Here is a 72,089-nt window from a genome sequence, read left to right as displayed (position 1 = left end):
GCGGAAGTGATGTCACTTCCGCATATCAGTGCGGGCGCTGGGTCCTAGCGCCCACACGATTGGTCGCCGAGGGAGCGGCGGCCACAGGGGGTGAGCAGCGGCCGGGCGAGGCGCCTGGGTGCAATGCACCCGCAGCACCCACCCAGGCTCGGCCCTGGGTGGAGCAATGGCTGACCCCGCACAAGCTTGAGATCGGCAACGTGGTGTGTGACAACAGCAGCAATCTCATTTCTGCTTTGAATTTGGGAAAGCTGACACACGTACTCTGCATGGCACATGTGCTGAATCTGGTCGTGCAAAGATTTGTGTCCAAGTACCCAGGCTTAGAGGACGTCCTGAAGCAGGCCAGGAAGTTGTGTGGGCATTTCAGGCGCTCTTACACGGCCATGGCACGCTTTGCAGACATTCAGCGTAGAAACAACTTGCCGGTGAGACGCCTGATTTGCGATAGCCCGACTCGCTGGAATTCCATCCTGCTGATGTTCTCTCGCCTGCTAGACCAGGAGAAAGCCGTCACTCAGTACCTGTATCATTACAGTACAAGGACACAATCTAGGAGGATGGGGATGTTGTGGCCCAACAACTGGACACTGATGCAAAATGCATGCAGGGTCATGGAGTCCTTTGAGGAGGTGACCAAATTGGTGAGTCGCGCTGAAGGCACCATCAGCGACTTGATCCCCTACGCCTACTTCCTGGAGCATGCCGTGCGTACAGTGGTGGATACAGCTGTGGAGGAGCGTGAACGAGAACAGTTTCAGCAGCAGGAGTCGTGGGAGCGATTTACATCCGAACCCGATGTTTCCACAACACCTGCGGCAGCACAGAGGGGGGAGGAGGAGGAGGAAGAAGAGGAGTCGTGTGGGGAAGGAGAGGAGTCAGACTCTGATGATGATGATGAGGAAGGTGTTTCTGTGGAGGAGGAAGAGGCGGCGTAAGAAGAACAACCATGGCAGCCGTCACAGGGGGCTTCTGCTGCTCCACGTTCCCGTGGTATTGTTCGTGGCTGGGGGGAGGAAGAGGAGTTGCATCCCGTCACTGAGGAAGAGCAAGAGGAGATGGAGAGTACGTCTGCATCCAGCTTTGTGCAGATGGCCTCTTTCATGTTGTCCAGCCTGTTGAGGGACCCCTGTATCAAAAAACTCAAGGCGAATGACCTGTACTGGGTGGCCACGCTACTAGACCCTAGGTACAGGCACAAAGTGTTGGACCTGTTACCAACTCAACAGAAGGCGGAAAGGATGCAGCACTTGCAGAACAAGCTGTCGATGATGCTTTACAATGCGTTTAAGGGTGATGTGGCTGCACAACGCAATCAAGGTACCACTGGCAGTAACCCTCCTCCTCCCAAGTCCACGCAGGCAAGGACAGGACGCTCCAGCGATCTCAGGGTGATGTCGGACATGCGGACATTCTTTAGTCCAACTCCTCGCCATAGTCCTTCCGGATCCACACTCCACCAACGCCTGGACCAGCAGGTAGCCGACTACCTGGCCTTGAGTGTGGATGTACACACTGCGAGCAGCGACGATGAACCCTTGGACTACTGGTTGCGCAGGCTTGACCTGTGGCCAGAGCTGTCCCAATTTGTCATACAACTTCTCTCTTGCCCTGCTGCAAGCGTCCTGTCAGAAAGGACCTTCAGTGCAGCTGGAGGCATAGTCACTGAGAAGAGAAGTCGCTTAAGTCACGACAGAGTTCAGTACCTGACCTTTATCAAAATGAATGAGGAATGGATCACGGAGGGCTACTGCACGACCGAAGACTAAGTCAGTCCCCACACACAGCATCTCTGCCTGCAGGCCGCTTGCCTTCTTCACCACCACCAACAGGGTCCAGGACTCTAGGCGGATTCCTGAATTTTTAAGGCCGCTGCTAGCAGCGGCCGCTACACTAATTTTTCTGGTGCGTGTACATGCCTGCCTAATTTTTCTGGCTGCACTGCGGGCGGCTGCAACAAAAAAACAAAAGGCATGTACATGTGCCCATCCCCCTTTGTGATCATTACCTTGCTGCAGTGAAGGGGCTTGCGTATCACAATGAAGCAATGACCGCCGCTATTTGAGTGTCTCGGGTGGGGGTGGGACACAAAAGATAATAAGATCGTTGCTTCATTGTGGTCAGACCAAATTTGATCAGCTGGACAGTCACTGTTGTTCTATCATTGAGCTACCACAGCCCGGCGACCACATGGGCTTTAAAACCGCCACGGCCTACACTCTCGCCACGGTGCGCACCAGTCCAGCACGGCCGTCACTACGCAAACAGCTGTTTGCGGTGCGTTACACACAGGGCCGGCCCTAGACTTTTTGCCGCCTGAGGCAAATTTTTAAAAAATTGTCACCGCCGCCCCTCCCCCCCCCCCTCGGGGGGGGGGGGGGGCTGCTCTGGGGGGCCGCCGAGCTGGAGGGGTAGCTGGCAGGACGGGGGTATTGGGCCAGCGGCGGGGAGGGGGGTCGGACCCCCCCCTCCCTCGCCTGGGTCCCCCGTCCTCCGCTCCCCTCCAGCCTAAATAGAAGCAGCCGTATGTGTAAGAGGCACGGGCGGAGAGACACTCACCTCCTCCTCGCTCCAGCGTGCGTTCCACTGACATCACTTCCTGCAGGAAGTGACGTCAGTGGAGCGCACGCTGGGAAGAGGTGAGTGTCCTCCCCGCCCGTGCCTCTTACACATACGGCTGCTTCTATTTAGGCTGGAGGGGAGCGGAGGACGGGGGACCCAGGTGAGGGAGGGGGGGGTCCGACCCCCCTCCCCGCCGCTGGCCCAATACCCCCGTCCTGCCAGCTACCCCTCCAGCTCGGCGGGCCGGCTCCCCGCACCCACGAACGGGCAGGTGCCGCCCCTGGAAAGTTGCCGCCTGAGGCAAAAGTTTCACCCCGCCTCATGAGCGGGCCGGCCCTGGTTACACAGTGAGTTTGGTGTGTCAGTGTGAAGCAGAACTCTAATTACACTCCCTGATTGATGTATACACATGCAAGATGTTTTAAAGCACTTTAGGCCTGCAATTTAGCAATCAATGTTATTTCTGCCCTTAAAACGCTGCTTTGTGTCACATCCAGATTTTTCCCCGGGACTTTGGGCATGTATCCCACTCCGCCATGCTCCCTCCAGGTGTTAGACCCCTTGCAACATCTTTTCCATCACTTTTGTGACCAGCATCATTTTTTCTATTTTTCAAAGTTCGCATCCCCATTGAAGTCTATTGCGGTTCGCGAAGTTTTCCGCGAACCGAACCCCCGTTCGCGAACCGAAAATCGGAGGTTCGCGACATCTCTAAGCACAAGACAAGAGCACAGGACCAGGCCAACAAACGGTATGGGGGAGCACACAGGACGGAGCGGTTGGTGACCGTGGGCCTTGGACAGTAAAATGTCCAGATCTGTCCCTGTCCCCGCCCCCAACTGGAACATAGACAGCAGTACAACAAACTTGGCCGAGTTTCTTTCCCTTCCCTAACACTGAAACAAGAAACGTCTGTCTGGACTTTAGTTTAACGTATCCCACCTATTTTACTAAACACGACATTAACATTTTGTCTCGACACGACAGTGCTGGCAATTTCCCGCTGAACAGCTTGTCCTCCTTTCTGGTGTGGACGTCACCGGTACAACGCTTGCTTTGTATGCGCCCCGTGCCCTTTTCCATTTAAACACAAACAGGAAGAGTGGAGGGGCCAAGACGTTACTTCCTGAATGTGCCCGTACCTTTCTCAGTGACCCTTCCTGTGTGGCTTCTAGATGGATTGATAGAAACCAGGGAAAAACGGCTGTAATACTCCAGTGTGTAGAAACCCGATGAGGAGCAGGAGAACAGCGGTGACATAGGCAAAGCAAACCACGGAAACAAAAATAAATTTGCCAGCTGATGGAGGCCCAGAGGATTCTGGGAGGATGTGGCTTCAGCAAGTTCACACACTACTCTGGCTCTGCTCGCCTTGGCTTAAAGCTCTTAAGTGCCACTAACAATGTCATGTCTGGCTCTCTGATCCTGAACAGCTTTCCAGGGCTCCGGGGGTTTTGGTGAAATACTCGGCCTGCTCTGCCGCAAGCTGTCTTTCTGCAGATCTACACTAAGCAAACGCTGCCGCGCAGAGAACGAGAAAGTGCGCTGCTGACTATTGCCAACATCCCCAGTGAGCGTGGAAGGTTGTCAAGGCTCACGTAACCATAGAAGCATGTAACGGGCGTAATTCTCATTGTACGTGGGAGGAATAATCGCATAAAGATGAGGGGCCTGATAAGAGTGATTTCTACATATTCCTGTTTTGATAATTTTACATATTTTGGTGCTTTTAAAGAGAAACCAAGGATTGATCTTGATTCCAATCAGTAGCTGATACGCCCTTTCCCTGAGAAATCTTTACCTTTCCTCGATTAGATCATCAGGGGGTCTGTATGGCTGATATTGTGGTGAAACCCCTCCCGCAGTGTGATGTCATGACCATGGTCCTGACAGTCTGCTGTCTGTAACCTTATTGCATTGTGGGGAAACGGCTTTTTCCAATTGACAAGCAACCAGTATCTCCCTTTGTGCATAGAACTCTCCGATATACATTCTGTACAGATCACCTGGCAGAACTAAAGATGTCACCACCAATGGTTGTTGGTGCCAGACGGGCCGGCCTGAGTATTTCACAATCTGCTCAGTTACTGCGGTTTTCACGCACAACCATTTCTAGGGTTTACAAAGAATGGTGTGAAAAGGGAAAAACATCCAGTATGTGGCCGAAAATGCCTTGTTGATGCTAGAGGTCAGAGGAGAATGGGCCGACTGATTCAAGCTGATAGAAGAGCAACGTTGACTGAAATAACCACTCGTTACAACCGAGGTATGCAGCAAAGCATTTGTGAAGCCACAACACACAACCTTGAGGCGGATGGGCTACAACAGCAGAAGACCCCACCGGGTACCACTCATCTCCACTACAAATAGGAAAAAGAGGCTACAATTTGCATGAGCTCACCAAAATTGGACAGTTGAAGACTGGAAAAATATTGCCTGGTCTGATGAGTCTCGATAGAGTCAGAATTTGGCATAAACAGAATGAGAACATGGATCCATCATGCCTTGTTACCATTGTGCAGGCTGGTGGTGTAATGGTGTGGGGGATGTTTTCTTGGCACACTAGCACCTTAGTGCCAATTGGGCATCGTTTAAATGCCACGGGCTACCTGAGCATTGTTTCTGACCATGTCCATCTCTTCATGACCACCATGTACCCATCCTCTGATGGCTACTTCCAGCAGGATAAGGCACCATGTCACAAAGCTCGAATCATTTCAAATTGGTTTCTTGAAAATGACAATGAGTTCACTGTACTAAAATGGCCCCCACAGTCACCAGATCTCAACCCAATAGAGCATCTTTGGGATGTGATGGAACGGGAGCTTCGTGCCCTGGATGTGCATCCCACAAATCTCCATCAACTGCAAGATGCTATCCTATCAATATGGGCCAACATTTCTAAAGAATGCTTTCAGCACCTTGTTGAATCAATGCCACGTAGAATTAAAGCAGTTGTGAAGGCGAAGGGGGGGTCAAACAACGTATTAGTATGGTGTTCCTAATAATCCTTTAGGTGAGTGTACACGAATAATGTAAACAATAAGCAATTTAATTCATTATGTTAATGTCACTGCAGTTAAGAAAAAATCAATCCTCTTTTCACATCAGGGTTTGGCCACAGAGGCATTCCCATCGATTAAATTGATTGAGTTTGGTGGGGGTGTGGTTAGAGGTGTGACAGGGGCGTGTCTTAAAGTGCCCCTCTTTCTTATGTCAAAAAGTTGGGAGGCATGTGCATATGTTTTACAGTCCATTTGTATGTGTGTAAAAAAATGTATATAATACATAGAAGTGTGATGCACACGCATTGTTCAAAGGAATGCAGCGGCATTGCGTCCAAATAAACAAAGAAGATAATGTGAATAAGGCCTGGAACCCACTAGAAAGCGTAAAGTGCTATTGCAATCGCTAGCGATTTGTGGTAGCGCTTTGCAAGTGATTTGGGGAGCGATTTCCCTGCTCCTATACAATCCATTAGCATGGAAACGCTCCCAAAATGCTGCATGTCCTGCGATTGCGATTTGCTTAATCACAGTCACTGTAGTGGAATCTGTCCCATTCATTTACATTGGCAGAGCATTTACGGGAATCGCAGCACTCCTTAAAATGCAAAAAAACCCTGCTCTAGTGGGTTCCCGGCCTGAGGCCTTGCAGCAGTCAGATCCCAGCCAGTACTAGTGGTGGTGATAAAATTGGGTATAGCGAATCTGGAAGGACTGACTGAGTACTTTCTATTCCCGATGTTCAACACCAAACAAGTGGACGGCAGGGTCAGAGGGAGTTCACTCACTTGCGATTGATTGTACATTTCACTAGGCATGGTCGGAATGCCAATTTCCGGTTCCACGGTAATTCCGCATACCACCGCTACTAAATTTCGCTACCTTTACATTCTGGCGGTATTCCGGCAGTATTCCGCGGTATTCCGTATGTATGTTTCCGTAATTTTTATCCGGACTTCCGTAATTTTCGGAAGTGTTACTCAGTCCATTAGTTGCTCATTTGCTACATCGTTTTTGGTTTCTTCTGCCATATAAGATGATCATCAAGATTGTGTGTAATAGTGTATTGTCAATAAAGTTGTTGTGTATACTGTAAATCTGGCAGAAGCATACTTTCGTAAATTTTCGCCTTTTTTTCCGGAATTCTGATTTTTTTTCAAATGTGCACTGGGGGCAGCGCCCAGGTGGAAGTTTGTAGTTGTCACTTCCAGCTGAGCTGATTGGTTCATTCGTTCCGAATCCACTGATTGGCTTAAAAATACCGCTTGGAGGAATTGCGGAAATTCCGCGGAAATCCGGTTCCGCGTACTATAAATTCCGGATTTCGCATACCAACACGGAAATGCAAATTCCGGCCGGTAATGCGGAAATATCAATTCCGCCAATTCGTACATTTCACATGACTCTGACACTTCCTCCAAACCGTAAGAAGAAAGTACTGGAGTCATGTGAAACACGCAGAGATTCGCAAGTGAGTGAACTCCCCCTGACCCCGTCCACTTGTTGAGTTCTGAAATGGTGTTAAACATCAGTAATCAGGGCCGGTTCTAGCAACAATGGGGCCCCAGGGCAAAATAAACCTGGGGGGCCCCCCCAACATATACCCCGGAACAAAAATCGGCATTAGGGGACCTTTTTTGCAGCTGGTATAACAGGGTGTGAAGTCACAATCGGTCGGAGCTCCACATTCTGGCTATCCCAGCCTGCATGGGGGTCGGACAAGGGGTTAAAAAGTTTGAGGAGGGGGGACCCCACATAATTTTTTTTAAAAAAAAAAATTCCCACACTCTAAACATAAAAAAAAAACATTGGGAAAATAGGAAAAAAATGCCAGGGATCTTCATACAGCCATATTGCGGCTGTATAGCGATCCCTGGCCAAAGCGCTGCGGCTGCGTATGGACCCAGAGGCGTATCTAGGCAAAATGGCGCCTATGGCAAACACTGAAATTGCGCCCCCCCCCCCACACCTCAACCACAAATTAGTGTACCGGACTGCCTCTCGAAAGCTCCCCACACACAAATGTGATCACTTACTGTCTATTCAACATGCCTGCCGTCCCCAAAAATAATAATAATGTACCTCCACCCCACACATTTTTAATTACGCAAAGTTTCCAAACAGACCTTCCCCCCCACCCCCACACACACAGAAATGTAATGATGTTCTATATCTCCAAACCCCCTCAGCTTTGTCCCTTCCCCCCACACTTTATGAATTTTCAAGCTGGGGCAGGAGATTAGATTTACTTACCTGGGACTTCTTCCAGACCCTTGCAGACTATCAGGTCCCTTACTGTTGTTTTGCTGGCCTACAGAGTGCCCCTGACCTCTCCAAAAGATCCCCAAACACAGCTGTGGTCCCGGGCTACTGTGTCTGTGCATGCATCCATGCGCCCCTCTCGATCACATTCCCATAGCCAGGATCACTCTGTGGCTGTGCCGTTCACAAACACTTAAACTGTGCAACTGCAGAATGCACTCGGCCACAGGAACGCAACCAAAAGAGTATTGTAGATGCACGTGTAGTAGCCAATCCTATGTAGTGGACAGCAGCACCATGGAGGGCAGCACTACAGTGAGAGACTTAAAAGTATTATAGGGCTGAATGAAGCCCCAGGTAGGTAGATCTAATCCACCCCACACCTTTAATGAACGCACACATACATACACTGCACATTTACAAACACACTTTTAATCAACACACACACTGCACATATACACATACTACACGCACGCACGCACGCACACACACACATTCTCTGGGATCTCCTGCCTGACCTACCTCACCCACCAAAACTCACAAGCATATATTATATATAAAATACCCTTACCCAATTTGAATTTAGCTGAGCTTTGCCTCTGTCTAGCGTCAGTGCTCTTCATTCCACCGCCTCCCCCCCGGCTCTCCATATGCAGGCCACCAGCTCCGGTGATCCGTCCATGCTGTCTCTCACCTCCCCATAGAGCGGCGGGTCGCCCGACTCCCTTAGATAAACTTTTGCTGCATCCGTTCCTTTTCCTGAGGACTCCTGATTGGCTAGCCAGCGCGGCATCAGCTCTGACTGACCATTCATTGATGCACGCTAGCGTCTGTGGATGTTTATGTTGTCCCCATCAGCCGCAGCAACATGCTGGAACCACGCGGCCAATCATAGGAGAGCTGATGCCGCGCTAGCCAATCAGGAGTCCTCAGGAAGCGGAACGGCAGCAGCAAAAGTTCATCTAGGGGAGTCGGGTGACCCGCCGCTCCATGGGGATTGGCGAGGTGAGAGACAGCAAGGACGGATCACCGGAGCTGGTGGCTTGCATATGGAGAGGTGGGGGCATTTGGATGGAGCGCTTTTGGCGAACCTATAGCGGCAGGAGTGACAGGGCAATTTGCGCCCATTGGGAGGTGAGAGGCAGGGGCGCCCATGGCAGGTGCCATATCTGCACCCCATTAGATACGCCTCTGTATGGACCCCTGGAAACCCCGTCAGGAAATTTATTGCGCTTTCTTTTGATGCATGTAAAATTACACTACCGTTAGGTTTGCTACTAAAAGTGACATTTACCGCATTTAAAAGTATACTTTTTTCCTTCGAAACTTTAAAATCGATTTTCTCAAAAACTATAAGGTCTTTTTGAAAAATTGTTTTTTCCTCTTATTCCTAATGATCTCCCTAACATATCCTGCAAATTTAGGGTTTCTAGCATTTAAGGTGGATTTGCTATTAACCATTAAAGTCGGCAGGTTTTTAAATGTCTATTTTTTTTTCCTTTGAAACTTTAAAATCGATTTTCTCAAAAACTATAAGGCCGATTTGAAAATTTTTTTTCCTCTTGTAGCCACTGGGGGCCCCTACAAGCTCTGGGGCCCTGGGGCAGCTGCCTCCTTTGCCTTAATGGTAGCGCCGGCCCTGTCAGTAATTGGGAGTATTGGCAGGGGTATAACCATAGCTGGCCAGGCCCCCCTGCAGAGATCTTCCGGCATTCCCCCTGGGGGTGGTGCGAACTAGGGGGGCCCAGTCTTGCACTCATTTCCACCACTTCCTCTGGCAATCACATTTCCTCCACTTCCTGGTTAGTTAGCAAGTGCAGTGCAGCCAGCCAATCACCATGCAGGAACTGAAGCTGCATGGGCATTGGCTGGCTGCACAGCCACGCTTGCTTTATGACACTTGTAAGATGTGCCCCGTAGTCAACGGAAGGCTTGTAAACATTGGGGGTCTCATAAAAGTTTTGCTTTGGGGGTCCCCCATTAATTGTAGTAAAGTTATGCCACCGCCAGGGGTGTAACTAGAGGGGAGCAGCAGGAGTCTAGACTGGAGGGGGGCAACTACTAACCTTCCCTTCCTCCGATATGAGGTGATCGTGACTCAGAGGATGGTGTCAGGCCCCTTTCACACTGGGCGGGTGCATTGCGATAATTTTACTGCCCCCCACCGCAGCCCAATGAAAGTCTATGGGGGGACATTCATACCGACGCGGAGATACAATGGAAGTGACCCTTTCGCCGCATCCCCGATGCAAGGCGACATGTGGCAGACCGGAAGTCATGTAAGTCTACTGTATACCAATACAGGGATTTTAAAAAATGAACGCGTTGGCTTTACGGCAGGCATGCGCGGAAGCGTATTTTTACAATACGCTTCCGCGCACTTCTGTGTTTCCGAAATAGGAAGTAAGCATAAGCGAGCATCACTTTTTAATTGGCTATCAGCCAGAAGGGGATTATTAAAGCTGTAATCCCCAGAAGCTTGTTTGTTTGTTTTTGGCGGTGCTGTGCGGCCCACGGGCCTCACCGCACCACAACCACCAGCCGGTAGTCTGAAACCGGCCTCAGCATTGCAGAGTCTCTTCCACTACCCCTCTTTCACCAACGAGCAGCGCTGAATGCTGACACCATCCTCTGCGTCCTGATGACATGCCATATCATGTGATCAGGAACCAGAAGGCGATGTCGCCATTGCAGCAGTTACTCGGTGAAGGAAGAAGAGAGCCGATCGAGCATCCAGAACAGGTAAATATGAAAGGTATCCCTGACATGTGGTTATCCATAACTGGCTGCTAAAGAGTTAAAGAGAATCTGAAGCCTCGTAAAATCACCCTTTTTTTCAGCTAGTCCTGTTGAGCACTAATGGCTTAGCTGAAACGCTGAGAGGGGTGGGGAGGAGGCGGAGATCCGCTGGAGATAGACACAAATAGAGGCAGAGCTACAGCTCTGGCTCCCCTGGGCAGCACAATCCACGACCAGGAAAGTTGTGGATTTTTGCCCCGGTATTTGGGGGGTGAATAAAGCCTCGTTTTGCTGTGGGATAGCGGCGTTTCAGCTAAACCATTAGTGCTCAACATGACTGGCTGAAAAAAGGGGTGATTTTTCGAGACTTCAAAGTCTCTTTAACAGTAATCTATCTTACTTTACAAAATGTTTTAGGATATCCTGAATGGATACCTCAGGTGACATGTGACTTTATGAGATAGACATGTGTATGTACAGTGCCAAGCACACAAATAACTAAGCTGTGTTCCACTTTTTTTTTCTCTGCCTGAAAGAGTTAAACATCAGGTATGCAAGTGGCAGTTCCTGTCTGAGTCAGGACTGAGTCAGACTACAGTGTGACCCTCACTGATAAGAAATTACAACTATAAAACACTTTCCCAGGAGAAAATGGCTTCCGAGAGCAGGAAAGAGAGAAAAAGGGTAAATAGTTCATAGATTTTAGCTCTGGCATACTGCAATGAATGTGTCATTGAGCAAAAACAAAAACAGTTAATCCTTCAAAAGTAGATTTAAACATAAAATAAAACTGTGGAATATCTTAAAAAGTCATTTTTAGGGGAAGATAGACACAATATTTTATTTCATGAGTCTACTTTCGCCTTGAGTGTCCTTTAAGAGTTGGGATTCCCTTGATGGGCCTGCTTCAACCCAACACCTAACAGAACTGTTAAGCCTGATACACAATTGATTACCCAATTCTACCACTTCCATGTAGTATGAAAGTTTACCTACATAATCTGTTCATAGTATTCAAAATCTGTTGGCCCTCAAACTAAAGCCTGGTGACTGGCCAATCACTGACCAAGTTTACCACCTCCATGTAATATGAGGCTTTACCTACACAATCTGTTAACAGTATTCAATATCTGTTGACCCTCGTACTACATGGAAGTGGTAAAAACGGTCTGTGATTGGCCAATCATCACTGAAAGTGTGTACCAGTGTAGGTAGTAAAATTTGTCAGTGATTGGTCAATCAAAATTGAATTTGTGTATGCACCTTTAAGCCTGGTATACACTTTCAATTTTGACTGGCCAATGACAGGACAATTTTATCTTTGAATACTATGAACATAATGGCCTCAATTCACTAAGCTTATCTCCTGTCTTTAATAACGTTTCTAGAGTTATCACCATGGTGATGAGGCATGTAGTATTCAGGAAACATTTTACCTCAGGCAAACCTAAAATTTACTCTTCAATCCTTAAAATAACTCCAGAATTCTAAAGTTAAAGACAGGCTGCTAATTAACTGCGTGTGAAAATAACTACAGAGGAGGTAACTTAAGGAATGAAGAGATAAGATAACTCTCTCACTGTGTGGAGGTACGTTTTCTCTTGCCTTATTATCTCCAGCATGATCTTAGTGAATTAAGGCCAGTGTGTGGGTAAGCACTTAAACTGCATGGTGGTGGTAAAATTGATCAGTCATTGGCCAATCAAAATTGAATGTGTGTACCAGGCTTAACAGCTTAGAACTTTCACGGATTTTCCCTGCAGTCTCGGAGACATTTGCTCACTTCCTGTTCTGACAGGAAGTAAAGTAAATTCCTGTCAGGCACAGAGAGAAACAACTATACAAAAACTTCAACACTCTTTCCTAGCAAAAACTTTTGACCAGACTTGGGATGTAACTAGAACTAATTAATCATGATGGGAAAAAAAAATCAGTCAAGAGTAGAAGTAGAAATAATTATTTTATTCTTTTGTTGGTGAACAATATAAATTGTTATAAAGCTTCACATTTTGGCCAGTATCAGTTAAAAAAAAAACAAACAAAAAAAACACATCTTAAAAAGAATAGAGAACCAAATTATTTTTCGGCTAAGTAAAATATAAAATATGATTTTTTTAAACATTGGCATTGGCATACAAATAAAAAACATAATTAATTCAATAATATAAAAAAATACAGCATTCCACCGCACTTATAAGCACGCGTGATATTTATAAATTGATGGCCATAAGACCATCCCTAAAAAAAAAAAAAATAGAAATAAAATTAAAAAAGTCATTTAAAAAGTTTATAAATAAGGTTGTTCTTTTATTGCTTGAGCCAACTGGCCCACATTCAAGGAACTTTTCCAGAGGAAAAAGAAAAACATATTTAGAAAAGATCCTGCAGGCCTAAAGAAACATTTTAAAACACCTGTTCACCATGACATAAGCATGAGCAGTGAGGTATACGGATCATAACACTGTCAGGCTATGCACAATCGAAAAAAAGTGCATAATAAAATGGCTTCACCCAAAGTAGGCAAGGCCCAAAGTCGTGTTCTTTTTCACAAAAGTGTTCTATTTTATTTTTGCTTTGGATGCTTAAAAACGAGTCACAATAGTGTTTGTTCAAGTCCCAGCAGCAGTGTTGCAATTCCCTTCGAGACATGACTTCATGTCTCTAATACTTATAGAAATTTTAAGTTTCTTAAGGCTTTTTGTACTTCAAAAAAAATGTCTGATAGGCTTGCACACTTCATAGGTGAGTTTTCATCATACATCAAGTACCATGTCATATTGCTGCTCTTTCTTCCGCCTTCCGCATCTCATGATTAAAGCCACGTACAATGTTAACAACATCACCCAGTAGCATGCGTAAAGTATTGCACCAATGATCAGAACTGTCTGTTCAGATTCTGGAAATGGCTTTCTCGTTTCCCTCCAGATGGTGTAGAAGACCCCACCCAACAGGATTGAAAACCACACAGTGATTGGAATCAATCCTATAAAGTTGACGACGATAGTCTTTCGTCCTGAAGTGCCCCACCCGGCCTTGTTGATGGTGGCGATGGCAAACATCTTTGCCGGTAGTAAACTGGACATGTACAAGACAGAGTAGAGTGACATGAAGACCATGACTATATTCCCTCGGAGTACACTGGCAAAAGAAGATTTGATAAGGCCAACTAATTGCACAGTCAACAGGAAGAGAAGGATGTTCCATATGCGTCCACGATAGAACAACTGGATGACCGTGGCAATTAAGAAGAAAGGAAAAAACCCAGTAATCACAGCTTCGTAGGTCATCCAAAGATGGTGCTTGTGGAACCACATAGAATTGTAAAGCCACTCCCGGAAATAGGACTTACTCCATCGCGTCTGTTGGTTAAGCCACCTTAGATACTCGGTAGGTGTTTCCGTGAGGCACTTAGAGCGCGCTGTATATTTGGTTGCATAGCCAAGGCTTAGGACCCGATTCGTTAGATGCCTGTCATCTCCAAAGCTGCATTGCGAGCCGAGAAATTCTTGATTGTACCAATCTTCCAAGAATTCATGTAGCAGTGAGTTCCTGTACATCCCCAGAGGTCCACTGATGCACTGAACACACCCAAAGTAGGACTGACAAGCTCTCTCGATGTTGAAGGCCATCCAGTATCTCACGCTACTTAAGAAGGAGATCCAGGAGTCATATTTGTTTAAAATCTGCCAAGAAAAAAAAATAATATGAATGAATTACAGAAAAAATGTGGGGCAACTTAAATTGTCATTCTACTTTAGTACAAATAACTATAGAACATCATTCATCACTAATAAACCCATTTACTGACCAAAGGACATTTCATGTTATCTTTCAGCATTAGACTAGACAAATCACTTTTATATTGCTCTTTTCTCCTGGCAGACTCAAAGCGCTTGAGCTGCAGCCACTAGGACACGCTCAGTAGGCAGTAGCAGTGTTATGGAGTCTAACCCTAGTACTCCTTACTGAATAGGTAGTGGCTTACTGAGCAGGAATAGCCGAGATTCAGAGCCCTTAAAGGAAAACTTAAGTCTCCTAAAAAAAATGACTTGTACTCACCCGGGGCTCCCCTCAGCCCCCTGCAGCTGAACGGTGCCCTCGCCGTGTCTCTCCGATGCAGCTGGACTCGCCGGCGGCCACTTCTGGTTTGGCCGTCACCGGCCGACAGGCTGGGAACGCGGCTGATTAGCCGCGTTCCCTGCCGCAATAGCGCCCTCTTTAATGCTATTGCGGCCGGGGACGAGGCTAATCAGCCGCGTTCCCAGCCTGTCGGCCGGTGACGGCCAAACCGGAAGCGGCCGCCGGCGAGTCCAGCTGCATCCGACACGGCGAGGGCACCGTTCAGCTGCAGGGGGCTGAGGGGAGCCCCGGGTGAGTACAAGTCATTTTTTTTAGGAGACTTAAGTTTTCCTTTAACTATTTCACTATCCCGCCAACTGCTTTAACTTTTTTTTAGGAGAATTGCTGAGAACTATGGCAACAACGTTCCGCTTGGTGTCAATTCATTACGCATGTCTGTCGAAACTGCATATAAAAAAGAAAATGGCGATCCTGCATTAACGTGGCCATCATATAAGCTGTTAATCACTCAGCTCGGGCAGTGATTGGCCCAATAATGGAGCCATGTTCCCACCCGCAAGACCATTGGCTCCAATACAGTACTGGTACATGCTCCTGTACAGTTCCTTGCAGAGCAGCAAGAGGTGACCAGCAAGGGGTCACAATGTGGAGCAGTGCCGATCCTGCGCTGGTCCTGTCAGGGATGTAACTTGAAATCACTGGGCCACACCTGCAAAAGTTTGGATAGGGCCCCCTAAACACTGAATAGGGGCTGTCTACAAATCTTTGTCTACAAAACTTTGTATGATCCATTACCTGTGGCTGAGCAGATGCAGTTATTAGAACAATTGTGCAGAGAGCAGAAAGCTTTTTCTCTCCTTGCCCTTAGTTATAACTCTCTCAGTACAGGGCCCACTATGGCTTCTGGGCCCCCCTGCGGCTGCATCCATTGCAGGGTCTATTGTTATGCCCCTGGATCCTGACATCCCAGCACACAGCAAGGTTATCAGGTGTGTACAGGGATGACAGGGCACGTGCCTTATCAGTACTGTACATTGCACAGCAGGAAGTGGCATCCAGCAAGTGGACACAATGTGTTGCAGCGCCCATCGAGCACCAGTCCTGTCACCCCAGCACACAGTGTTCATAGAAATATAAGACATTCCCTGAAAATAAGTCCTAGCACATCTTTTAGGTAAAAAAACATAATATAAGACACTGTCAGAGCAGTTTCTAGGCTAAATTGTTTACAGGGTGGGGGTGTAAAAATTGTGTCCCCCCCCCCCCCCCCCCATAGGTTCATGAAATCTATTTGCGATGCAGTATTTCACAGTATGAGTTGCCCCTTAGTACTATGTAGCCAGATGTAGCCACCACCAGTATAGGTAACCAGATGTCCCACAATTTTAAGTCCCTTCCCTAGGATTGCTGGCCAGATGTGCCCCCAGTTTAGGTAGAAAGCTATAGGTGCCCCAGTATAGGTAGAAAGGTATAGATGTTCCCAGTATAGGCAGCCAAGTATAGGTGCCCCAGTATAGGTAGGCAAGTATAGGTGCCCCCAGTGTAAATAGCCAGGTATAGGTGCCCTCAATATAGGTAGCCAAATATAGGTGCCCTCAATATAGGCAGCCAGTTGGTGAGGAGCATACAGAGCGCATAATCATGATACTCACATTGCCCCTACACAGCAGTGCCCTGGGCAATGCCCCACCGTGTTGCCCATAGAAACGGGCCTGAATACTGTCTTATTTTCAGGGAAACACGGTAACAGTTCTACTATGAGTCCTCTCTTTATTCCTTGCGCAGACAATGACACTGATAACAATAATTAAGCTACACAGATAGTACACAAAGAGAGAGCATGGTGCCAAGCTAAACAGAGGTGACTTAAGGCTGGAATAATTACACCGGGCTGAGAGCATCCTGGGAAGAGTAAATTATATGTATGGGGAAAGGAAACAATGGCGCAGTGAGATGCAGATAAATAAGAGGATCTTACGACTTTCTCCTCCATTGCTCAATATATTACTTTAATTGTAAAAGTACGGCGTCCGTTGTAGCCGCGCTGCACTTCCTGCCAGCCCCTCCCGGGATAATCATAAATTAGAATTTCAGCGAGTTCCGAGTCTTCCAAGAGACTAGGAGGAGGTGTTGCTTTAAAAGAAATGAAATTAGCCAAAAGCAGCATGAAACCCTTGGAAGGGAGTCGAGCAAGTCTGTGTGGCTGGGTGAGAAGCAGACATCACTATTGAGGAGAGACAGCTGGGGGCGCTATTGTGTAATTCTATTGGGTGCAGAGATCAGTAGTATGAGAGGTTCAGGACAACAAGAGTAGCATGGAACTTTAAGGGAACCTAAGGACAGGGGCCTAACTAGAAATCACTGGACCCCCCTGCTAAACTTTGGTCGGGGCCCCCTCCTCCTCCCCTCGCTCACAGGTAAACTGAGAATCAATGTTATTCAATTGGCTAGTGCACACTTGAATGTGTTTCCCCCATGCGGATAAAAACTGACAGCAGAGAAGCACTGCAGGCATTTTCTCTATCAATTACATTAGCTTCTGTGATATGGCGTGCATGTTTTCACACATACAGACACATGTGGTGTACAGAAAATGTATACAGAAAACCGACAGACGAGTGTGCTCCCAGCCTCAGCTTATTACACTCACTCTGTCCATCTCCGATGGAGCAGAACTGGCTCTGCAGACTTCTCCAGCATCACTACAGTACACAGCACTTGGGGAGGGGTAGAGAGGCTGGGGGCTGGGCACTGTACACAAAACTGCACACTTAATAGGGACTGTCTACAAAACTTTGTATGATTCGTTATTAGTGGCTGAGCAGATGCAGTCATTAGAACAATTGTGCAGAGAGCAGAACGTTTTTTGTCTCCGTGCCCTTAGTTGTCAGTCTCACAGGACAGGTAAAAAAAACTTCTCTCCCCATGGGGCCCCTGAGTCTTCTGGGCTCCCATGCGGCTGCTTCATCCCTTGCAGGGTCTATTGTTACGCCCCCACCTATGGATACTTATTTCCTGCATGAAGATCATGCAGGTCAGGAGTTTTGCATTCCAATGCTTAAAGTACCGCTAAACTAGAAGAAAACCCATTTAAGGTAACCGTAATAGAAAACAAAACAAAACCAAAAAGACTTACGTGGTCCTTCTACAGGCCCCCTGCAGACGTCCCGTGCCCGCGCCAGGAGAAGCCGATCCTCCGGTCCCCCGCGGCAGCTGAGTTTAGTTTTCGCTGGCTGATCAGTCAGTGGGCCACTGCGCCTGTGCGGCCCTGGCCACGCGGGTCCTCGCTCTCATTGCCGTCGCCATCCTGCGCATGCACAGTACGAGAACTCATACTGGGCATGCACAGTACTGCAACGTAAGTGTGAGTGAGGATCCGCACGGCCAGGGCCGCACAGGCGCAGTGGCCCACTGACTGATCAGCCAGCGAAAACTAAACTCTGCCGCTGCGGGGGATCGGAGGATCGGTTTGTCCTGGTGTCTGCAGGGGGCCTGTAGAAGCACCAGGTAAGTTAAATTCCTTTTTTTTGTCAGTAAAGGTTTCCTTTAAGTGAAGTCCATGATGGGCTAGATTATATTTTCCCAAATGTCCTGGTGCTACTCGCTGTCCTCAGAGTCCCTCCCCTATTCCCTGTCCTCGTAACTCCTGCCCCTTCCAGAAGTTCCTCGAAGCAGTGCAGAACTATTATAAACTGCATGCAAGTTCCAAACTGCGCCTCTGCAGTGAAAGAAAGCGCTCGTGGACGAGGGAAAGCGGGCAACACCTGGCCACTTCAGAAAAGGTAATCTAGCGCTCGTTGGGCAACAGTCATTTTTTGTCCCTAGTCCAGAGGAACTTTAACATAGGATCCATCACTATGTCCGTTGGTGGAACTGTTTTAGCCCCAAGCCTGAACCAACTGTGAAACAATTCACATGCCATTCTCACTAGCAAATGAAGCAACAATTGTTGCAGCAAAAAACTGTATTTACCTGAACGTCCCCGCCGACTCCTCCTACCATAGGATCTTCCTCCAGAACCTTCACCATCTCCACCGATGATGCTGGATCCAGTACAGTGTCCGAGTCACACACCTGCCAAATAAACACAACGGAAAGCTTAGATGGGATAAACACATACACCTGTGCAAAAGATTCACACATACACTCATTTAAGGTAGCCATACATCAGGTGACATGGTGGCCAATAAACCATCCCATTTGATTATTATAGTCGGAATCGGAGGAAAATCGGTGCCACCAAGTACATGTTCGATCGACAATGCAACATCGGTTCGAGGTTGGTTGCATGTATTGGTTGGACATGCTGCAAGTTGTCGGGCCGACTTGCTCGATCTGGGGTGCGGCAGCAATGGCAAAATATATGAGGACAAGCATCGAATGTGCAGAAACCACTGGCACTCTTCTGTCAGCCCTATACACACCACCAGCGCTTAGCATGGTGCCGTGTGACATCACACACGGGCGTAACTAGAAATCCCCGGGCCCCCTGATCTCTGAGAACTTCATGCTACTTCCTGTTTACACAGGAAGTAACATGAAGCACTTAATGATCAGAACCTCCGGCCTGATGGAGGTATGTGTCTAGTCTGCTGCCGCCCGCCCACTAATGATTGCAGGAGGGGAGCGCTGAGAGGAGAGCCCGAGGTGAGGGAGGGGATTTCCCCCCTCCCCGCCGATGTGCGGCCACGCTCTCCTCTTATGTTGCGACCCCTCCTGCCCCAAAAAAGCCCCTGAGCGGGTCCTAGGGGGCCCCGCCCCCCTGGACCCCACCCCCCCCCCCCCCCCCGCGGGGGCAGGGATTGCTTCCCCTATTGTTACGCCGGTGATCACACAACATGCATATACATTAGGGGAACAGCAGTTATCACTGGTCCTCATCCTTGACAGGCCCTAAGAAAATCACAGCCTGAATCTCTGCAAGTCTGGGCCTCAAGATGTGGCCACTAATCTTTCTAATTGACATCAAGCAACAAAGGAGCTTGCACAATGATAAGGATGAGGGCTCGTTTCCACTATTGCGGTGCGGAATCGCCTGGATTCCACCGCTGATGAAATCGCATGCGGATGCGATTCCGCATGCGTTTTTTGCCGCAAATTCGCATAGGTGAGGGTATATGCGATTTTAACCATGTCACTGCCTGTGTGAATTTACATTGGTACCTATACGAATTCGCGGCAAAAAACGCATGGGGAAAACGCATGCGATTTCCCTATTAAATACATGTGGAATGCAGGCGAATTCTGCAGGGCGTTCCGTGCAGATTTTCTCCGCACAATAAAACGCTCCCGCAGACGCATACGTGGAAACAGGCCCATTCAATTATATTGTCTATGCGAATCCGCATACGCAAGACGCATGCGGATTCGCGATAGTGGAAACGAGGCCTAAGCCCTGAGCACTCAGCGTTCTGCATGACTCAGAAAACAGCTGTGCTCGGGGCTGCATGAGCTGAGTTAAAGAGGAACTGTAACGAAAATAACAAAATATAAAATGTCTTTTTTTTTTTACAATATTCATTTATAAACTGTTTTGCCCAAGTGTTTGCCCCTTGCAAAATCTTTCCTCTCTCTCATTTACATTCTGACATTTATCACAGAAGGCGACATCTTTAGTACAGGCAGATGATCTCTGCGGAACGTTCATTTATCGAGAGTTCTAAAGCCAAAAGGAAATATCTCTGGTCTCCCCAATTGCTGGGGAAAGGGAGGGGGGGGGGGATGATTAGGCATATTCTCAGTGGGAGGAAGGGGCTACATATCAATATATAGAGCAAATTATCATTAAAGTGGGTATCCTGATTAATATACTGCATTCTAGTATACGTCACTAGAGTGCCTCTTTAAAGGGAACCTGAAGCGAGAGGTATATGGAGGCTGATATATTTATTTGCCATTAAACAATACCAGTTGCCTGGCTGTCCTGCTGATCTTTCTGGTCAGTAGTGTCTGAATCACACACCTGCAACAAAACATGTACCTTATCTAGTCAGATTTTTTGTCAGAAATGGTTGATCATGCATCTTGTTCAGGTTCTGTGGTTAAATGTATTAAGAGGCAGAGCAGGACAGCCAGGCAACTGGTAATGTTAAAAAGGAAATACATATGGCAGCCTCCATATACCAACCACTTCATGTTCCCTTTAAAAAGAACCAAGTGCCTTTTTTCCTGGTTTCTAATATCTATAGGAGCTGCCATGTCCCCCCTCACCTTCTGGATGGCCACTTCCCCCCCCCCCCCCCCCTGCTGTTGAAAGCTTTTGTTTGCTCTCTGCTAATGTGTGCAATAAAATAATTACAGTCCTTATCTGCCTAAAACTTCTGTGTTTGGGTAGGCCGTGGAAGGCCTCTGCTAAACTTTTAAATGTAAAAAGAAGAGATCAGATTGTTTTTTTTATTAATGAGCCACATTGTTGCCATGCATATTTAATGTGCTATTGAGATTCCCTAGGTGCTAAAAACAGTGCTTGGTTCACTTTAAAGATAACTTGTTTCGCGAATCACTTTGTTTACAGTGAATGGGAACCACATTTAAAAAAATGAGACAGATACTTACCCAAGGAGAGGGAAGGCTCTGGGTCCTATATAGAGCCTTTCCGGCTTCTTTCCTGGTTCCCTCGTTCCAGTGCTGGCTCGCCCGGTAGCAGTATTTGACTAAATTGGTCAAATACTGCTTTACCCGGCCGAAGGAGGCTTCATAAGTCTTCAGGGAGCCCGAGTGCTCCTGAAGAAGGGCGGCCCTGTACTGCACCTGCGCAAGCACGCTCTCTTGCACGCTCACACCTGTGCAGTATGGAGCCGCACGCCTTCGGGAGGACACGGCTCCCGAAGACTTCCAAAATCCCTTTCGGTGGGGGTTGATACAGGGGGGGGGGGGGACAGCACAGGATAGAGGGCACCGAGAGAGGAGACGGAAGGCTCTGTAGGACCCAGAGCCTTCCCTCTCCTTAGGTAAGAATTTGCTTCATTTTTTTTTAAAAATGCGGTTCCCGTTCACTTTAAGGAGAAGACAAGGGAACTGAAGGGTGTTGCCTGTCTGAAAATCCTCTTGAATTTCTAATTGAGGGAATACGACTGTGAGAAAATTCTGCAAATTTCCCAAGAGCTAAACCTGCAGGCAAAATTGTAATTTCAATTCATCCCTGAGAACTCGAAAAAAAAACAAAACCCTGCTGCTTCCTCCATCTGATGCTCACATGGCTCCGGCCCATCTGCAGTCATCTCCCGCTACGGTGTCAATTGCTAAAGCCGCCGGTGTCGAGATGACTGCAGCCGGGGCAGCCGTCCAGGCCACAAGAGCCGGCAGAGACATTCAGATGCCGGCAGGTGCTCTGCTTGGTGGGAACATCACTGTAAGGCGAAAACAACCAACGCGAGAACAGCCCGGCTCGATTCCTGGTGACTCTGACGGAACAGCGCAAATCTCACCGGCAGCTTCTCATTATATCATTTTTATGGCCGCCTCACTGCTCTGCGAATGGGACGTCCACAGCTGCTCCAGACTTGGCTCGGCCACGCAAAAATAAGGAGGGGTCGTAAATATTAAAATATCCTCCTGATGGCCCGCCGGGATTAAATTAGTGGGGATGAGATGAGATGTCAGAGAGGAACAGCTGACACCCAGAAGAACAAAAAATAACAGAAGAACAAAAATAACACTGAAAAATGGATACAGGATTGCCGATTTATTAATGTGGAAGTTAAAAAAGAACCCCGAAGCAAAATGTAATAAAAATAAATATAAAGTACACATAGAGCTTGAGTCTCTAAACCGTGATAACTCAAATATCACACCTTATGAAAAGATATCACACCTTATCAAAGTTAACATGCCTTATCAAAGATATCACTCCTTATCAGAGTAGCATAGCGAGTGCTACAAACTTATGCCTGCTAATTGGCAATGCCACTCGTCCTGCCCTGAGCCCCTGCGGGTTCGTAGTGCTCTCTATGCTACTCTGATAAGGCGTGTTAACTTTGAAAAGGTGTGATATCTTTTCATAAGGCGTGATATTTGAGTTATCACAGTTTAGTGAATCAAGCCCGTACTGTTAAAATTGACCCAGGGGTGTGAGACCTATGGAAGCTGCCATATTTATTTCTTTTTAAAGCGGACCTGAACTCAGAACGTCCTCTCTGCTCTTAAAGATAAGCAACAGCATAATAACCTTTAAAGAAAATGTTTCTTTGTACAGCTGATACAAATCCTGCAATAAATCTGCAGTGTGTCTACTTCCTGCTTTCATGGAAGCAGACATAGAGTAAATATCCTGTGTTTACCAATTAGCTGCTCTGCCGAGGCAGCCATCTGACACAGCTGAGAGATCAAATTGCAACTTGTGGTTAGTCACATATGAAGGGGAATTAGAGGCTAAACTCTCTAAACACATGCAGGGTGCATTTCTCTATGTTTTCCTTCTGTCCTGTGCAAGAGTTCAGGTCCACTTTAAACAATACCAGTTGCCAGGCAGTCCTGTCGATCTGTCTGCTCACTAGGGTTTAAATCACACGCCTGAAACAAGCATGAAGCTAATCCTGTCAGATTTGTCATAGACACCTGATCTGCACACTTTTTCTGGGTCTATGGCTTAAGCCTTAAATGACACCCGAGGCGAAAATAAACGAATGAAATAAACAATTTTATTTATCTTCCTTCTCTTAAAAAATGACTTTTTAAGATATTCCACAGTTTTATTTTATGTTTCAGGCCTCTTTCCCACCAGGACGTTGCGTTTTAGGGGAAGTTATAGGTCGCATAACGTGCCCCTAACGCAACGCCCGGTGATGTTGGTGGAGGACGCTACCTAGAGCTGCGTCATGCAGCTCTTGGTGCGCCTTTTTTGTGCTATAGACGGCGGAGACCACGTGATCCGCATCACGTGGTCCCGCCAGCCAATCGCCGCACAGGGCGGTGCTCCAGGAAGTAAACACTGCACGTCACACCGTGCAGTAAATATTAATTAGCCATGTGGCTGGCCGAGGAGGAGGAGGGGAGAGCTCCTCCTCCAATATTACTGCTCATGTGCAAACAGTCTAACGCACAGCATACAGCACTTTAACCTGACGTGCAGCGTTACAAAGTAACGTAACGTGGGCACTGTGAACAGCCCATTGATTTTTCATTACTGTGCGATGGGCTGTGTTACAGGCTGCACTAACGTGCACCTGTAACGTCCCACTGTGAAAGCAGCCTAAATCTACTTTTTAAGCTTTAACTGTTTTATTGGTTTTGCTCAATGACACATTCATTGAAGTATTGACCCTTTTTTATCTCTTTCCTGCTCTCAGAAGCCATTTTCTACTAGGAAAGTGTTTTATAGTTAGAATTTCTTATCAGTGAGGGTCACACTGTAGTCACTTCCTGCCTGAGTCAGGACTGAGTCAGCCACTTACATACCTGATATTTAACTCTTTCAGGAAGAGAAAAAAAAAGAAACACAGCATAACTATTTGTGTGCTAGGCACTGTACATACACATGCCTATTTCATCATGTCACGTCACCTCGGGTATCCTTTAAAGGGAAGATCCGTGCATAATTTAAAAAACAGACTGCACTCACCTGGGGCTTCTTCCAGCTCCTGGCAGTCGATTGGTGCCCTCGCTGCAGCTCCTCTCCCTCCTGGCATCCAGCGGTAAAGAAGCCGACCTCGCCAGGTCGGCTTCCAGGTCGGCTTTATGTGCGCTCCACGGTGGGGGGTCATGTGGTGTAAGTGACTTCATCTGCCTGCGCAGTAGAGACCCGATGACGTCCCTGCACCACGTGACCCGCGCCGTGGAGCGCACAGAAGCCGACCTGGAAGCCGACCTGGCGAGGTCGGCTTCTTCACTGCTGGACGCCGGGAGGGAGAGGAGCTGCGGCGAGGGCACCAATCGACTGCCAGGAGCTGGAAGAAGCCCCAGATAAGTGCAGTTTGTTTTTTCTATTATGCGCGAACCTTCCCTTTAAAGCATTAGAGGCAGAAGGTCAGCCGGACAGCCAGGCAATGTGCATTATTTAAAAGGAAATAAACATGTCAGCCTCCATATACCTCTAACCTCGGGGTGCACTTCAGCACCTTTCTGTCCAAAAAGAGAGTCACAAAGCAGCGTTTAACAGCAACACCATACTTCCCACCCCATGTCACACCTCTAACCACGCCCCTGCCACACCCTAAACCATGCCCTTGCCACACCCCTAACCACGCCCCCACCACAACTCTCGCTATGCATATTACAAAGAATTCATCACCAAAAGATGTAGTTTTGTCATTCAAACCACACTGGTCCTTTCTATCATCATTATTTGTTCTTCATTATAACATTTGAAAATAAGAAATATATCAGTTTCAGGCCTTGCTCACATTATAGGCGGTTTTGTAAAAATTTAAGCGCGGGCGATTTTCAAAATCACCCTTAAAATGCTTGTGCAATGATTCTCTATGAGAGAGTTCATATCAGAGCAGTTCGTTTACAATCCGCTTAGAAAAGCGGTGCTTTGGCCATTTTTGAGGCGATTTGCCTTAACGGAAGGTATAGGAAAAGCGCATAACGCTCACAAAATCGCACTGGCAAGCGATTATGTGAGCGGTTTAAAAAAAATACATTGTATTTATAGTTTCCGGATTTTTTTCCGTATCAAAAGACGAAAGCGCTGTGCAAAAGTGCTTACAAAAACGCCCACAAAAACAAGCGAACGCGTAGAGAATCGCCGGAAAACACTTTAAAAAAAGTGGGGGGGAAAAGCCCACCGCGGACGGACACGCGAGCCGAGCGCAATGTAAACAAGGCCTAAATGATGGTGATGAAGTTAGAGTCAGTAAAACACATTTTTCAGTTGAAAAATACATATATTGATCTTTGATTGATATATTGATCTTTACTTTAGACCTGAAAGAGGGACAAATAAGGAAGAAAGAAGAACAGAGGGACACGGTTCCCACTTCCCAAAGAGGTGAGCTATGAGCAACACTAATGATGACATCCTCAGCTGTCAGGATTCAGTGCTGTCACAGATTTCCTGCCCACATTGTCTGCCTGCTTCTACAGCTCAGCCAGTCATTGGTTGCTTTCTGGCACACACCTCCCCAAGAGTGAGGTATCAGCTGCTAAAGGTCACCACTAAGACTTATGGGAAGTGTAGTCCGGTATCCAACAGGCACTTGGAACAGGAAGCAGCATCAAACTTCAACTAAAAGTCTTGCTGTCAGGAAAGTGCAGCATGCCAGAAGGATGACATCATCAAGATATTCAAAGCTATTTTAAAGAGAACCTGAGGTGTGTTTAAAGAATGTTATCTGCATACAGAGGCTGGATCTGCCTATACAGCCCAGCCTCTGTTGCTATCCCAAACCCCCCTAAGGTCCCCCTGCACTCTGCAATCCCTAATAAATCACAGCCATGCTGTGAGGCTGTGTTTACATCTGTAGTGTCAGTCTCAGCTGCTCCCCCGCCTCCTGCATAGCTCCGGTCCCTGCCCCCGTCCCTTCCCTCCAATCAGCAGGGAGGGAAGGGATGCAGGCGGGGACTGGAGTTTTGCAGGAGGCGGGGAGAGCAGCAGACTGACACTATAGAGATAAACACAGCCAGCTCTGACAAGCTGTTTGTCAGCAGCATGGCTGTGATTTATGAGGGATTGCAGAGTGCAGGGGGACCTTAGGGGGGTTTGGGATAGCAACAGAGGCTGGGCTGTATAGGCAGATCCAGCCTCTGTTTGCAGATAATATTCTTCAAACCCACCTCGGGTTCTCTTTAAGGTTTCTGAAAGGTTTATTTATTGAAACCTAAAGACAGCGGACTTAACCCAAACAGTGAAGGCAGAGATGGATTAAGTTGTAATGTGGCCCTAGGCAAGGTAGAAGGTTTGGGGTCCCTTATGTTTTTTTTTTGGTAAGCTGACGTAAAGGGAGGTCAAAGAAGGTAGCTGGTGGGCCCCCTTACCCACTAGGCCCCAGGCACCTGCCTAGGTTGCCTGGTGGATGATCCTGCTCTGAGTGAAAGGTCAGCAATGGTTATGGGCTATTTTCTGGCAGTTTGGAGTTCTTCTTTATGACAAGTTCTGGATATTCCAAAGAAGAGATAAATCCTCTGTCAGGTTTTTACTGCAGTCTAGGTCTAAAGGAGACAGATTCTAAAGGAGACAGATTTCCCCCCACTTCCTGTTCCTGCAGCAGCTGAAAACATGAAACAGGGGGAATTCCAAAGTGTTTGGGCAGCAGTCACCAGAACAGAAGCCAGGGATAAATCCGCCAAGGGGACACCAGCTGCTGCAGTGACAGCTGTCTAAGCAAGGAATACTCCCGTTACTGGAGGGATTTCCTGTTTTATTGCATGAATGGAGGGGAGATCTCTGCAGTGGGGACAGAGACTGCATTTCCCTGCACTGTGATGGAAAAAATCATTTCTCTGGACCAGTTCAGTACTATTATTATTATTAAGTAATATGAGCAGCTAAAGTAGTAATAGCAGGGCCAGATTTACCTTAAGGTTCCTCCAGACTGTAGGTTCATGCCTACAGGGGCCTAATGTAGGGGAGGCAACTCCCCTCCCAAAATTTCCTCTACCTATTGGGAAGGCTCCTTAGTACTAGGGTGGAGGCACATCTGGCTCCCTACACTGGGGAGGAGAGGGGCACATCTACTACCTAGTTTATTTGGGTTATCAAATACTGAGGAAAACCTGGCTTCCTAGTCAGGGGAAGAGGAATGCCTACCTAATATGGGGGTGTGGCCTGGAGCAGAGTTTAGGGCGCCAGAACGCCTGTGCTTACAGGATCCTGAGCTTTAAATCCGACTATTCAGTAATAGTGGTATAGTAAGTTTTATGTATTATATTACGGTATTATTTATTTGTAATCAGTACACAGTAACAAGGACACTCACGCCCGGATCAGTGAATAATGGCGCACAGCGCCTATGCATAAAAATGGCGCCGTATTAAAAATATATGCTTATCGCTATTTATCGTTAGTACTGCATAATAATGGTGCACAGGGAAAAAAGAAGGAAAACGGCACACACTAACGTTATTTATCAATAGTGCCATTCATATGCCAAACAGCAGACGTTATTGCGCACAGTAACGTTATTTATCAATAGCGCCCTACATAAGCCAAACTGCAGAGGTAATTTAACTGCAAAACAGTGAATGGATTTAATGTAACACTGTCAAGGTCGGAGCAGTGCTTTTCAGTGCTGCTAGATTTGGGCGCAGCCGGCGCCTCCATAGACTACAATAGGAATCAGTCCTATTGCAGCGCTCTGTGAGTAACGTCGGCTCCGTCAGAAGACGGAGTCGAGGTTGCTTAAAAACATAATAATTCGGCCTCCAGCAATCGCTGGAAGCTGAATTATTTCATTCCCCCACTATCCATGGCGGCCTGGAGGGGGAATAGTAATTAAAACGGCCCGGACTTGTGCAGAAGCAGGATTAGCCATATACCGCTGTGTCCTGCGCCCAAGTCTACCGGCGCCGTTTTCAAATGTACTCGTTAGGGTTAGGCACCACCAGGGTAGATTTAGGGTTAGGCACCACCAAGGAGGGTGCTTAGGGTTAGGCATCACCAGGAGGGTGCTTAGGGTTAGGCACCACCAGGGGAGTGGTTAGGGTTAGGCACCACCAGGAGGGTCTTAGGGTTAGGGATAGGTACAGAGAGGGTTCTGTGTGTTAACGCTAAATAACAATAAGGCTTTAACGTTAAATAGCGATAAGGCCTTAACGTTAAATAGCGATAAGCGTCAAACGGATTAGCGGCAACACCGTGCGCCATTATTCGCAGGCACCGTTTTCAGATGCACCCCTCACGACAGGCTCCTGAGCCTCCAAACTAGGTATGAAATGTAAGTGATCCACGGGGTACCCATTTGTGACAGAGGCAGTAAAAGTTCAAGTTCTGTCCCCACATGAGCTGTCCGGTCTCAGATCTCCTGCCTAATCTAAGCAAGGCTGAGACCACACTTGCATCTGCAGAAAACAGCCAGGAATTTCAACTTTGCGCATATACAGTAGTGTCCGATGATATAGCGACGTGCTTCACCCACCATAGACTTCCAGCACTTGCCTACATTCTATGGTAATCGGATGCGATTTGTGATTTTACGTGGCACAGACTTTGCATGCAGGAATCACGGTAGAAATAACGCAAAGTTCTAAACAAATGTGTGCATCGCCACTGGAAAGCATTAGGTGCGATTTCAACAAGTGGGACCGCCAGTTCTTGCCGGTTATCCTTAGTGCATAATTGGCATGGTTACAAGCTTTCATGCCGAACAGCGAAGCCATGTTCTCAATCAATTGACTGTGTTACGCCTGATGTGCTGTACTTTGGGAATAGTGTTGTATAGCATCCCACTGCCAGGCTATTTGATTTGAATACCCCACTGAGATTTATTTGAACTGTGATCATATTATGCCGCCCTAGATACGGGGAATACAGCAGTTAATGATTTTATATGTAATTAGACATGGCCACGAGGGCTGGTTTTCTGGGAAGGCCACAAAGGCCCGGGCCTTGGGCGGCTGAAGCCCAAGGGGGACGCTGGACATGGAACAGGGGTTGCTGCTGTTCAAAAGAGCTGTACATGAAGGAGAAGGCCTGCTGTTCAAGGACATTATATATGGATGAGAATGGGGAACACTGCTGCACATGGAAAGAGATCAACCAGAAAGTTGGCCTAGGGGCGCTAAGTATCTATCCAGCCTTGGTGATGATACCGGACTGTGTGTAGGTGAGTTCTGGAATGGTGCATTACTGATTAGAGAAGTTGTGACCGGTCTGGGTGACATGGTGAGAGCTCTCCATCATTATAGGGTCCCTCAAGGAGGTTGCTTCTAAAGGTTAATGTTTTTGGTGTTTGTGCAATAAAACTGTAATTTTTGATCCGCTGGTAATTGCGTATGTGTATAACGTGAAAAAGTCCCACGCATGTCAGTGTCTCAGCTCTACTCATCCAGCCAAACTCGTTCTATTCATGAGATGATCAGTCATTAATGGAAAAAAAGTAAAACGCAATGGATAATAAATTCAAAAACCCTCCCTTTAAACAAGAACACTCTTTCCTGGAAAAAAATAAAAATAAATAAAAAATCTAGACTGTTTAGGGATTTAGAAATTCACATATTTAACGTCAAACTCTGAAACAACTCTGGCCAGATGTACGCGATGTGCTGGGGCGAGAAGACCCTCCCTACAGAAGGGTTCCTGGGGGAGACGAGGAGGACCCCTCTGACTCATAGCTAGAGACAGTCCACTGTTTCTGGAAGGTTACAGACATCAGGGGAGGGTAGATGCCTCCAGAGAGGACAATAATCTAGTTCACCTTGCCAACAGTCTAACAAACTCTACTGTGCGCCTGACTCACGGCTGCTGACGCGCTAAACTCACAGACCCCGCGGGATTCTGCTGGCCTGACCTCAAGTAACATGAAGCGCTATTGCCAGGCTTCAGGTGCTGAGCAGCATGAGTTGGAGGGGAAGTATGTCGGCCATATGCACTTCAGGAAAGCGCAGCTTAAATCTGACATGTGTTTCATCTTCTCGGGTTTTCTGAAATGAAAAGGCGGCTTTGTTGCAGAGGCTGAAAAAAAAATCCTTTCTCCTTTTTCTTTTTTCTTTTTCCATGACTGAAGATAGAAATTGGGGTAAGGTCAGGAACAAACCATAGACAGAGCTATTCCACATTAAAGGGTTACTCCGTTTTCAAGCAACATGCTATATAGACTATATTGGGGTTGATTCACAAGCCACAAGGATTTTCTCTCTTGAATTTTCACCTTCCTCAGGCCTGGTTCACACAGGTGCTCGTCGTTTAAAGAGGAACTCCAGTGAAAATAATGTAATAAAAAAGTGCTTCATTTTTACAATAATTTTGTATAAATGATTTAGTCAGTGTTTGCTCATTGTAACATCTTTCCTCTCCCTGATTTACATTCTGATCATTTATCACATGGTGACATTTTTACTACTGGCAGGGGATGTCAGTGGAAGGAGATACTGCTTGCTTTTTTCGGCAGTTGGAAACAGCTGTAAACAGCTTATTTCCCACAACACAATGAGGTTCACAGACAGGAAACTGTCAGGACATCACACTGTGGGAGGAGTTTCACCACAATATCAGCCATACAGACCCCTTGATGATCCGTTTGAGAAAAGGAAAACATTTCTCATGGGAAATGGGGTATCAGCTACTGATTGGGATGAAGTTCAATTCTTGGTCACGGTTTCTCTTTATGCGCCATCAATTCAGATGAATGGAAAGCCGTTGGTACGATCGTTTGCCATCATTCATGCAAAGGCAACATTCTATCCCACCATCTTGTTTTGTCTCAGATGCTGATCGGCTAACCACGGAGATTCCCTGTCACCTTATGGGGGTCAAAATACGACGCATTTGCAGGACAGGAACCAATGCCAAATGCTTCTCTGCAGAGAACTGTTTAGCATCAGCATGCCTGAGCACCTGTCTAAACCAACCCTTATTTTTCTACCTCAAATCTAAGGTGAGCTAATTCATGACATAAACATCCTGATTTCATTAACTTTTTCCCTGAGTTTTCTCCTGGTAGATAATGGGGCATATTCACTGACTAGCAGTAAAATTGCAGTGGCAGCCAGGTAGGTACCTAGGCCAGTTATGCAGCATGCAATGTGCAATTAGCACAACCTTTGTGTCTAAAGGCCCATACACACGTCGGATTTGCGCGAACGACGTGTCGTTTGAACGTTCCGTCGTTCGCACGTTTCCGCATGAAATCCGGCGTGTGTACAGACTATCGTTCGGGAGATAAGACTGGTTACCAACGATCCGCCCGGCGGATCGTTGGTAACCAGTCTTATCTCCCGAACGATAGTCTGTACACACGCCGGATTTCATGCGGAAACGTGCGAACGACGGAACGTTCAAACGACCCGTCGTTCGCGCAAATCCGACGTGTGTATGGGCCTTAAGAGGGCCACAGGGCCTACAACCTACTCAACACCTTAAAATCTAGTTATCTGGCTTGCAGTCACTGCTATGTATCCCCTTTTCTTATTTATTTCTGCTTCATACACAATTAGGAATGACAGCTGAATGAATTGTGCGCCCCCTCCTACACTGCGCCCTGAGGCTGGAGCCTCTCCAGCCTATGCCTCGGCCCGGCCCTGGGAGAGATACATCGTGAGTTAATTCTAAAGAATGGATAAATCATGAGTTTTAAGTCTGCAGGGCCGGTGCAGGCCACGCAAGGGCCCCGGGGCAAAAGTAACTTGGGAGGCCCCCTAACCCCCCAAGTAAAGTCATCCCTCCCAGGTGGTCTCCCGCTGACTGCTCTCCGTGGCCCCCACATGTTCCGTAGCTGAGCTGCCTTGTACTAACTCGCCTGTCCCGACGGTTGCGCCATCCTGATCTCCGTCTTCAGCCACGCTGCCTGCGTCTTCTCCATCCGGCGCATGTTATGTGTAAATAACATTCACCAGATGTACAGAAAAGGCGGGCAGCGGGGCTGAAGACGGAGATCGGAATGGAGCCACCACCGGGACAGGTGATTTATCACAAGGCAGCTCAGCGACGGAACATGTGGGGGGGCCACGGAGAGCAGTCAGCAGGAGACCACCTGGAGGTCCAGCGGCACAGGGTGCCCTGGAGTGGTCGGGGCCCTGGGGCTATTGCCCCTTTTGCCTCAATGGCAGCGCCGGCCCTGTGAGTCAGATGAGGAGAGACAAATTATCAGTGAAGTCCGGTAAGAAGAGATAATTCATGCTTTAAAGAGGAACTCCAGTGAAAATGTTGTAATTTAAAAAAGTGCTTAGTTTTACAATACTTATGTATAAATGATTTAGTCAGTGTTTGCCCATTGTAAATTATTTCCTCTCCCTGATTTACTTTCTGACATTTATCACATGGTGACATTTTTACTGCTGGCAGGTGATGTCACTGGAAGTAGCTGCTGCTTGCTTTTTTGGCAGTTGGAAACAGCTGCAAACAGCTATTTCCCACAAAGCAACGAGGTTCACAGACAGGAAACTGCCAGAACCATGGTCCTTACAGTTTCCTGTGGAAGGGGTTCACTTTCACCACAATATCAGTCATACAGAGCCACCCAATGATCCGTTTGAGAAAAGGAAAATATTTCTCATGGAAAAGGGGGTATCAGCTACTGATTGGGATGAAGTTCAAATCTTGGTTACGGTTTCTCTTTAAGTCAGGTAAGGAGAGACAAATCATGAGTTAACTACATAACTTGTGTAAGTGCAGGTAAAATGTTTTGTCTGTTTGCTGAATATATTAATGCAAGGGTATCAGGGAGGGGGTTACATGTACATTGGGGGGGGGGCAGCAGCCAGGGGTTTCCATCGCATTTGCCGTTCCCGATTATTGCACACTGTTACCCCCTCACACCCGATCAAGCATGTCAGCCCAAAATTTTCCAGCACGTCCGATTGATACACGTGACCAATTTCGGTCCGAAATCTTATTAATTACATAAGATTCGTCAACTGTCAGCTTTAGCGATTTGTTGCAATGTAGATAAATGGGCCGTTTTGTCTTGCAGTGGGAACCGAGACAAGGAAACATATGGTCAGCTGTAGTGTCCAACGCTGCTTCCCTACAGGCTCGGCATCTGCCAGTGCCTTTCCTGTTCTGTACACACTGAGCACGTCTCACACCCCCTCCCTGCGCCCCTCTCCAGATCAATGTATATGTGTCCGGTGCCTGAAGGGTGGAGGACACCCTAAAAGGTCACCCAACTGGCCAGGGACACACTGTTTCCCGTCACCACTGCTCCCGGTAGCTGCCAAGGCTATAGTTACGTCAGTGTTTAAAGTCTGAAGAACTTGTCAGAATGGTGTGTTCCTAAAGCTAAACCGTCAGTGTATAAGGCGTGACCATGCCACGGCCTGGGCTAGACAGGTGGCGCTAATCACTTGGGATCAAGACGTTTAACCCTTAGTTGACGTTTGCCTTATTTGTAATAGACTACTTTAGACCTCGTACACATGGACGGTTGAACTGTGTGCTTGCTGTGTGGGTCAGCCACCAATGTGCCAGCCAACGTCACCGCAAAAAATTAAAACTGGGTGCCCATCTGTGGTGTCGGGGGCAGTGGCACTACATAGGAATTAATGGTTGTAGCCGTTTGGGCACCAGGGCAAGGAGGTTTGTTTTAGGCACTTAGAGGACGTTAGGGTTAGACATTAGGTGTGTGTGTTCTGGGGTGGGGAGGGGGGGGGGGGGTAGAGTTAGGCATTAGATGGTGGGTCGTTCTTGTTAGGCACTTACAGGGGGTTTAGGGTCAGGCATTAGGTGGTGGTGATGGTGGTGTTTCTTGTTATGCTCTTGAAGGGGAGAGTGCAAGTATGGGCTGGTGCACACCAAGAGCACTTCTGAGCGCTTTTAAAAACGATTGCGCTTTAAAGAGAATCTGTATTGTTAAAATCGCACAAAAGTAAACATACCAGTGCGTTAGGGGACATCTCCTATTACCCTCTGTCACAATTTTGCCGCTCCCTGCCGCATTAAAAGTGGTTACAAACAGTTTTAAAAAGTTTGTTTATAAACAAACAAAATGGCCACCAAAACAGGAAGTAGGTTGATGTACAGCATGTCCACACATAGAAAATCCATCCATACACAAGCAGGCTGTATACACCCTTCCTTTTGTATCTCAAGAGATCATTGTGTGTTTATTTCCCCCTTCTGCTCTCATGCACTGAAGTTTTAGGCTGCTCTTTTCTTCTTGCAAACAGCTTTGCCCTTGTCTGAATTTCCTCAGTATGTGAAAGCCCAGCCAGCTCAGAGGACGATGTATCCAGCTTGTAAAAGATAAGAGAGAAGAGAGAATCTGCCATAATCTAAATAACACACAGGCAGTGTGCAGAGAGGGGCCTGGAGGGGGGAGATTCATCACAGAACCACAACACTGAAGAACTTGGCAGCCTTCCAGACACAGGCCGATAAGTCTGACAGGGGAAAGATACATTGATTTATTACAGAGACTGTTATAGTAGAAAGTGCTGCAGTAAGCCAGAACACATTAGAATAGCTTTTGGAACTTGTAGGATGATAAAAAACAGGATGCAATTTTTGTTACGGAGTCTCTTTAAATAGCGTTTGGCTAATGTATTTGAATGGGATGGAGCACACCAGAGTGATGTGTTTTTTTTTCCAAATGCAAACGTGGGTCCTGCAGCATTTTTGCTGATTTCTGAGGCGATTCAGCCTCAATGTTAAGTATAGGAAAGTGGAAAATCGCTCTGAAAAGTGCTAGATCAGAGTGATTTTCCAAGCGTTTTTCTTACAGAAGCTGTTCAGTTACAGCTCTACTGTAACAAAAAAATTAAAAATGCTACACCAAAATGCTCCAAAACTTGCTAGACATGATTAGAAAATCACCAGGCACATGCCTAAAATCGCCTAGAAAAATCACTTCAAAAAGCACTGAGCGTTTGCGATGATGCTAGTGCTTTAAAAATTTACTACATTACCAATTTTTTTTTAACAAGAAAAGTAGTTGGTAGGTAGCGGCACCACCTGGCGCCCAACTTATACGGCAAAACTGCAAAACATACTCCATCTTGGAAGCCTATAGGTACAATAGTTGTAGTGCACTTAAATTCCACATTCCACCAAACCCAGAAACCCTCAAATCCAAAAAGAACCCCCCCCCCCCCATTTTGCTACATCTTTTTAGATGTTTTTTTTTTCTGGGTTTGCCTTTTACCTGATCAAACCGCTTGGAGTTGAGCAGTCAGAATAAACCTGATGTACCTCCGACTTTTCTGAACCTGCATAACTATGTCATTATTTCTCCTGTGGCTTATTGGGCCTTTCCCGATAATGGTGTACTATCACCTTAATTTTCACCTTTTCACCAAATTTGGTGATTAATTTGTGGCATGTGTGGGGACTTTGCTATAAACCGCTTAATTTGCCACCATTGACTTACGGTATATTCTGGCATATAAGACTACTTTTAAACCCTTAAAAATCTTCTGAAAAGTCAAGGGTCGTCTTATACGCCGGGTGTCATTGATGCCGGGGGATACGCCCTATCCTGTTACCGCCTCTCAGATCTCCCTGCTGAGGACTGTAGTGAAGCGGCGCAGGCGCACATGTGCGAGATCTGAGAGGAAGAGAAGGAGGTAAATAGGAGACAAGGGTGGGCCAGACGGGTGAAAGAGGCGTGTTTTATGGGCACAGCGTGATCTATTCTTCCATATTACTCTGATAAACAGGGAGACAGGGAGAGCTGACCAATCCGCTTAAGGAGAGGGAGAGTTGGCCAATCCAACCAGTCAATCGCCTATATACTGTTATATACTGGGTACCACATACAGTACAGCACCCTTATCTGTTCATACATAGCACCAGTATATGATGTTTTTTTTTTAATTTTTACTTGGTGTGCATTGGAAGAGGGGTAGTCTTACACGGCAAGTATATCCCAAACTCTACAATTTAACTGGGGGGTCGTCTTACACGCCGGACTATACAGTAAATGTAATTTACAAGAAAGTTTTCGTGAAAATCCCAGGAACAATCGTATATTTGTCAAATTTTTCACAATAACATCAGAGGCATTTGAACTCATCCCTACGTCTGAACTGGTGGCTGATTTGCACAAGATTTGCCCAAAACCTCGATTAGACATCGCTAGTTGCTTTGCATTCAGCTTAGCGAATGGTGGCCAACATAACAGCGGACATATCACGGTTCCTTAGAGCACCACCCACCGCAGGTATTAGTTTAACCCAGCGTGGTTACAGGTGACTGTTTGTGTGTGTTGTTTTGGCACTCAGTGAATGAGTTTCATTTTGCAGCGACTTAAGACTTGCAGCGTTTTACAAGCACATGTGTTTGAAGAAAGGGGGGAGGGAGAGGAGGGGGGGGGGGTGTCTGCAGCCGGAGGTGGTATACTTCTGTCCTCAAGCATGACGTTATGCACTCTCAATACACTTTACAGTTTGTTCACTTCCTTTGTAGAAGGCAGAAAACTGGTTTCACGGGTAGGGTCATATTTGAAACCCTCGTAAAAGGTCCACTGTGTTCAAAAGAACTCAGGCTCTCTTGTAACATTCTGCACCGGTCACACAAAAGCCCCTTTATCCCGGAGCCTGTTTACCTTGGCGAACATGCTTTGACTTATGACCTACCTGCACATAATCCACGCTTCTCCCCAGCGCTTTGAAGGCCGTGTACATCACTTCTCGCTTGCCGCCCCACTTCTGCATGATGCAGATGAACCGGTTGCCGAGCACCAGCTGAGTAACGTGTTGTATGCTCTCCCTGTGCGACTCCTCCGTTTCGCCGGGGCCCTTTTCGTGGAAGTTGTTTTTCCAGATGTAGGTGCCGCTACAGTCGTTGCCCATGATCTCGCTGAAGGTATCCATCATGTAGAGGTCATCGGGAGAGTTGCCATCAATGACCATGATGACTTTTATCCCAGGGTAGGTCAGCCGTTTGATGGACAGTAAACATTTCCGCAAGTAGTCGGGGTCCTCCTGGTAGGCAGCTATGCACAGGGCGACGGTCTTGTTGAGTTTTATAGGGGTTTCCAGGGACCTTCTCATTTTCCTGTGCTCCAAGAAGGCGAAGAAGCTTTGGATGACGAGGTGGAGGGCTAAGATTGCACCGTACAGTCCAAAGGAGAAGTAGTAATTATCCGTCTGGATAAACTGATACCCTACAATATAAGCAGCTGTAATTCCTAGTAAGAGGGACACTCCGAAGAGGGTTGTTCCAATTATCCTTAGGATACATATAAATCGTTCACAATGCATCTGAAATAAGAAACACACAAAGCTTTGATTAGTCACTCATTCAAGCAAAACTACAAAGGTCGGCTGTTGGCAAATGACACAATTACAAAAAAGACACAAACACAAGACGTTATTAGCTGAAACCAGCATTCAAAGGACGAAAAAATGGTTTGGTCCAAAATGTTGGACATGATTCAAAAATGTTTTTTCATGAGTTATCTCACCTTGCTTACCGTATATACTTGCATATAAGCCGCCCCGAATATAAGCCGAGTACCCACTTTTCCTTCAGAAACAAGGAAAAGGTGATTGTTTGCCCCCAGTACAAGTCAGTCCCCATAGCCAAATGTGCCCCAAGAATGATAAAGCTGTGTCTCAACACACCACTAGATGGCATCATAGATATGAGACACATCGCTTGCCACACAGGAAGTATCCCCAGTCCATGCACCGCTGACACATAGCTTGCATGGTCTGCTCCACAGGCCAAGAGACACAGGTAGTCTTGAGCAGCGCACTCTGCACACCATGTTGCAGGGGATGGGGGAGCACGGACACAGCAGGGAGGAAGCTGGTAAGAGCAGGATCACAAATGCACAATCCTTACACTCCTCTGCCAGTAGCAAAACCATCCGTTCTGCTCCACTGACTCGCATATAAGCCAAGAGGGGTAACTTTTTCAGTACATTTTTTGTGCTGAAAAATTAGGCTTATACGCAAGTATATAAGGTAAAGATAAATCATGAGAAAAAGCATGTAAGGAGAGACAAATCATTTAAAATAGGGAGAGATGATTCACAACAGGGATGAACAGAAACTACGCCAGTGCGAATTTACGCATCGTAGTTCGTAGGTGAAGTTGCAGAACTACGCTTACGAATTTACGCGTAGCGAGTACCGCTACGCGTAGCTTATGCTTACTATGCATAGTTAACATGTGTATTGCGTAGTGAACTACGTATGCATTACTCGCGCGTATTTTTCTGCGTACGATTGTATGCTTACAAATGTATGCATTGGAAAAGGGGAATGTACGCATAGAAGAGTCCCCGGGATAAGCATCAAAGGGCTCGTTTCCACTATAGCGAATCCGCATGCGGGCACTGCATGCGGATTTGCATAGTCAATGTAAGTGGATGGGGCTGTTTCCACCTGTGCGGCGGCGGGAGCGTTTTTTCGGTGCGGCAGAAATCTGCACGGCAGAGCCGTCAGATTTCGCGTTCGGGAGGAATGCGGGCGAATCGCCGATAATGCATTTAATAGGGAAATCGCATGCGGCTTTGTCATGCGGATTTCCCCGCGATTTCGCGTGCGATTTCGCATGGTTTGCTATGGAGCTTTACTCAGGCAGTGACATGGTTAAATTCGCCTGGCTCCTTGCCATGCGTAATTTCATGCGAAATCGCGGCTAAATCCGCAGGCGGAAACGCAGCCGCATGCGATTTCTTCTGCGGTGGAATCCAGGCGATTCCGCACCGCAACAGTGGAAACGAGCCCTAAAGAGGAATTAATGCGTAAAATTTTCTGCATACGGGCATAAGCATCCGCATACACTACGCATCGCACTACGCGTAGTTGCGTATTTTAACGCGTATTCTACGAAATGCATACGAAGCGAATATTTGATTTCCAAGCCGTAGTTTGGCAAAGCGTAATTGCGTAAAACTACGCGTAGTTCCAGCGTAGCGAAGTTGGCTGACTACGACCATCCCTGATTCACAAAACCAAATAGATGATAAATAAATGATGAGAAATTAGACAGATAAGGAAAATACAACATCTATATGACAAAAAGGCACTGGTAATATACACGGCATGTATGCAGTGCTGCGTGCACCTGCGTGCAACTGCCACCTACTGCGCTCACGGTGGAAGGAGGGGTTGGAGTTGAGAGCGCAAACACGTGTTGCAGGCATGTGCATGTGGCAGGGGCTCTGCAGTGGTGGAAGGAGCGGCAGTTTCTTGAAAAGAATCGGGGGAATTTCTAGTAAGACAAGATTTGTGAGTCAACCCAATTGTAACTTAAAGGACAACTGAAGTGAGAGGATATGGAGGCTGCCATATTTATTTCTTTTTAAACAATACCAGTTGCCTGGCATCCCTGCTGATCTATTTGGCTGCAGTAGTGTCTGAATCACACCAGAAACAAGCATGTCATAAACGCCTGATCTGCTGCATGCTTGTTCAGGGTCTATGGCTAAAAGTATTAGAGGCAGAGGACCAGCAGGATAGCCAAGAAACTGGTATTGCTTAAAAGGAAATAAATATGGCAGCCTCCATATCCCTACAACTTCAATGGTAACTCTATGAAGAGCTATAAATCTACTGATTGCACTGCTGCTGTCGCTAGTGTTACACGACGCAGTGTGGTAGAAAGTGAATGCATCTGTGGCTTTCTGGTGCTCTCACACACTTTCAAGGGAACTGAGCACATTCTCTTTCAATGGAATCTCTCCTGGCATAGAAGCTGCCATGTCCCCCCCTCCCCTTCTCACATTCCTTATTTACAGAAGTCAGAGATGCTATATTGACACATTGACACAAACTCGGTCGTTGAAGAAACAGTCCTAATTACTAACCCCCTTTGTTGTCTAATAGCATTGTTTACCTCTTGGTAATTAGCCCAATAAAACAATTAGGGACCTGAAAGCTCTGCGGCCGGGGACAGCCGGGCAGCCCTGCTGAAACAGGGTAATTAATCTACTTTGAATGTAAAATACAAGGTAAACTGAAAGTTTATTTTAATAATGAAACAGATTGTCGGCATGCATTTTTCATGTGCTATAAAAATGTCCTGAATGATAAAATAGGTGCTCGGTTCACTTTCAGGCCTTGTTCACATTGTGTTTGGCTCCCGTGTCCGTCTGCGGTGGGCTTTTTTCCGCGTTTTTAAAGCGATTTCTGGCGATTTTCTGCACGTTCGCTCGTTTCTGTGGGCGTTTTTGTAAGCGCTTTTGCAGAGCGCTTCTGTCTTTTGATCCGGAAAAAAATCCGGAAAAAATAAATACAGTGTATTTTTTTTTTTTTTTAAACGCTCACGTAATCGCTTGCCAAAGCGATTTTGTGACCGTTTTGCATTTTTCCTATATCTTCCATTGAGACAAATCGCCTCAAAAATGGCCCAAGCACCACTTTTCAAAGCAGGTCGCAAACTAACCGCACTGAACTCTCTCATAGAGAATCATTGCACAAGCAATTTCGCCCGCGCTTCAAATTTTACAAAAACGCCTATTTTGTGAACTAGGCCTCAAAGATAAAGATTGCCTTTACTGATTAGTGGATCAAAGAAACCAAAAAACATCTATCAAAGTGGCCTTTATCTTCAGCTGTTTTTTGTTAGATTCTATTGGGTTGATCCACAAAGGTTTAGTAAGGAATCTTTTTTAAAGGTCCCTGTGATACTCAGCTTAGTGGAGCATAATCCAGAGGCGTCCCCCGTCCCCCTCCACCTCCCTGCTCCATCGCTGGGACCCCCTTTCCCAGAACCTCCTCGACAAGGGCTTGTTAACAGGAGCAGACCGCACTGCGCAGGCGCAAGATAGCTTGCACCTGGTTCTAGCCTCAATGGCACACTGAGCAGCAAGTATGACTCCCGAGCAATAGGCCCCTTTGTTTCTATCCCCCCTCAGGGCCCCAGAGCCAGCTAGGTCTCCCCCTTTCCTCGAGGTGTACATTGGTCCTTGGGGGCCCATGCAGATAATTCCTGCAGAGACCAACAAACAGATACTTACCTAAGGAGAAGAAAGGCTCTGGGTCCTATAGAATCCTATAGGGACTCTACCGCTCTCTACCTGCTTGAGTTGCTTCCTGCTGTCTGCCAACCCATTGAGAAAGGACTTTGGTCCGAAACGCCACAACTGGGTAACTTTAGCGGTGCTTGTGCCTCACTTGCTCTGTTCCATTGGACTATTGCCTCATATGTATTTTTTGGACATTATTTATGGCTTAGAGCCAGCACTGAGACTTGATAGACGGCAGTCTCTCCCTTTATGCAGTTGCTGCTTATATATGACGCTGCATCTGCATGGTACAATATAGCAGCCCTTCTTTCTATGCATTTATGACCTATATGTAACATTGTATTCCTATGATACACGCTGCCACTCATACAGTTCATGGACTATGTGATCCCTATCTGTTGGTGTCAATATTGTTCTGTATTGCACATGTTTGTCTTTCTGACCCATTTTTGTTCTATTACAATATACTACATTTTTGCATTCAAACTTTGCATATCATATTTTCTGGGTCCTATAGAGCCTTCTCGCTCCTCTCACGGTCCCCACGTTCCAGCGCTGTCCCCCCTGGAAGCAGTATCTGACCAATCGGTAAAATAATGCTCTCTGCTGCCGCAGGACGCTTTGGAAGTCTTCAGGAGCCCGAGTGTTTTTGAAGATGGGTGGTTCCATACTGTGCCTGCGCTAGCACCCTCTCTCACATACTCAAGCAGTACAGAGCCGCCCATCTTTGGGAGCACTTAGACAAGACAAGACAAATAACATTTATATCACGCTTTTCTCCTGGAGGACTCAAAGCGCCAGAGCTGCAGCCACTAGGACGCGCTCTATAGGCAGTAGCAGTGTTAGGGAGACTTGCCTAATGTCTCCTACTGAATAGGTGCTGGGTTACTGAACAGGCAGAGCCGAGATTCGAACCCTGGTCTCCTGTGTCAGAGGCAGAGCCCTTAACCATTACACCTTCCAGCCACCAACACTTAGGCTCCTAAAGACTTCCGAAACCTCCCGCAGCGGGGAATTCAAACGAGGGTGAATGAGAGAAGCAGGAGGGCTCTATAGGACGCAAAGCCTTCCCTCTCCTTAGGTAAGTATCCGTTTGTTGTTGTTTTTTTTTTTCAGTTCCCATCAGCTTGAATGCTCCTCATCATCATCCCCGCCGTTGCCTCCTCTCAGCTACCTGGCGCATGGAACTCACATAACAAGCTGTCACTGAGAAGATGTGTCCAGCAGGGATGAAGATAATGAGCATGCCGACTGATTGAGGAGTGCGCCGGATAGGTGAGCCCAGGTGTTCCTCTGCTAGATTCTCTGCTGGGGCCCTGGCCAATAGCTGAGTTGCCCCTATGTATTCCCCAGACCCGTTCAAACCATTGAAAAGTAAAATAAATAAAAACAATTTTGGAACTGACTTTATGTGAGTTAAGCTTGGTTGTGTTGGGTGTAGCCCCTGTGTATACGGAGGTTAAGGAGGGTCTGATCTCATGGCACAGATTCTTGCTCTCAGTTTTTCCACCCTCCTCCGGAGCCCCCGGACCGGCCAGATTATGAGCTTAGGTGGTAGCGTGTTTTTATTCAGGGAAATGATTTGGGTCCTGGGAACGCCATGATAAGCTGGCCGCCGGCCTTTCTTCCCTTTGTATTTTATCAGCCAGTGGAGCATGCTCTGATTACGCTCCCCTCACATCACGCCTTGGCTGCGGCCCGCGTCTTGGAACACCACCCTCTTACATCATACAGCAAATGTTGTCTTTTCCTCCGGCATCCGGAGCAGTCTGACGTTCCGCGGCTCCGGCTACTCTGCAGGACTCGCTCTAATATTAACCTGCTGAGGGTGACTTGCTGCAAGAGTAAAGGTCCGTCATATGCAGCGATAAAATCCACTGACAGATTTACAGACGCTTATTCCGCCCCCCCCCCCCCCCCCCACACACACACACACACACCCTGCTCCCCTTCCAGGTTTGTTAGGGTGCACTGTACACAACTTCAATTTTGATTGGCCAATTTTACCACTTCTGTGTAGAATGAGAGGCTGGCTACCTACTGAATCTGTTCATAGCATTCAAAATCTACAGCGCTGGGTTCCCTGGTTCGAATCTCAGCCAGGCCAACATCTGCAGAGAGTTTGTATGTTCTCCCGTCACAGCATAGGTTTCCTCCTGGCACTCCGGTTTCCTCCCACATCCCAAAAACATACAGATAAGTTAATTGGCTTCTCTATAAATTGGCCCAAGACTACGATACGTACACTACACAATACATACATAGATACACAGGCTGACAAAAGCCCAAATAAGAGGGACTATCGAAAGCTGCAAGGAACGATACATAGAGGAATGGAGAAGTGACATAAAGAATTCCCAGAAACTCACTGTCTACCAATCACTACAGAGGGAGTACACAATGGCTCCATATCTGGAGAGGCTACACCACCACAAAGACAGACAGGCCTTGAGTCTGTACCGCCTGAGTGCCCACAGCCTGGAGGTAGAGACAGGGCGACACAGACAGACATGGAGGCCCCGGGAGGAGAGACTATGTAGGCCATGGGACCAGGAGGCCCTGGAGGATGAGGCCCACTTCCTGCTACACAGCAGCAAATACGCATCTGTGAGGACCGCCCACTTCCAGAGACTCTCCGCCCACATCCAGGATTTTACCTCCAAAGATGAGGAGAGGAAACTCTACATCCTACTGGGGGAGGAGGAAACAACTGTACAAATAGCTGCCCGATATGTCACAGCCTGCCACCAACTGAGAGGAACATGATACCACATGGACTGTATACCCCCAATACCCCCCTATAGACCATATATCTCAGCCCCCATATTGTCCCTTACATCCTCCACACCGTAAGGACTACATACCCCAACCCCCTATACCCTTCCCTTACTCCCACAACCCCCTCCCCATGTTAATGTTTTGTTTTGCTTTGGCAATGCTAAATGTATTTGGTCCTGCCAATAAAGCTTTTTTGGATTTGGATTTGGATATATGACCATAGTAGGGATTAAATTATGAGCCCCTCTGAGGGACAGTTAGTGACAAGACAATATACTCTGTCCAGCGCTGCAGAAGATGTCAGCGCTATATAAATACTAAATAATAACGATAATAAAAATCTACTGACAGATTTACAAACTCTTGCACCCCCCTCCCCTCCAACCCCCCACCCCCGCTCCCCTTCCGCCTTTGTCAGGCTGCATAGTATACAACTTCAGTTTGTATTGGCCAATTCTACCACTTCTGTGTAATATGAGAGGTTACCTACCCAATGTGTTCATAGTATTTAAAATATTTGTTGGTTCTCATACTACATGGAAGCATTGCACAATCCGATCTGTGCCCTGCACACCCATCTCCATCTCATGTGAAAGCTTCTCAGTAACCAGGAAGTAAAGTTAAGTTGCCATCATTTTGGTGCATGTGGTTGGAAAAGTGCACACTTCACAACTGATGTTGCCTACTGTGGTTTGCTTTAGTGATGGGCATGTCTAGGAGAACTCATGGAGAAGCATGTGATCAGTTTGGTCAGGTGATAGATATTTAAGTCTCTGATTTTCTAGTTATGATCATGTGGTCACAGCAAATCTATTAGCTGTTCAAACAAATCACATGCTTCTCCAGGAGTTCTCCTAGACATGACCATCTCAGCTTTGAAAGTACAATGCAACCTTGCTTTGCGAGTATAATTTGTTCCAAAAACATGCTTGTAATCCAAAGCACTCTTATATCAGAGCAAGTTTCCCCACAAGATTGAATGGAAACCTAGAAAAGTATTGAATACAAAGTACTGTACTGTATAAAGCAAAAATGTAAACAATACTTTCACTATAACTAACAGAATAATTGCTCTCTGGTGGCTCACCCCAATGTTTCTTTTGTGTGGCTTTAACAAGGAACTTATCCAATGACAGTTATTTTGCCTATACAGTATTTGAGAATTTCATGGAAATGTGATCTTGTACATTTCTTACACTCCGATTAAAGGGGCACTACAGCGAAAAACTGTAAAATTTAAAATATGTGCAGACATATACAAATAAGAAGTACATTTTTCCAGAGTAAAATGAGCCATAAATTACTTTTCTCCTATGTTGCTGTCACTTACAATAGGTAGTAGAAATCTGACAGAAGTGACAGGTTTTGGACTGGTCCATCTCTCCATAGGGGATTCTCAGCAAGGCTTTTATTCTTTATAAAGATAATCCTGAAAAAGGGTTTAAACAATGATGCTGGCCAGCTTTCCTGCTCCCTACACCGTTTTTTTGGACAGAGCAACTGCCATTCACTAGGTGCTTTTGAAAATAAATATATCCCTGAGAATCCCTTATAAAGAGTTGGACTAGTCCAAAACCTGTCACTTCTGTCAGATTTCTACTGCCTACTGTAAGTGACAGCAACATAGGAGAAAAGTAATTTATGGCTCATTTTACTCTGGAAAAAAAATACTTCTTATTTGTATATGTTTGCTCATATTTTAAATTTAACAGTTTTTCGCTGTAGTGCCCCTTTAAGTACAATCCTGCAGTGTCAAAGGGAGAAGAACCATCGGTGATGACGTGATGCTGCACATATCCTTTTTTTTTGCTTGTATATCAAGTCAAATTTTACAATTTGTTTTGCTTGTATTGCAGGCGCTATCAAACCAAGTTACTCTCTGTCCAAGGTTTTACTGTACATTAAAATAAAAAAATATATACTGTATCTGTGCTTTTTCAGGAAATGGATTTGCTTGCAGCAATAGTTTGTCAGAAAACTTTAGGACAACTCTCCATTCCAAGCTGATAAAAATTACCTGTTAGATTTAGGTGGACGACAGAGTCAGGTGACCCTAAATGCAGACTTTCAACTGGACCTCTTTAACATTTCATCGAACATATCCTACCAAAGCACGGTGAAGGCCCAGGGTGTGTGGAGAGTGGAAGGGTTGCGTCTTAACCACACGGCCGGTGCACACATTGCTTTTTTTCTTCCCTTAGGAAGGCGGAACGCCAAGATATTTAAAGACCTCTCTGTGGTTCTGGAATGTTGTGAATTTACCTCAAATAGCACATGTGTTTTAATGGCACAAAAGTCTGCACTCTCACAGAATGGGACAAAATCACCTTTCAGAACAGAATGAAAGGGCCGGAAAACAGCGTGGGGCGGCGGCAAGGCTGGGCCGTGTTTTGGAAAGGAGGCCGACGTATATCAAAGCCCGTTTTCTAGTAAATATTAGTGTAGGGTTATTGTTTATTGAGTGGTGACAAGAACGAGGGGCTGTTCAACCAGCGGTGTAGCAAGTGTGCTAATGTAATGCCATTAACAGGGGAGCTGGTGGGCTTGATTATAATTGTGGGGGAGGGGTAAAGCAGAAGACTAAAAGGAGTGATGCCTACAGTACTCCATCATATCTCCAATAAGATAGGGAACCTCTTTAAAGCGCACCTGAACTCAGCACTCTTCTCTGCTCTAAAAGATACACAGCAGCATTATAACCTTTACACAAAAAGCAATTCTTTGTTACACCTGATACAAATTCTAAAATAAATCTGCACTGTTTCCAGTGGTGTAACTAGAAATCACTGGGCCTCCCTGCAAAACTTTAGATGGGGCCCCTATACCCCTCTGCGCGCCTGCGTCTTGTATGTCTCTAATGCTGCTGACAGGAAGTAGAGACATTGGCGTTGGAGACATAGAAGACGTAGGGACGCAGAGCTCCACCGCTGGGACGCGTAAGTCATAGGTGAGTGAGTGACTTTCCTGCCCATTGTCCCCGCCCATTGCCACCACTTCTGGAGGGGGGAGCTGGGAGCACTGAATGGGAGGGGGGGGGCTTGAGGTGAGGAAGGGGGTAGTTAGGCCACCTTCTCTGCCGCTGTGTGCCCACTGCCCCCTCTCCTGCTCTGCGCCCCTCTCCTGCCACTGAAAACTGTCCTGGGCTGGCCTCCCACCAGGCTCAGGACCCCCTTGCGCCTGCATCCCTTGCAGTAGCTATTGCTACGCCCCTGACTGTGTCTACTTCCTTATTCATTGAAGCAGACATATTGTTAACCTCCTGTGCTTTCAAATGGCCTTATCTGCCATCTCTGCCTTAGGTAGCCATGTGACACAGGGGAGAGATCAGATTACAATTTGTGATTAGACACAAATAAGGGGGAAATAAACAGGCTAAACTCTCTAAATACATACAGGGTGCATTTCTGTATGTATTTCTTCAGTCCTGTGCAAGAGTTCAGGTCCACTATAAGGTGGCCTTACATGATTTGACTTTCTGGGTGATGGAGAAATCCACCCTGCATGTATTTAGAATTCCCCTCATCTGTGACTAATCACAAGTTGTAATTTGATCACTCAGCTGTGTCAGCTGACTGTCTCGGCAGAGCAGCAAATTGGTAAACACAGGTTGTTAACCGTATGTCTACTTCCATGAAAGCAGGAAGCAGACACACTGCAGATTTATTGCAGGATTTGTATCAGCTGTAACAAAGAAATGGTTTTTCTTTAAAGGTTATTATGCTGTTGCTTATCTTTTAGAACAGAGAGGAAGTTCTGAGTTCAGGTCCGCTTTCATGGATGAATCTCACTGTAGATCCTCGTGTAGCATTACCGCGTAATCTCTGGTGATCTCCTGCGGGAATTGGCGATAGACTCAATGTTACCACCAAGCTTGCGGGACTAAACGCTTTAGGCGTTAGTCATCTCCCAACAAAGGCTGCATTTTATAGAAAGAGCATGAAAAAGAATAGCTAATAAAATAATTTCTAGCAATTATCCTTCATTTGGTTCAGTTAAATAAACCGGCTGGTCGGCTAGAGAACATTCTGACAAGGGTATGGGGGGGAGGGGGAAGGGGGGGGGGGGGGGCGACGACAATACTGTAAGATATCCACAGACTGGCTTCCAGCAACAAATGATTTCATAGCTCTTAAATGAATCAGATTTAGCTCAGTGGGTCAGCTATGTTTTACCATCAGAGTCACACGTGTGATAAAGGGCCCTGACATACCGCAAAAGGGTTTTGTGGGTCCTTTTCATTTTTAAAAAACTCTCTCATTTACTTGCATCAAAAATCGCAGTAAAATCACATCAAAATAATCGTGATCATGTTTTTTAAAAAAAATAGAGATCGCAGGAATTTTGCCGCAATTTTACCTCAATTTTTTTACAACTCAATGGATTGGAGGGACAGGTGTATAGCAGTGGCTGATGGAGACGGAGGGGAAGAGGAAGCTTCTGCACTGCAGATGAGTGGAGAGGTGAGTGACATTGATGGTTTGGCTACTGCATTGGGGAGGGGAGCTGGTTACCTATACTAAAAGGGGGAGTGGGAGTGGGCAAGGGAGGGATTAAGGGAGTCATCTAGCTACCTATACTTGAGGGGGAGGGGTCATCTGGCTACCTACACTGAAGGGCGGTGGCTGGTGACAGTGGCCTTGGGTGGTAAAGAGTACAAATCCGGCCCTGAGTACGAGGGCTTACCTATACAATCTGTTCAGCATGGGTAGGAAATACTGAACAATAGGTCGCTAAATTAAGCTTGGGGACATGCGTGATGATGTTAGATTTTTTTCCCAAAATGATCGTTTGCCAGGGCAATGAAATATAAGCGTTTGTACGTTACTCTACACAGATCTCTCATAGCCAGCGCTGCCGTTATCCTTCTCAAACGATGATACCCTGGAACAGATTCTGCCGCAGTAATCCTGGAACGCTGTAGGGCCATAAAATACGTAGGAAGGGATGGATTAATGTAAAGAATGCAGACTTAACTGGATTACCCAGCAGGGCCTATGTTACTGGATTCACGTACGAGCGCTGGAAACTTATATCACATCTACAATGGTCCCATAGATCGCCCGGCTGCCAAATGTCACAGGACCCGGGGTTTAGGCGAAGACCCAAGACTGCAGGCGGATTATAATCCTGTATAGAAGCAGAGAAATGGCAGTTTATGGCCTTTTTGATATTACATCTATATTTCACAAAGCGCATGATTTATATTATTTTTAATCGAGTTTAAAAACTTTGGAGCCAATTCACTGATTGGCCATATAGAACCGACGAGTGGCTTAAAGGGAACCTGAGTTGAAAGTGATATGGAGGCTGCCATATTACTTTCCTTGTAAACAATGCCAGTTGCCGATTTGGAAAAACGGCACAGCACCTGACAATTGCCCTAACGGGCCCTGGTAACACTCCACAGCCCACTGATACCCATAGCTGTGCACACACTACTGCTATTGTGGCCACATTAAGTTGCAGGCACAATACCACTCCAGTACATTATTTGTAGGAATGTATTGCGATTTCTGCCCTTTAGGGATTAAAACCTGACTCTGAGTCAACTCTGTAATTTTTGGTGGGACTTTTGGCATGGATCATGCCAGTCCAGGTGTTAGACTCCTTGAAAAAACGTTTCCATCACTTTTGTGGCAAGAAACAGTCCCTGTAGGCTTTAAAATTCGCCTGCCCATTTCGCAAACATATGCGGAAGTACGAGTTCGCTATTTGCGAACCCAAATTTGATGTACAAGACATCTCTACCTGCTACCTCCTTCCCTCCCTGTGGCCACTGGCCACTAATCGTCTTAGCTTCTCGGGGGCTGCTTCCTCTATAACAGTCCGCGGTCCCTTGCTTGTGATGCCGCCAGCGCACAGGTCTTTGGTTGCACTGCAGCTATAATGTGCAGTGCAATTTGTCGGTTGCTGCGCGATCATTCCAATCCCAAATCGGGGTGGGGTGGGGGATGGGAGTTGGGGCGCATCCTCACAAGTTTGCTTCAGGCAGCAAAAAATAAACCGGCCCTGGTTTTCATCTAGTGGTACACCAATTAGGACCAGTCAGTTGACCTGATCCACACTTTAAAGATAAAAATAAAGAATTGATTTTTTATTTTATGCCCGACAGTTACACTTTAAGCTATATTTGGTACTTCTCCACTTCCAAGTGTTGTTCAGCAGTGCACAATGCCTGTTTAGCAACGGTTTAATAACTGTTCCCTCATTAACAAAGGTGGCTTTCTAAAACTGTGTGCTATCTGAGAGAAGTGGAGATACAAAAAAAAGTGATGATGAAAATCTCAGAGTGCCGCTGTTTATAAATAGGCCCCTATGGGCAGTTCCCTCCCCCAGGTCTGTGAGTCTCCTCCTAAATATGTATTGGTAAGATAACTGGATTCTATCAATGAATTAAACCTTAACCATGGAAAATAGACACTGGATTCTGAGTGGGAAGAGATGCAATTTTTTTGAGTCTCTTTGAGGTTCGGTGAGTGAGTACGTATATTTTACTATACGCTTAAGCGGCCCCTATTCTCACATTAACCCTCCATCCTGATGTCAGACAAGAAACTTCCTCCTAATGCATAACTGTAACACCCCTCCTAATCAGAGATGGATCCTCCACAAGGCAAACCTAGGCAGTTGCTTAGGGCCTGGAGAGAGTCTAGGAGCCTGGTAAATGCCAGTCCCAACCAAATCTTACTAAAAAGCCAGGTGATCATCTGAAAAACTGCTATCTTGCCTCATCTTAAAAAAAGTTTGATACCTAACAAGAAGGAAGGCTCTGGATTCCTTATAGCCTTCCTGATCCTCTCTGGGTCCCCTAGTTCCACCGCAAGGCCCCCCATTCCAGTGTCCAACTCCCTTTCTGCTCCTAATGTCTAACACTAACCTCCCCTTCCTAATAGTACAAGGTGAACAGAGGTGCCAAAAGAGTAAAAATAGAGACAACTTTTAAAACATGGGGAGGCAGTCTGGGCCAAGCACCTCTGTCGACAGAGGCGTTTGGCCCAGACTGAGACCTGCATTTGCCATATACTCCTACCCCATTGCCTGATGAAGCAGGGTCATACCTGCGAAATGCGTTGCAAAAAACCTTGGAGTGTATCAATAAATTTTCTATGTTTTAAATGTTAATACGTTGTTGTGTTTACTTGGAGGAGGTAAGTCCACCACTGCCTTCCTATGTTTTCAAAGTTTTATCTATTTTCACTCTTTTGGCGCCTCTGTTTACCTTGCACAATACGAGTCCACCCACTGGACTGGTGTTACCCCTTTCTTCTGATCGATGGAGAGTGACTTCTTAACCCTGAGTGGGGACAGGCTTAACCTTCCCACCTGCATCTAAAGTGGTTGCCTGAGTGGTAACCCTGGCTTGTGAGTATAAAGATACTTACTCTATTATCAATTAGCACATACTACACTATATCGAGCTCTCTGTGTCATTCCTTATTTGATATTGCAAGCTCCCATTCCTAATGCCTGTACCCACGTCGCGAGATTGCGGAAACGATCGTACGACGCTCAAAGTATTACCGGTCATTGAGAAAATCAGCGTCAAAATGGATTGCTTAGGGAGCAATGTGATGTTAAACGTTCTTAGTAATGTGCCGTATAACACATTAGTGCTACATTAACGTGAACCTGAACCAAGCAAGATTACTTAAAATAAACACATGAATCTGATGTACCTGCAAATGAATATCACATACTTACCTTGCTGCCAGCTCCTCTCAGAAACTCCCCATTTTTGTCTAACAATGATTCCTTCCAGTACTGCCAACATTTTTTCAGAATTAAAATATATCTGTTGCTGTCAGTTATATATTATTTGCTGTCAGTTATAACAGAAAGGACAACTGATGTGCAAGGTAATGCCCATGTTCCCCTGTAGCTCAAGTGGGCATTATTACAGTCTAAGAGTGTAATTAACAGGAAGCTGTTATGGGGTAATGCCCATTTTTTAAATGGAGGACGGAGAATTCCATCAATCACAGAGGACAAACAGGACGCAGGAAAGGAGAAAGAGGTTGATGAGTAGACTACACAGGAGGTAAGTATGATGTGTGTATATTTATTTTGACTTTTAATTTTTTAAATTCAGGTTTGCTTTAATGCAAGAGATATAAATGAATGCACTCAAGGCCATCATCAATTGAGGGCAGGAGGGGTTTTCTGTTATATGCTCCCAACTTGAAGCAGCATGACGGGTTCTTGCCTTAAAGTGTAACTGTCAGGCATAAAATCAAAAATCAGTTCTTTTTTTTATCTAATAACCAAGTAATATGGATGATAACCAGGCAATCCAAAATGTTTAATCACGATTACTTTTCTTGTTGATAAACAATTATTTGCCAGTTTATCTTACTCTCATTTGGTACACACAAAATCTGGACTGGTACACAAAAAGGAAGTTGCAGGGCATGCTGGGTTGTCCTTTTTTGCTTCTCTACTTCCCCCTCAGACGTACCTAATGCAGCCTGATTGGCTGAAGCCTCTTTTCCTCCCATTTTCCCCTCCCACACCTCTGTTCCTCTCTGATTGGCCAATATTTCTCATGCAGAGACAATGCACTTTCTATAGTGAAGGGTGGGAAAATCAGGCAGAGGAGAGTAAAGGTGGCCACTAATAATCCAATTTCTAGCGAAAAATCGTTTGAGCGATCAGAAATTCTGATGATCGGAAGTGAAATATTGTAATACATCATTCACTACACCATCAACAAACCAATCTTTGCTTCCTATCACAACCAACAAGAAAATCCACATTTTGGTTCGACAAAAATTTGTTCGACGACATTTTTTTCCCTCGTTCATAATCAATTGTGTCCACCCACTGAGATTATTTACAACCAATCCGATCAAAATTTCTGATCGATCGAACGATTTTTCGCTACAAATTAGACCGTTAGTGGCCACCTTCAGAGAGGAAATTACATGAGGATTGGCTTCAAAATAACCACAGTTAAAATGGGAAATGCTAAGAAGGATTTTGTCTTTTTTTTACTGTAGAAAAATATCACTAAAATCAAAATATGGACAGTGCAGTACATATGCAAGTAGAGCAAGTATTTATCTAGTTATATATGTGTTTTTTCTGAGATATTATGGCTGACAGCTCCTCTTTAAAGTCCATGGAAATCGGTCTGTAGATGGAATAAACACACCTCTTCTATATTTAGCCATAGCAGATAAGGTAAGAGGTGGCCGTGACAGACTGAGAGCTCAGAAAAAACCTTCTCCTAAAATCCAGTGGAAAATTTCCCTTTTTAATGCAACTACAGATAACAGCTTCCTCTCCACACTGTAGCTGCCCCAGCTTCCCAAAATAAAGCAAGGCAGCCACAGCCTCTCTATCTGTGTGCTGCTGTCATCACATCTGGAGAAGTGAGCCATGTCTCTCTCTAGCTATCTCCAGCCCTGTCCCTCCTACCACTACAGCCAAGCCCCTCCAGCCTACAGCAAGCCCTCCAATCCCAGGCAGAGCGGTTATTGCGTCACCGAGGGAGGCCTGCACCTCTGTGACGTCAAAGGTATTCCCCCACATGGGTCACGTGGAGCTGGGAGGACAAGAGGCGGCTTCATAACTCTGAGAAGCTCGCTGCTCAGGAGCTGAGCCAAGCCTCACACACTGGTCTCTCTGTACAGTCAATTTCATGATTAAATACTCAGGTCACTTCTGCCTTTCTCCAGCCTTGTACAAACAACGAGCTCAGTCCTGTTGACTTCAACCAAGAGAAAAAAAAAACAGTCAACCCAGAAAACGTTCTCCTTACAGGATTCAAGCGTCACATTGTCCCAGCACATTGTGTGTTTTAGAAGGCCACGTGTTTGTCTCCTTCTCCTTCTCCTTCTTGGCCAGGCCGGTCTCTCTTAATGACTTCACTTTTCATTATAGCAGAAATTGGCCAAATAATGCTAAAAGCCCCTCAATCTGTTCCAGCTGAGCTTTGGGTCGGCGCCCAAACAGGGAGGGGATCCACAAATGTGGTTTTCTAATACAGTGCGGCTATCTGCAGGCTGATGAGCTGCCAGTAGCCTCACCCTGGACATCATTAGATGGGCTCACGTTGAAATGGGTACCTAGCGTGCCACGTTTCAACCTCAAGGGTCCATGGAGGAAAGACTGGGGTCGCCCGGTAGAGGAATGGTTAATCTTCTACAGGAAGAGAATTTACAAATGCCTGCCTGCCTGCAGTGTAACCGTTACAGGACTCAGAAATGATGGAATCATGTTACAGAGCTCTATGACAGCATTGTGTAATGGTTGCAGAATCCTACATGGCTGACAGAGGGCCAAAAAAGATTGCTGCTCTTAGCAACCAGTCAGGTCTAGGTCATGGAATAGTGTGATGTCATCACCTATTTGTTGTAGTTCTCCAGGATACTGATACAGTAATGCCAACCGTTAGCCATAGCAACCAGTAAGGCCTAGGTCATGGAACAGTGTGACATCATCACCTAATTGTTATATATCTCCAAGTTTCTGATACAGTATAGAAGCCAACTGTTAGCCGTAGCAACCACTCAGGTCAAGGTCATGGAACAGTGTGATGATGTCATCACCTACTTGTTATAGATCTCCAGGATACTGATACAGTACAGAAGCAAATGGTTAGCCATAGCAACAAGTCTGGTCTGAGTCATGGAAGCCTGCGATGTCGTAACCTGTTACAGAACTCTCAGACGCCGATACAGTATAGCAACCAATGGTTGCCCATAGACAAGTCAAGTCTCAGTCAAAGTATGATGACATCATGGAACGGTTAAAGAACTCTAATATGCTGAAACAGTGTACCAACCAATTACTGCTCCTGGTAACCAGTCATAGTTCCAGTAATAGGATTCTACACTATGGTTATGGATGGTTCCACTTAATTTCCTAAGCTGGCCCCGCACTATGCTATCTCATTGTACAATCTTTATGCAGTCTTAATTTCCAATCCTGTGTCGGACATTGGCACTTTCCAGTTCAGTCCCAACATCAGACATAGTCCAACATGGGAAAACATGGCTGCCTCTAGGGGCGCTGTTGCTGGATAAAATCTGGCACAGCGTCAGCACCTGTGAATCAAATGCTCCGCCACTGCGCCACATTATTTAAATATTACATGGGCACATTTGGGCTCCACATTAGGAGCAGCATTACCGCATGTAGTCCAGGATGCCATCAGCTTATGTGGATCGAAGTGTTCAATGAAGTCCAACACATTGTTCCCCTTGGGTACCATGCAGCACTGCATAATTCTGTAATAGTGCTGGCACATGTGCTCCAGCTGACTCCACCTCCATCTGATGTTGGGTTGTCTCCTTGCTCTAGTGCAAGAAGGAAGCCCCCCCCCCCCAATCCCAGCAATAGCCTGAAATTTGGTTGAATATGGCAGACAACACCTCTACGCCACTGTTTACCAGGCACGTGCGCGGTGTGGTGGGGGGATTACTCTGGGTGCTCAATCACCACCCCTTTTTTTACTAGCATCATGTGGGAAGCACTACCCTGGCTCAGTTACTACTGTCATGGAGGGAGGGACCACCAGCTGCTGCTTGGAGTAATGGAGAAAGTCAGGGGCCAACTGTTTTGGGGACCTGTCTTATCGGAGGAGAAGGCCACACGTCACTGCAGGTAAAGGTGGGTGGGGAGAACCGGGGAAGGCTGCCCAACAGTCCCTACTGTCATGGGTTGGGGTAACCCTTTTACACTTTGGTGGTGTGGGATTTGGAATGATCGCACTGCACCAGAACCCCCCCAAAAAACAAAACTAACAAAGCACTTTTGGAATTATCGCAAAAGTTGGCTGGCAGTGGTAACGCACTGCACTTGGTAACCGCCGCATTGAGCTATCATTGCTTTTGCGATGGGATGCAACGTTCAGGGTATGCGGCGATACGGTGAGTGTAAAAGGGGCATAAATTAAACACTTAATTTATTACAATTGAACTAGGGCCCCTTTTTTAAAAAAAAATTTGAACACCCCCAAGTTAAGGATCCTCTGCATGGCCGTGCTGTTTACAGATTTCAGTGTCTATCTGAACTATGGCAAGACTTGGGCTGCTAATGTAACATAAACGTTCTGTGCTACACAGTAGAAAAAAAGAGATGTGTGCTCAGACCTGTCAACTCCTGACTAAATACTGGCTGCCTCAAGTCATCTGACTAATTAAAATGGCAAAACGTATGCAAATTGCATTCGCCCACCAGAATATGCAGGATCTAACCTGTCCACCTATCTTCCTGCAGGAGTTGGCCCACGCAAAATTTTGCATCTCAACAGGGGTGCCACGTGTGTAGGCCTCCTTGTACCCCCAAGAAATGAAGGGCAGCGCAGACCCCCCCACAAGGGATCCATTGCCCGGGAGCACCGCAACTGCCCCCCATGGGTGGGGGGAGCGAGAGAGCATGGCCAGCACACCCCCCAGACATGGCCTGTGCCATAAACGTTCACCACTAGATATAAGTGAATAATGTCTGTCCTCAGTGACATCATATCCTGACCATGCACAAGCATGCCAGATAAAGATTCTGATTTTTTTTTTTTTTTACTTCACTGCCATGTGCTTGTTCCAGGACAGTGATTGGTTGGGTAACAAAGCCAGGATCAGTAGGACAGCTCACTCTGTAACACGCCCTTTAAAATTTCCTGATGGCAGATTCCCCATCCTTACAGGTCCACTTTAACAAGGCTGAGCTCTCCTAGCTCAGAGAATGAAAGCCCAAGTGTGATTGGTTACTTTAGCGACGCCCCTAAATCCCCTCTTTTTTGGTTTCAGAAATCACAGATGGAGGGTTGGTGGTGGTGGATGCTGCTGCTGCTGCTGCCTCAGTACAGCTAGGGATTTCTTCAGTTTTTATTGCAGTGTGGCGGTTACAGAATCCTGAGCCTGGATACAGAGTATGTTATGGAATCTAAAGCTATAGATACAATGTAACAAGCAGAGGATTCTGAGCTGTTCCCCCAGTGATGGAACTCTGTGTTGTGTTCATACAGAATAGTCGCTGCAAATACAATGTCACAGTTATGATACTGATCTGCAGATAAAACTACCCTGATGCACTAAACACTGGTAAAGTTGCCATGCACATTTTACCAAGGTAATACATGTGTTGCTATGGTAACAGGCTTTACCCCATGCATTACCATAGCAATGCACATTAACCCGGTAACACACGTGGTGCTAATAAGTTACCGGCGGTGATCCCCGGCATTAGTACCGGTAAAATTGCTGTGCGCGTGGAGAAAAAAAAGATGGGAAAACTTGTGCGACAGAAAAAGGAATGTCAGTAGAAAACCAATGGTGATGACACTATAGTAGTTCCTCAATACCTGGCTGTATGGTGGGCTTGTGAGAAAGAGGGAGGAGTGTTCTGTAGTGAAGTAGCGTTTCGGCGTTTCCAAGCCTTCATCAGGTGAACGTCACTGGGGCACTTTGCATAGCCCCCCCCCCCCCCCTCCACAGGCTGTATTGTGTTTTGTCCCTAGGGCAGCCTCCATCCCATTGCTGGCTTACAGTGCAGAGGGCAGGCACTTTTTCTTAACTCCGCCCCCATTGCCTCACGTCACAGTCCGCCTGCTTGGAGAGATGTGCCCATTGCGGTGTTATGACGCCATGTTGACATTCTGCATCTCCATGGAGGGCCAAGACGCATGCGTGGATGAGCTACCCACGTTACTTAGGTTATGACCTCACATTATTTAAACTGACATGTGCATGCCAGTGACAGTTACCTGACGAAGGTGTGGATACACCGAAACAATGCATGGAAATGCATGCTATGTGAGTTTCAGCGCATGGATTATGCAGATAAGCCTAGCTGGATCAGCTGGTTTACTTTCCCTCTATGTCACTTTACAGTGGTTTGACAATGCAGTAAAACGCAGAGAAATGCATGGAAATGCGCAATGAAATGCACAAAAACTCACAGACAAATTAATGCGCTTTTACATGCATTTTAATGCATCTCAAAGCATTTACTAGTGGGAATGAGCCCTAAATGGAATTCCAATGGAAGTCTCAGCTGTAGTTACAAAGCAAGCGTTGTAGACTACTGAGCTGAGGTTACAATGTGACAGTTATACAATACTGAGATGCAGTTACAATGTAACAGTAATGGAATGCTGAGCTGCAGTTACAATGTAACAGTTATACAGTACTGAGCTGCAGTTACAATGTAACAGTTATACAGTATTGAGCTGCAGTTACAATGTAACAGTTATACAGTACTGACTGAGCTGCAGTTACAATGTAACAGTTATGGAATGCTGAGCTGCAGTTACAATGTAACAGTTATGCAGTACATGCAGTACTGAGCTGCAGTTACAATGTAACAGTTATACAGTACTGACTGAGCTGCAGTTACAATGTAACAGTTATGGAATGTTGAGCTGCAGTTACAATGTAACAGTTATGGAATGCTGAGCTGCAGTTACAATGTAACAGTTATGGAATGCTGAGCTGCAGTTACAATGTAACAGTTATGGAATGCTGAGCTGCAGTTACAATGTAACAGTTATACAGTACTGAGCTGATACAGTACTGAGCTGCAGTTACAATGTAACAGTAATGGAATGCTGAGCTGCAGTTACAATGTAACAGTTATACTGTACTGAGCTGCAGTTACAATGTAACAGTTATACAGTACTGAGCTGCAGTTACAATGTAACAGTTATACAGTACTGAGCTGCAGTTACAATGTAACAGTTATACAGCACTGAGCTGCAGTTACAATGTAACAGTTATGGAATGCTGGGCTGCAGTTACAATGTAACAGTTATACAGTACTGAGCTGCAGTTACAATGTAACAGTTATACAGCACTGAGCTGCAGTTACAATGTAACAGTTATGGAATGCAGAGCTGCAGTTGCAATATAACAGTTATGAGACGCTGTGCTGTACATACAGTATAGAATATATAAACCTGTATAGAATTCTATGTTGCCACTGAGCTGTGGCTATAATGCAAGGACTGTTGTACTTCCCTATTACTCTACCTCCCCCCCCCCCCCCCCCCCCCCAAGTGCTGATAGAATTCAGGACAAGCAGAGATGTAAAGCAGAACATCCTTCTTCTATTCACATGCCCTGCTGGAGAGGTGTGAGGACAGGCCTGCCTGTGGGCCCAGCCTGCCTCTGACAAAGCCCACCCTGCCTCTGCCATGTGAATAGAGGTGTCTGTGTCACATCATCCCTAAGTCCTTTTGTCATAGCTTGTGAGGTTGGACTTGACACCCTCCCCATACCTAGACAAGTCCTTGGCACGCACTTCTGTATTCCTGTAGGCAATCATCGGAGCCCCCCATCTCCCCTCCCCTCTCCCTCAGCCATCATTGGCTGCCCTATAGGGGAAGGAGCTAAAGAATGAATGGGGACTTTCTATCACAATACACATATGCAATGGAACACTTACTAGCAACTGTAAGAATCCATTGCCTGGGGGTGGATATGTTCCTGGCTATAGAATAATGGTGGGTTAAATGTAAATTACACTTAAGGCTTCCATATGTGTATTATTCTCTTATCCCTTACATTACTGTATGTATATGATGGCATGCGTACCTATACGTGGCTGATTTGTGTACTATGTCTAAATATGGATAGTATAGCAAGTGAGTGCTGTGAGTATATGTAGGTGATGAGTACAGTATAGAAAGTGGGTGTTGTGTGTGTATATGTGGGTGATAAGTACAGTATAGAAAGTGGGTGCTATATGGGTGATGAGTACAGTATAGAAAGTGGGTGCTGTGTGTATATGTGGGTGATGAGTACAGTATAGAAAGTGGGTGCTGTGTGTATATGTGGGTGATGAGTACAGTATAGAAAGTGGGTGCTGTGTGTATATGTGGGTGACAAGTACAGTATACAAAGTGGGTGCTGTGTGTATATGGGGGATGAGTACAGTATAGAAAGTGGGTGTTGTGTGTATATGTGGGTGATGAGTACAGTATAGAAAGTGGGTGCTGTGTGTATATGTATGTGAGTGATGAGTACAGTATAGAAAGTGGGTGCTATATGGGTGATGAGTACAGTATAGAAAGTGGGTGCTGTGTGCATATGGGGATGAGTACAGTATAGAAAGTGGGTGCTGTGTGTACATGTGGGTGATGAGTACAGCATAGAAAGTGGGTGCTGTGTGTACATGTGGGTGATGAGTACAGCATAGAAAGTGGGTGCTGTGTGTATATGTGGGTGATGAGTACAGTATAAAAAGTGGGTGCTGTGTGTATATGTTGGTGAAAAGTACAGTCTAGAAAGTGGATGCTGTGTACAGTATACTAAAAAAAAATGTTGGTGATGCGGACATAATATATATATATATATATATATATATATATATATATATATATATATATATATATATATATATGAATTCTCTCTGTCACCCTTCTCTTCTATAACCAGGAGACAGCTGCCAAGTTTCTGCTTGCTCTGTAGAACTGCTAGTCCCAGCAGTACCCACCCCCAGTCCTCTCCCTTCTCACCAGCTGCTGTGCTCCTCTCCCCATCTCCATCCCTGCTGCAGCAGAAAACTTTTTTCCCCCACGTGCAACACACAGCAAACGAGACAGAAAAAAAAAAAAGAAAGAAGGAAAAAGACAAAAAAGACACCCCCTCCTCAGCCATCACTGTACCTTGAGTGTCATCCAGGGCTCCGGTGGTCGCAGCAGGCTCTGTGTGGTCTCCAATAATACTGAGGTAATAGGACAGATCAGCTCCGACCAGCAAGCTTGAGGCTGTCATCAAAGTGTACAAAAATCACCACTGAGAGCAAAGTTAAGTGGTTGTGTTCAAAAATGTTCAAAAAGGCAGCATTACAAAATTAAAAAAAGAAAATAAAAAAATGTAAAAAGTTCAAAAAAGAAAATCCACTTTTAATTCCAAGTTTTTCGTTTGGTTGTGACTTGTGAGAAGCGTTCTGTGCAGGCTGTGGGGAGTGGGGGAGCTGTGCTGGTGTGTCAGTGGGCAGTGCGGGGCTTGGAGTGGTTGGCAGTCCCAGATGTGCAGCATCAGTCAGCAGCAGATCCCCTCTATGAGCTCCAAGCAGCGCCCTGGACTCCTCTTTAAGCAAACTTCTCCAAACCATCAGCGATTAATTTTTTCCAGACCTTCTCTTTTGACGTTTCCTCTTCCCCCCCCACCACCTCTCTCTTTGGTTGGTGCTGCTGTAGCTTTTACTTGCTACAACTTAAGGGGGTCTTTAAACCAGTTAAAAAAAAGTGATGCTAAAGCTTTATTAGGGGTGGGACTTTGGGAGGAGGGGAGATGGAGTAAGAGAAAAAAAATCTCTCATTCAGATTTTTCTTCCTTGGCAAGAGGAAAAAAAATCGTCCCAATTACTATAATTGTAACCAGTTGAAAAGACTTCAATGCACATAAACTGTCACCACCTGAATTTATAATAATTATAATTTTTTTTTCGTTAATGTGGAGGGGACAGGGGACGTTATTTTGATCTTATTTTAAGTCTTCAAAGTTTTGCTCAACACAAAAACTTTTTTTTTTTTTCACAAACTTTTCGACCCCTACTTAACACCCCCCCACCCCTTAGGGCCTGGCTGGACCAAGCTGTGGTGCTGCTCTGCCCGTGGTGCTGATGAGATAAGAGCCAGCAGGACCGTTACATCAGAGGCTCTGCAAGGGTTAAACAGACAAAGGATGCTGCCCGAGGCTGTTTAAGACCCCCTTATGGGACTTATTTCTCTAGTCAGTTGGTAGGGGATGCATAAAACAGAGAGAGGTTTTTTTTCGCCTCGCAGATTTCCAAGAAAGCAGTGCCCCCCCCGGACAGCGGCAACGTTTTATAATATCAGACTTTTAGTCCCCTCCGGAGAAAAGTTACAGTTTGCAGAATGTCATTCAAGAGAGACGGCGTTCTGAGGAACGGACGGTAGATGGCGCTGTTGAGAAAATAATGGCTCCATAGATAGAAGCTGTGCTTGTAAGGCAGTACTGTGTGCAAGGCTGTCTCTCCAGAGCTGCAATACTGAGGCCAGTGTGTGTGTCTTTCCAGCTGAGTGTGCATTCAGCAGCAGGAGATTCTCAATACAAATGGCAAAGTGTCACTGAGGGGTCCTCGTGTCACCACCCACTAATGTCACATTATTGGAGGCCTAATGCTGCAGAAATAACTGTTTACTGATGTGTGTCCAGTCTAAATGTTCCTTCCCTCCCCCCTCCTACAGAAGGGGAATAGATTGAAGCAATCGGCTCCTTTTAAATGGGGACTCAATAATAGTATTTCGGTGGACTTATTAATATTATCATTGGTTTATAAAGTGCCAACATATTCCGTGGCACTGTACCAAGTAGGAAAACAAACATAGGGTACTTAAAGCGGACCCAAACCAAACTTTTTTTTATTCAAAATATTTAGTTGCACCACTCTGACACATACAAAGATAAATACTCCTTCGAGCCTATGAGCATTTCAGTGCATGCTTTTCACCCTTCTCTTTCCAGAACTAGGGTTATACAGGTGGCAGCCGTTACTTCTGAGCTTAGTAGGAGGTTTTAGATCATGGGTGTGTTTGTCATCAGCTACCCTCCCTCACAGGGGCGTCGTCTATGTGAAATCTCACACAAGCTGAGATCACCTCCCCTGTGACATCATCGGTAGCAGCCTCTGTTTTGTTTTTGTTTTTTATCTCCTCCACCAGTCTTCCGGATTCTGTCCCGGCAATATGAAAGGAAGGGAGGGCTCCCTCCAATAAATGTAGAATATTTTGTATTTGTCATCATGCAGCTGAAAAAAAGGCTGCTATTTATTATTATAAATTAGAAAATAGATTTTATTTCTGAAATCTTGTATTTTTAATTTGGGTCCACTTTAATAATATATACAATGATTTACATCAGATATGGACACCGGTACAAAATACAGGACTGGTGATTACACTGACTAATGTAACATGATGAATAAAATGTATAGCAGTGCAAGCTTCCTTCCAGGCTTCCTTTAAAATCTAAGAGAGTGGAGGGATAAGGACACATTAGGGGGGGGGGGGGGCGTATACATATTCAGGGCCGGGCCGAGGCATAGGCTGGAGAGGCTCCAGCCTCAGGGCGCAGTGTAGGAGGGGGCGCACAATTCATTTATCTGTCATTCCTAATTGTGTATGAAGCAGAAAGAAATAAGAAAAGGAGATACATGGCAGTGACTGCAAGCCAGATAACTAGAGATTAAGGTGTTGGGGAGGTTGTGGGCCCTGTGGCCCTCTTAGTCTAATAGCAATCAGTGTGTGACGGCTGGGGTGGGAGGGATGGAGGGGCGCACTTTGGTGTCTCAGCCTTGGGTGCTGGAGGACCTTGTCCCGGCTCTGTACATATTCCAAGGAGGGGTCTTGGACAGTGATCTGCAAACTTGGCTCTACAGCTGTTAAGGAACTACAAGTCCCACAATGCATTGCGGGAGTCTGACAGCCTCATTCATGATTCATAAAGGCAAATACATTGTGGGACTTGTAGTTCCTTAACAGCTGGAGAGCCAGGTTTGCAGATCACTGGCCTAGGACAAAGAAGATGGGGATTAGACCATGGTGAACAGGTGGGTATTTAGGGCATGGTCGAAGGTGGGGGTTGTAAGGACGTTCCAGAGATCATGAGTTCACTCTTTTCCATGTTAATCTTTAGGAATCTGTTGGACACCCAGGTAGAGTTAGCAGAAAATCACGTAGAGATTGTATCCATAGTGTAGGGTGAGATCGGGTGAGATCGGGGGTGTGAAAGTAGATGTTGGTGTCATCAATGTAGACAGAGGTGGTAGTTGTGACCACATGAGGAGGAGATAGGTTTGCCAAGGTAGGAGGTAAAAAGGAAGAAGGGTAGGGGTGCAAGAATGGAGCCCTGGGGGACTCCAATGGTTAGGAGGTTGGAGAGGGAAGAGAATTCAATAAAGGAGGCTTGGAAGGAGCAGATAGTAGGAGAACTAGGTCAAGGCAGGGTCACAGATGCCAATGGGAGTCAGGGCTTGGAGACGGAGGGGATGATCATCGGTATCGAAAGCAGAGGAGAGGTAAAAGAGCAGGAGGATGGAATAGTTGTGGTTCAATTTGGCTACAATGAGGTCATTAGTGACCTTAGTGAGTGCTGCTTCAGTAGAGTTTGCAGGAGGAGAACCGGATTGAAGGGGGTCAAATAGGGAGTTAGAGGTAGGAGTGTTGCTGTTGGTTGTTGGGGAAAGTGAGGAAATGGCCCCATCACATAGGTGAGTATGACAAGCTATTGGAATGGGGAGGGGGATCAAATTATCAATTTAGGCAGGAGGCTGGGATATGGACACGGGCTCTAATTTTGCTCAGAACTTATACTTGGAGGCTATGGGCTTGATTCACAAAAGCGTGATAACTCAGTTATCACGCCTAAAAGCTTTGCACGTGCAAACTAGGGTGCTAAGTAGTTAGAACGTGCAAACTACTCAGCACCCTAGTTTGCACGTGCAAAGCCTTGAAATCAATGGAGCTTCGCCCACACAGTAAAATAGAGTATGTTAATGTAATTATGAATGGTGGTTACATTAACATGGGCTCGATTCACTAAAGCGGGATAACTCAGTTATCACATGTAAAAGCTTTGCACGTGCTAACTCGAGTGTTATGGCGTTGCACATGCAAACTTGGGTGCTAAGCAGTTTGCACTTGCAAAGCAGCTTTTCACTGCTGTGTTAGCACTTAGCACCCTTTAGTGAATCCAGACCTTTAGAATTGCAGGTATATAAAAAACCTGATAGGTGATGGGGTCACGCTGAACTCACTCACTGAGGACATCAGTTCTGTGTCAGTGGTTATTCCTTGCCATAGCAATAAAGCATTCCCCTGCAGAAACAGAATGCAGGACAGTGACTCAGAGAGGGGCATCTCTATAGGAAGAGGTTATGTAAGTCTGTGGTAACGTCTAATCATAATATTTTTTTTCTTTGTAATAAACAGGAACTTTTGCGACACATGATGTCTATTGCACAGAAAATGTTTCCTTTATATCACCGTGTGGCATTTTACACTCTGTCATATGCAAGTTCAGCGAGTTCAGCCTCCCGGTTATTAGCTGCATGTGATGGGAATTTAGCATTAATCAGCAATACACAAAGTGTTGTGCATTGCACGTCTGTTCTTTTTGCAATAAATACATGTAAAAGGCCCAGCAATGGCTATTCTTCCTGCATCAGCTGAAAAAGTCCCCCCTCTCCCACTGCCCATTACAGGTTTGCTTTAACAGAAAGAAAGCTGTGTAAACAGGGCCGGAGCTACCATAGGAAAAAATAGGCAGTTGCCCCAGGGCCTGTAGGGGCTCCCAAGGTGTCCCTCCCCCATCTTAACTGTTGTTCCCCAGGGACTCTGCAGAGTCTGTTAAGTTGAGAGGTGATTGGGGGAGGGTCAGCAGCCAGCTCAGGGGCCCAGGAGGGAAATTTGGCTGCAACCAAGGGCCTCTTATGACGCTTTTTGGTCGGGGGGTGTCTGTTGGGGGGCCTCCAGGCTAATTTTACCCTAGTGCCCAATTGTTACTTGAACCGGCCCTGTGTATGAGCTCTAGCAACAACGGGGCCCCTGGGCAAAATTAACCTGTGGGCCGCCCAACAGAACCCCCCACCATCACCAAAAAGTAGCATTATGGGTACTTGGTTGCATCAAAGTTTTCCCCAGGTCCCCTGAGCCGGCTGCTGCTGACCCCCACCCCCCATCTCCTCCTAACTTAACTGTTGCTCCTCGGGGGCCCTGCAGAGTCTTTGGCAGAGTAGAGTCTCACCAGTGCTTGTGGGCGCACTCCTCTGTCAGTCTGTGGATCCATGCACTCCTGTCTACATTCTCACAGAGGCGCCTCTCCTCCGTGACCCACCGCATGTCACTAAATACTAACATGCTGCTGGTCACACAGAAGATGATGCCAGTGCTGGATGAAAAATGTGAGTGCATGGAGCCACAGACTGACAGCGGGGTGCTCCCGCCAGCACAAGTGAGACGCTCCAAGTGAGGTTCCAAGAAGCAACAGTTAAGTTCAGGTGGAGACACCTTGGGGGCCCCTACAGGCTCTGGGGCCCTGGGGCAACTGCCCCCGTTGCTTTCATGGTAGCGCTGGCCCTGCGCCTCTGCCAAGGAGGAGCAAGGACTACTTGTGTGCACACAGGGATACCTCTTCCCTCTTCTGAGAGTTTTACTCTTTGTGGCCAGTACTTCAGCCCGGCAGTTGAGTCTTACATCTCTGTATCTGCTCAGTGTGTAGATGTGTAGGAAAGCCTTTTCAGGCTCGCCCCTGTATCTTTACAAAAACATTAAATTAAACGGCAGTGAGAAATGGTTTCCTGTTGCAGGTAGGGAAGGGTGATGAGAGATTCACATGGCATTTAGGAACACACTGGGGCAGGGCTCAGACAGGCACACCAGACTTTAATGCAGGCTTAACTTAAAGTGAACTCGAAGGGATATGGAGGCTGCCGTATTTATCTCCTCTTAAAGGAATTACGAGGTGGCATTTCTAAAAAAAAGTTCAGAACCTGTCTATATTCTGTATGCACGGAGGACGCCATCCACGCCCTCTGTTTACTTCCGCCGGGTCCCCCGCTCTGTGCCAGACCCCTGGTCGGCTCCCGACCCTACCGCCCAGGTCGGGCTCTCATGCCACAGGTGAATTGGCCGCCGGAGCTTGCCCTGGCTGCGCAGTCTGCATAGATGCGAGTGTGGCTGCGCAGCTCTAGGGCCCCTCCCGCCACGTCCTTGCTACAGGCTGTCTCCTGTGCGTGCATCGGGGGGGGGAGGCTCTAGAGCTGCGCAGCCGCACTCGCGTCTATGTGGACTGCGCAGCCAGGGCAAGCTCTTTTTTTTTTTTTACAAATGCCATCTCGTAAGTCCTTTAACCTCCCCGGCGTTTCTATTGAGATCGCCAGGGAGGCTGCGGGAGGGTTTTTTTTTAATAAAAAAAAAACTATTTCATGCAGCCAACTGAAAGTTGGCTGCATGAAAGCCCACTAGAGGGCGCTCCGGAGGTGTTCTTCCGATCGCCTCCGGCGCCCAGAATAAACAAGGAAGGCCGCAATGAGCAGCCTTCCTTGTTTTGCTTAGATCGTCGCCATAGCGACGAGCGGAGTGACGTCATGGACGTCAGCCGACGTCCTGACGTCAGCCGCCTCCGATCCAGCCCTTAGCGCTGGCCGGAACTTTTTGTTCCGGCTACGCTGGGCTCAGGCGGCTGGGGGGACCCTCTTTCGCCGCTGCTCGCGGCGGATCGCCGCAGAGCGGCGGCGATCAGGCAGCACACGCGGCTGGCAAAGTGCCGGCTGCGTGTGCTGCACTTTATTTGAAGAAAATCGGCCCAGCAGGGCCTGAGCGGCAGCCTCCGCTCAGGAGGTTAAGCAGTACCAGTTGCCTGGCTGTCCTGCTGATCCTCTGCCTCTAATATTTTTAGCCATAACCCCTGAACAAGCATACAGAAGATCATGTGTTTCTAACATTGTCAGATCTGATACGATTAGCTGCATGCTTGTTTCTGGTGTTATTTAGACATTACTGCAGCCAAATAGATCAGCGGGGCTGCCAAGCAAATGGTATTGTTTAAAAGGAAATAAATATGGCAGCCTCCATATCACTCTCACCTCAGTTAAATTTTAAACTTTGCTTCTCTTGATTCTATCTTTGTTCTATATGTCTAAATAAGTTAGTTTTATTAGTACAATGTAATCTCAACTTTCTGGCTATAGCGGCAGAATCTGCAGTCTCTGTTTAATGGGGTCCGCCATCTTGTTTTTTTTTCTTCTTGCGGTCAAGAGTGAGTAATGATAACTTCTCAGGACACTACAGGGTTATCTTTGTCTCTGCTGTTCTTCTTCAACAGGTGCCTTTGCTGTCAAGAGGATAAACAGGTTTAGAAAGTCAGGAAACGCTGTCAACTTATAGAGGCCTGACAGTGAAGGATAGGAATTCTTACTGATTACAGGTAGGGGCACTGTTTTTTTCTTCATTAATTTTTATTAAAAAATATCAAAATGGTTTATAACAGTCAAAACATCAAATGCAGTAAATTGTCTTAAAATAGAGAATAGAAAAATACCACAAAAGTCTGCAGAAAGCATATGGAAGGTTAAACTATACAATAAGTAAGCAGGTGGTTGGCGACGACGCCCTACATGAGGAAACCTCAGAGATTGGCCTCCTAGGTGTTGGAATATGAGGGGATGGTATAGGAGGCTGAGGGTGTGGTCTTAGTGGGTCTGTGTTTCCCTACCTTATATCTTATATGGAATGTGTATAGCTTAATTCTGAGTGAGAGCATTGTCCTTAACTGCATGGGAATTGCCCTACTGATACAGCCAAGGGTCACATCTACACCAGACAAACTATATACTATTAGGGCATTACCATACATACCTTCCTTCTTTTGTGAAGAGACATTAAAGAGGAACTCCAGTGAAAATAATGTAATAAAAAAAGTGCTTCATTTTTACAATAATTATGTATAAATGATTTAGTCAGTGTTTGCCCATTGTGAAATCTTTTAAACCCCTGATTTACATTCTGACATTTATTACATGGTGACATTTTTACTGCTGGCAGGTGATGTAGCTGCTGCATGTTTTTTTGGCAGTTGGAAACAGCTGTAAACAGCTATTTCCCACAATGCAGCAAGGTTCACAGACAGGAAACTGCCAAGACTACGTACTCAGAATATCTTTGTGGGAGGGGTTTCACCACAATATCAGCCATACAGTGCCCCCTGATGGTCCGTTTGTGAAAAGGAATAGATTTCTCATGTAAAAAGGGGTATCAGCTACTGATTGGGATAAAGTTCAATTCTTGGTCAGAGTTTCTCTTTAAAGCAAACCTGAAGCAAAAATAAACATATGTTATAATGAATTGTATGTTTAGTACAGCTAAGAAATAGAACATTAGTAGCAAAGAAAAGAGTCTCATATTGTTTTCCAGTAGAGGAACTGTTAAAATCAAATGTAAGTAGTTAAGAGCTTCTCTGAGCTATTAGACCCACTGAGTTAAATACAGTCCTGTTTGCACTTTGACAGGCAAGAAACAGTGAGAGACAGCTTGAGATAAGGTTTAGCTGCAGGAAAGCTCAAAGGGTCAATATTTCTGCTTTGTTCTATAGCTTAAGGCTGCTTTCACAGTGGGACGTTACAGGCACAGGTTACAGCAGCCTGTAAGGGAGCCCAGCTCACAGTAATGAAAAATCAATGGGCTGTTCACAGTGCCCACGTTGCTTTACAGTGTAATGCTGCACGTTGAATGAAAGTGCAGCATGCTGTGCGTTATAGGTGGTTTTAGCCGCGTTAGACTGTTTGCACATGCTCAGTAATGTTGGAGGAGGAGGGGAGAGTCCGCTATTGTGCCTAGCCACATGGCTAATTAATATTCACTGCACTGTGTGACATCATCACATGTTTACTTCCTGGAGCGGCCGCTTTGTGCGACGATTGGCTAGCGGGACCACGTGATGCGGAGTGTTACGATCACGTGGTCTCCACAGTCTTTTGACGCATGCACCGTTTTCGTTCTACCAGTATCTAATAAAAACGGCGCACCAAGAGATGCATAACGCGGCTCAATCTGACGTCCAACTTTAGCACCACCACGCGTTGCGTTAGGGGCACGTTATGCGACCTTAACGTCCCCTAAAATGCAACGTCTTAGTGTGAAAGAGCCCTAAAAGAACTAATCTATAGCAAAAAGAGTGTGGTTTTAAAACTGCATCTGTGACAATGTGATGCAATGATATAAAAATATATATAGACTAGCTGGTGGCCCGGCATTGCACGGGTATGTATTTGGCTGGTGTTGGCTCCTCCCACCTTTTTCTAACCCTACCACACAAACACTCAATTGCTCAATGATCTAGTTCGTGAGCTTTGCGGTCTTTGGCATCAATAATTCGCATTGAAATGAAACAAATCTGATTGGCCGTGGCTCCACCCCTTTTTCTGAATTTGAACCCCAGTCACCCCAACACCAACTGTACCAGGTTTGAAGCTTGTGCCAGTAACAGTGCAAGAATGGCAACAATTAAATATTCCCCTTGAAAATCAATAAGTGAATTTTGATTGGCGTTTGCTCCACCCACTTTTCTGAATATTAATTTCAGTCACCCAGAGACCAACTGTGCAAAGTTTGAGAACCCTACCATTAACAGTGTAAGAATGGCTGCAGTCTACATTTCCCCAGTGAAATTTGTATTTGTCTCCACCCGCTTTTTGGTTTAGGTTATGGGGATAAAAAGTATCCTATACTTTATTCCAGGTAATGTACTATGTGTGTGCCAAATTTCATTCAAATCCGTTCAGCCGTTTTTGCGTGATCGAGTTACAAACATGCAAACGTCCAAACTTCCAAACTTTTACATGTATAATATCAGTAAGATAACTGAAAATAAAAAATATGACACTTTTCGTTGCTACTATTATTCTATTCATTATCCCTACTACACTTTTTGTTTGCTTCTGTGTCACTTTAAAGTCAGTAAACAGAGGAGGGTGGGGGCAGTGGAGAAATAGGTGGGAGATTGGGGTATCATGCCAAACACCAGCTCAATCTAATAATAATACAGGTACTTGATTCATAAAGTGTATCGAATACTCAGAAATTCCTGCGGGACTCGTATACTGCTCTGCTGCGGCAGCCGCTGCTCTGCACAATTTCAGAGGTACAGGGGGAGAAGAGGGGTTTGTGAGATGGAGAGCGAGTGCACTGAAGGAGCTACCACTGCTGAGCCCCTTAGCCCCTGGGCCCCCCTGTGATGATGGGGTATGCAGGAGCTATTCTTATGCTAGGAATACACGGTACGTTTTGTACCGCTGAATCGAGACGCTGATGGCTCGATTGATAAAATCCAACGTGCCTGATCACCTACCGGATCGATTCCACGCTCGATACCACGGGCAGGACAATGGAAGAAAACGAGCAGAAGATAAGAAGCGCCCACGGGAACGAGCGGGAATCGATCCAGTCGCCCGCGGGGATGAGCGGGGACGCGCCGGAATCGATCCAGCGGCTCGATTCAGCGGTACAAAACGTACCGTGTATTCCTTGCATTACACCAGTGAGTCCAGCCATAATATCCCCCAGAAACAAGTGCTGCCACTATGATGTACTCATGTAGAGACAGTCAGGAGATCTTCCCTGAGCTGTGAAATGATTTAGCAGAAGTGATTTCCCTTCTCATCAGCTCCCTGTGAGCTGTACATGGGTTGTGTGTCCCGGTGCCAGCTCCCAGCTGAATGAGCTCTCCTGCCAACTCCCCCTGTGCCAACATCTGGCTGTGCATACCAGCTCATTACACGCAGTGTTATGTAGCATTGAGGGAATTCAGCTCTCGAGCAGAGACTTGGCTCCTGAGAATCTCCTCCTCTTTATTAGGTACAGTAAGTATGAGCGGGATTAAGCCTGAACTGTCTCATATTGCATGCAGCTGGTAGTTAGCCGGGGGAGAGCTCACATCAGGGGCGTCGCTTGCCCCAAAGATCAGTGGCACGTGCCCCGGATCTGTTCAGGGGTGCCCAGGATGTCCCCCGGGCAGATTCAGCTGTGGTACTTCAATGGTGGGCATGCTGAAAGCTGTGGTGCATCAATCATGGTATACTGGGTGCTGTAGTGCCTCTATGTGGGCATACTGGGTGTTGTGGTGCCATGCTGGGTGCTGTGATGCCTTTATGGGGGCATGCAGGGAACTGCGGTTCTTCCATGGGGGCATGCTGGGAGATGAGGTGCCTCAATGGAAGCATGGGAGCGGCAGGCCTACTTTGACTGCTGTTAAGTTCATGAAAAGTTGGCTCCACCCATGACCACTCCCAGATTATGGTGCATGGCCACACCCATAGAGTGCCTAAAAGTGTCCCGGATCTCTTAGGATCCTAGCAACACCCCTGGCTCACAGCACATGTACTGTACAACAACTACAAAGCCAGGGGTGAAAATACAAACAATGCCCCCCCCCACACCTTAGTTCCACCCTCCACCCCATGTTAAAGTATACCAGAGGTGAGGGAAAAAAGTTGACATTTACTTATCTTACTTTAAGCATTCTATTGTCTTTGAGGTCCCTCATTGTCCACTGGGTCCCCTCCACTTTGGTGCTGTCACCCCAAATAAACTCCACAAGTGCCTTGATCACTGCTCCTTTAGCCAGGAGCATATTTGCAGTTTGTAAAGACTTGTAACTGTGCATGCACAGAACATTCCCGGCCATAGGAGCAGGATCAAGGAGACATGTGGCCCAGACAGCGCATGCACCATAGTTTGTGACTC

At 46.3% G+C, this 72,089-nt stretch overlaps 1 protein-coding gene across 1 annotated transcript; it reads right to left on the bottom strand.

Annotated features, from left to right (window-relative positions):
• Positions 1-12,659: 12,659 nt before the first annotated feature.
• On the bottom strand, positions 12,660-61,010 carry HAS2 (hyaluronan synthase 2). Its single transcript, XM_068237973.1, has 4 exons — positions 60,489-61,010; positions 36,756-37,382; positions 18,621-18,722; positions 12,660-14,251 (listed from the first exon to the last, which is right to left on the bottom strand). The coding sequence occupies exons 1-4, from the start codon at positions 60,498-60,500 to the stop codon at positions 13,322-13,324; spliced, it is 1,671 nt and encodes a 556-aa protein (XP_068094074.1). The 5' UTR covers positions 60,501-61,010; the 3' UTR covers positions 12,660-13,321.
• Positions 61,011-72,089: the final 11,079 nt, after the last annotated feature.

This window comes from Hyperolius riggenbachi, chromosome 5 (assembly GCF_040937935.1).
Source record: "Hyperolius riggenbachi isolate aHypRig1 chromosome 5, aHypRig1.pri, whole genome shotgun sequence".
In the NCBI taxonomy this organism is placed as follows: Eukaryota; Metazoa; Chordata; class Amphibia; order Anura; family Hyperoliidae; genus Hyperolius; species Hyperolius riggenbachi.
Note: the sequence above shows the minus strand (reverse complement) of the source record. Positions and strands in the feature narration are given on the sequence as shown.

Excerpts from the sequence above, each read along its gene's own strand:
- HAS2 (XM_068237973.1), bottom strand. Across the intron at positions 18,723-36,755 it reads GAAGCGTGGATTATGTGCAG|GTGTGTGACTCGGACACTGT; the intron begins GTAGGTCATAAG and ends TTTATTTGGCAG. Across the intron at positions 14,252-18,620 it reads GAGTCGGCGGGGACGTTCAG|ATTTTAAACAAATATGACTC; the intron begins GTAAATACAGTT and ends TTTTCTTGGCAG.